Raw genomic sequence first — 70968 nt, forward strand, 5'->3', positions numbered from 1 at the left:
AAAATTTGACTGCTATATATGCTGTAAAAATTTTAAACCAATTTTTCATTTGCCTTTTAACTTTGTTTATGATAGTTTTAAAATTCAAAAGTTATTTTGTTACATAGTCAACTCTACAAAAAGTTTTCCCTTTGATGTAAAGGGCTCAGAAAGCCCTTTCCCAGCACCAAATGAAATAAATAATAACTTACATTTTTTCTTTTACTTTTATATGTGCATGTTTTATGACTCTCTTTAATCCATTTGAAATGTATTATGGTGTATGGTATGAGGTAAGCATCCATTTAATTTTTTCCCAACTAGTTGATCAATTATCCAAGTACCATTTCCCTCCTTACTCAAAAACTATCATTATTTTACCTTTAAACTAAGCATTTTATTTTTTATTTGTTTGAATGAAGTCCCTCCATCCATATGGCATTTGATAGATTTCCTCAGTCAAATATGATTAAAAATGGCACTTACATCAAACATTTATTTCACTTTCTGTACATTTGCCTCATAGTCTCTCTGTAAACCCTCTCTCCTTTTTATAAATTAGAGCCAAGAGAGGGTAAGATATGTGAGTAATGCTGTCTCTGCATGTGGGCCTTTTGAGAGATTGGGAGGGATCATATCTTGAGAAGTAATAAAAAGTATTTGAGCTCAGTATATGCCAGGGACTGAGCAAAAAGTTGAGATGCCAAGAACAAATAAGATGCAGTACCTACTCTCACGGAACTAATGTTCTAGTTGGAGAGACAAAGATGCAGAAAAGACAAATAATGAAATGGTAGATACTTTCCTTTAACACGGTAAACGATACAGGGATGCCTGTTATCCATGCAACAGTTCAATAGAGTGTTGGAAGCAGTAGTCAATGCAACAGGTGAAGAAAATTAGGGTGTAAAAAACAGGAAGAGAAGAAATAAAACTGCATTATTTGCAGATGATATGATAAAATATTTAGACACTGAAAAGATTTAACAAACTATTATAACGAATAAGTCCAGCAAAATTGGTGAATATAAGATTTTAAAAAATCAATGTCATTGTTTTACACCATCAATAACCAATTAAAAAACAGAGTAGACAGTAGAATGTCATTCATAGTAGTTACAAAAGCTACAAAGTAGCTAGGAATGACTCTAACAAAGGATGCACATCACATTCTTAGGGAAAATGTAAAGTTTAATAAAGACATTTAATAAAAGACATTTAATAAAGTCTTTTTAAATACTTGAATAAGTGAAAAGGTTAAATCTCACTCATCAGTAGAATAACTGAATATTGTAAATTTGTCCATTATCCCCTTTGATTAATCTCAATGAAAATTCCAGCAGTATTTTTTAAAACCCAAACTTATGCTAAAGTCTATATTGAAAAATAAAGTTCTACAAATAGCCATGCTAATTTTGTAAAAGAAAATCCAAAAGAGGGATCTAATCCACCAGATATGAAGTCATACTAAAAATTACACTACTATGCTACTGATGTGGAAACAGGAAATGGACCAAATAACAGAATACAGAGACCAGAAACATACAAAATTATATACTAGAACTTTCCCTGGTGGCAAAAGAAGAGACTATTGAATAGCATTAGGAAAACTAGATCACTAAACAGAGAGAAAGAAAGATAGCTTCTACTTCAATCCATTTATGAAGGTGAACAAATGAATTAAAGACCTAAATGTCAAGGTAAAACAGCCAACTGAAGGAAATGTAGTGGGATGTCTTTGTGACTTTTGGCTTGGGAAGAATTTCTTAAACAAAACACCCCCGCAACACACACACACACACTCACTTACACACACACACACACTATAAAGAAAAGAATAATGGATTTTGCTACATCCAAATCAATGTTTCTTGTTTACTAAAAAGCACCACAGTTTAAGTTAACAAACATGATAGGTTAGGAGCCTTCTATTTCTAGCAATATAAGGGGAAAAAAAATCCTGAATACCCAGTGCTGCAAAACACCTAAAAATGCTAGATAAAACATTTTTAAACATAATTTTAAATGCATAGCTGAGATTACAAGAAAGAAAGGAAAATCCTCAGAGGCTAAAAATAAACTGGTAGCACAAATCCTGAGTGTCAAGTGAGTGTTGTGCCATCATCAACACTTTTGAATTTATCAATTTTAATGTAAGGGGTAGAGGGACACAAAATAGGACCTTTGGTGAAATAAGCCTTAAAAGGGATAAACTGATTCCAAGAAGCTTAACTGTGTGCCAGAACAAAGACTAACTCTAGAACTTCTAGAGATTTAAAGGATACAATATCTGAAATGAAAAACATACAAAACGAGATCACCAGTAGTTTAGACACTGCAGAAGAAAAAAATTCAATGAACTTCAATACATAGCTATTGAAGCACGGAGAAAAATAGAATGAAAAACAAATAAACAAAAAGAATAGAGCCCTAATAAGCTGTGTTCAAATGTCAAGCATTCTAACATAAGTGAAATTGGAGCCACAAAATTAGAGGTACAGAAAAATATTTGGATAAATAATAGCCAAACATTTCTAAATTTGATGAAAATTACAACCTACAAATCCTTCCCACAAAGAAAACTCCAGGCCCAGTGGTTTATCAGTAAATTCTACCAAGCATTTAAGGAAGATATAACATCAACTCTATACAAACTTTTCCAGAAAATAGAAGAAGAGTAAGCAATAAAGATTCTAAAAGTAGACCCACACGTATGGTCAATTGACTTAACCCTCAAGTTGAATAATCATAAAGAAAATCCCTCCAAGATATTTTGTAATTAAATTGTTGATAAGGAGAAAATATTAAAAGCAGAGAAAAGCGTTCTTCGTACCTAACAACAAAGATAAGAATGCTGGCAGACTTTTCAACAAAAATTACAAGTCAAAAGATAATTAAGTGAGGAAAGATAATGAGGTAACAGATTAAGAATAAGAAGAAGACACACGTTTCTACTGTGAAGAATGAAAGAGGATATCACTAGAGAGCCTACAGATAGCAAAATGACTATAAGGGAATATTATAAACAACTTTGTACCAACAAATTCAACAATGTAGATGAAACTGACAAATTCTTTAAAAGTCGCAAATTATCAAAGGTCATTCAGGAAGTCATTGATAGCTTGGATAGCCCTATATATTTGCTAAAAAAATTGAGTCTGAGGGCAAATCCTTCCCACAAACAAAACTCCATGTCCAGTGGCTTTATTGGTGAATTCTACCAAACATTTAATGAAGATATAACATCAACTCTATACAAACTTTTCCAGAAAATAGAAGAGGAATAAGTAATAGTCTAAAAGTCGACCCACTAATATATGGTTAATTGACTTTCAACAAGCATTCCAAGGTAATTCAATGGAGAAAAAGAAACTCTAAGAAAAAAACACAGCTTGACTCTTAATACCTCACACCACATACAAAAATTAACTTAAAATGCATAGAATGAAATGCAAGAAGTAAAACCATAACACTTCTAGAAGAAAACAGGAGAAAAATCTTTGTGACCTTGGATTAGGCAACTGTTATTCTTAATTTACAAATGAGGAATGAGACATAAATAGGTTAAAGATCTTGCACAACTAGTTAGCAGTGAAACTAGTCTTTAAACCCTTAAACATATGCTCAGATTCTTTTTTTAATTTTTAATTATACTTTAAGTTCTAGGGTACATGTGCACAACGTGCAGGTTTGTTACATAGGTATACATGTGCCATGTTGGTTTGCTGCACCCATCAACTCGTCATTTACATTAGGTATTTCTCCTAATGTTATCCCTCCCCCAGTCCCCCGCTCCCCAACAGGCCCCAGTGCGTGATGTTCCCCACCATGTGTCCAAGTGTTCTCATTGTTCATTTCCTACTTGTGAGTGAGAACATGCAGTTTGGTTTTCTGTGTCCTTGTGATAGTTTGGTGAGGATGATGGTTTCCAGCTTCATCCATGTCCCCGCAAAGGACATGAACTCATCCTTTTTTATGGCTGTATAGTATTCCATAGTGTGTATGTGCCACATTTTCTTAATCCAGTCTATTATTGATGGACATTAGGGTTGGTTCCAAGTCTTTGCTTTTGTGAACAGTGCTGTATGTGTCTTTATAGTAGCATGACTTATAATCCTTTGGGTATATACCCAGTAATGGGATCACTGGGTCAAATGGTATTTCTAGTTCTAGATACTTGAGGAATCACCACACTGTCTTCCACAATGGTTAAACTAATTTACACTCCCACCAACAGTGTAAAAGCATTCCAATTTATCCACATCCTCTCCAGCATCTGTTGTTTCCTGACTTTTTAATTATTGCCATTCTAACCGGTATGAAATGGTATCTCATTGTGGTTTCAATTTGCATTTCTCTGATGACCAGTGATGATGAGCATTTTTTCACGTGTCTGTTGGCTGCATGAATGTCTTCTTTTGAGAAGTGTCTGTTCATATCCTTTGCCCACTTTTTGATGGGCTTGCTTGTTTTTTTCTCGTAAATTTAAGTTCTTTGTAGATTCTGGATATTAGCCCTTTGTCAGATAGGTAGATTGCAAAAATTTCCTCCCATTCTATAGTTTGCCCCTTCACTCTGATGGTAGTTTCTTTTGCTGTGCAGAAGCTCTTTAGTTTAATTAGATCCCATTTGTCTACTTTGGCTTTTGTTGCCATTGCTTTTGGTGTTTTAGTCATGAAATCTTTGCCCATGCCTATGTCCTGAACGGTATTGCCTAGGTTTTCTTCCAGGGTTTTTTGGTTTTAGGTCTAACATTTAAGTCTTTAATCCATCTTGAATTCATTTTTGTATAAGGTGTAAGGAAGGGATCCAGTTTCAGCTTTCTACATTTGGCTAGCCAGTTTTCCCAGCACCATTTATTAAATAGGGAATCCTTTCCCTATTTCTTGTTTTTGTCAGGTTTGTCAAGGATCAGATGGTTGTAGATGCGTGGTGCTATTTCTGAGGCCTCTGTTCTGTTCCATTGGTCTGTATGTCTGTTTTGGTACCAGTACCATGCTGTTTTGGTTACTGTAGCCTTGTAGTATAGTTTGAAGTCAGGTAACATTATTCTTCCAGCTCTGTTCTTTTTTGCTTAATATTGTCTTGGATATTCGGGCTCTTTTTTGGTTCCATATGAACTTTAAAGTATTTTTTTCCAATTCTATGAAGAAAGTCATTGGTAGCTTGATGGGGATGGTGTTGAATTTATAAATTACCTTGGGCAGTACGGTCATTTTCATGATAATGACTCTTCCTATCCATGAGCAGTGTCGTCTTTTGACGTCCATGAGCAGTTTGTGTCATCTTTTATTTCATTGAGCAGTGGTTTGTAGTTCTCCTTGAAGATGTCCTTCACATCCTTTGTAAGTTAGATTCCTAGGTATTTTATTCTCTTTGAAGCGATTGTGAATGGGAGTTCTGTCATGATTTGGCTCTCTGTCTATTATTGGTGTGTAGGAATGCTTGTGATTTTTGCACATTGATTTTGTATCCTGAGACTTTGCTGAAGTTGCTTATCAGCTTAAGGAGATTTTGGACTGAGACAATGGGGTTTTCTAAATATACAATCATGTCATCTGCAAACAGGGACAATTTGACTTCCTTTTTGCCTAATTGAATACCCTTTATTTCTTTCTCTTGCCTGATTGCCCTGGCCAGAACTTCCAACACTATGTTGAACAGGAGTGGTGAGAGAGGGCATCCTTGTCTTGTGCCGGTTTTCAAAGGGAATGCTTCCAGTTTTTGCCCATTCAGTATGATATTGGCTGTGGGCTTGTCATAAATAGCTCTTAATATTTTGAGATACACTCAGATTCTATACTTGACTGGCAAGGACTTTTTTTGGCTTTGTGTGGGAATGAATGAAAGTGCCATGACTGTTCCTTTTGCCTTCATATCCCACCCCAGTTACAGAAGTATGCTAGCCCCTCCCAGGGACACCTAACCTGGCCTGCCCTAGGATATTGGCATTCTGCTGTCCACTGCCAAAAAAAGACCACTGCTTTCCACTGTCCCAGTCCTGTGAGAGTAGGAACTCTGCCTCCATCATGGTTGGTGCCCAGAGCACACATACACCTGTAAATTTGGTCCAGGAATGTTTCTCTTTGGCATTAGACCAAACGGCTGTGATAGCTACATAGGTCACCCTAAGTTGTCCAAACTGAACCACTTCCCAGTCCTTTAACCCAATTTTTACTTCACATCTCCTTGCCTTTGCTCATGGTGTTCTCCACTCCGATATACCCTTGCCCATTCCTGCCTGTCCAGTTGCTACTTTTCCCTCAAGTATGTTACTACTTTAGGTAGCCCTCCTTGAGGTTCTCAGCCTGCAGCATCTCTCCTCCTCTGAACTCCTCTGGACTTTATTGGTGCCTTTCTTAGAGTATGCATCACCGGCTACCTTGAATAATGGTTCTTGGTATACAAGTCTTGCCTCCTTGCCATGGGTCCCTTGGCAATAGGACTCATATCTGAGTCACCTTCATCTCTGCCTCCACAGTGCCTGATCCAGGCTCATCAAACAAATGAAAGTGTCTCATGAAGCCATCATGGGTTATAGTCTTTTGTCCTTATATTGCATCGAAAGGTCAGTTCCTTGTACCCCACCCTTAGAGGTGCAGAAAGGTCTCTCTTCTCATCCTTAATATGAGTGTCTGCTCAGAGCTAGGCATGCCACAGGCACTGGGTCACCCTCTCTATGCAAACGACTTCTTCTCTGCATTTCTGAAACCACAGACTATTGGCCTGAGGCCCTGCCCTCCTTCAACTCCAGGACTGCGCAGCGTGGAAAGCACTCATGAGAATAGCCCCACACAGGCTGAGGTGTCCAGCCACTGCCTCTCAGTTTCTAATCACCTCCTTCTTTTCCCATGGCCATGTTGTTGGCCTGCTGTGATAGCAAGGTAGAGATAACAAGAGAAATTCCAAGGAAAACAGCTTATGCAGGTTTCTTTGGTGGGGGAAGGAATGAGCTGTAAAAGGTCGTCTGGTCTGTGCCCCTGCCTCTGGGGGATACTCTTGGTCTATTTTGGGTGAACAGTTGTTTCTCCGGTTCAGAGAACCTTCCCTTGGTCACATATTCTCACTCTTCAGAAACGGATTTTTGGCATTAACCCCTCCTCCCATGATTCACCCTCCTTCCTTCATGCATCTGACCTGCAATTGGTGGCAAAGGGAGACTGAGGGAAGCAGAAGCCAGGATCTGAGCAGAAGGAGTGAAGGGCAGACAGTGTTCTAGCTCATCGGGTCACCTGCTGGTGACCTCAGAGCTGACGTCCTGGGAGAGAGTGGGGCTCAGCCTTCCCCGGGAATCCTTCCTTTGTTTTGGCTCCTGGAAACTCTGGAATATTTCCGGGGAGCCTGAGAGTTTGGGGGCCATGACTTGAGGATAATGGAGTGCAACGGTTCTGGGGGCAGTGGTGGGGTGACCCACCTGGGAAAGGGAGTCATCCCATCCTTCCTGTGACATGGGGCAGTGGGGGCTGTGGAGAAGGTGAGGAGGCCCATGCAGCCTTGAGTGAGTCACACCCTCATGCACTTGATGGGCTCTTTCTTCCCCTTCTAACAGGGGCTCAGATCCTGGAGTAGGATTCTCCCCAGCTCAGACTCTTTCTAGTCTGAGGGAGTGACAGACATAGGACAGCCCTAGGTAACCCCAGCCTGCCCTGTGGTCTCCACACATATAACACCTGGGGAGGCCTCCAGCCCTGCTGCTCACAGGATTTCTACCAGTCAGAGGAGTGCAGGAAACACGGGCCAGGAGGAAGAGAAGCATCTCCATTACCCTCTAACCTTTCTTGGCTTTCTCACCCTTGCAATCAACTATGCATGCCTGGGCTGCAGGAGAAGAGTCCAATTCTGAGCCCATTCTCCCCTCCGTCCAGAACCCACCCATCCTCCCAACTGAAGCCTGGAATAAAGGCTCTGCTTTGGAAATCTTTCCTCCAACACACCCACGCCAAGTAAATTTGCAAATGATCTGCCTGTATTAGCCTAATGTTTTAATGAAGAAATGTACAGAAAGCACATGCCGCACCCCTGCCCCCACCACACACACACCCTTGATGCCCTAGTCCTCACCCAGGTCCTCTGACCTCCTCTCCTCTTCCCTCCCTGTGGTCACAGCAGGCCCAGCTGTGCCCACCCTCCCTCCAAGGGGCTCAGCCCAGGAAAATAAGGAGCCGGCCCATCCTGCGGGCAGGTGCCCTTTGGATCTCCTGAAGTGAAGAAGAAAGAAACCCATATGAAGAGGGTCCGGGAGGTTCACTGTCATTCCGTTGAGTGACTTAGCTTGGAACCAGGAGGCAGAATGGCCTCCTCCCTTGTTTTTCTTCCCCAAGGACTTCATGTCCTCCAGGTCAAAACCTCACCAGGAGTCTTCTCACTCCTGTCTTCCTGGGGCTCTGGGCACAGCCTCCATCCTTGGGATTGGCCTCCCAGGCCAGTGCAGGTATCAGAAGTGAAGCTTCGAGGGTCCAGGACCATCCCAGGGTGAGGTGAGTCTAGGCGCTGGGTTCTGCAAGACACAGGATATTCCAGTTGGTCCAGAGGGGCAGCCACCCTGCCCCACACCTGTTCAGTGGTGAAGAAAACTCAGCATGGTGCTTAGGCTACAGGCTCTGCCATCAGGGGTGTGGAGCCACCATGTGCTCTCTGAGCTTGGGCAAAACCCTTTGCTGGCCCCTCGGGGAACCATAGCCACACCCAATGCCAGCTTTGTTCCGGGACGACATGTGTACACGAGCTGGGGTGCTTTGAGCGTGGCTTCCTAATGCCTAAGCATGGGCTCTGCAGAGAGGAGAGATACTCTGCTCCAGTGCAGAGGGGTCGTTTTTCCACAAAGGTCACCTGAGGCTTGCCTTTTATTACTATTCAAAATATAAGGTGTTTTAAGTACTATTGAAGGAAAAACTTTATTAACATATATTATCTGCAGTACTGAAAAGGAGACTACCAATGAGAGAGTCAGCATGGCTTTCTAGGCACTAAATGTCCATATCTCGACATATTTAAGAAAGAACAATACGGATGCCTGTTCATTTCTCAGCCTGCAATGTGTCGTGTGGCCCCACTGGGAAGCTTAGGTGGGCAGTACACAGCCTTTCAATCAAGAGTTGCTCACCAAGTTCAAATACCTCAGTTTAAAAGTGGACAAATCGGCCAGGCACAGTGGCTCATGCCTGTAATCCTAGCTCTTTGGGAGGCTGAGACAGGTGGATCACCTGAAGTCAGGAGTTTGAGACCAGCCTGGCCAACATGGCGAAAACCTGCTTCTACTAAAAATACAAAAAAATTAGCCGGGTGTGGTGGCGGATGCCTGTAATCCCAGCTACTCGGGAGGCTGAGGCAGGAGAATATTTTGAACCCAGAAAGTGGAGGCTGCAGTGAGCCGAGATCACGCCATTGCACTCTAACCTGGGCAACAAGAGCAAAACTCCATCTCAATAATAATAATAATGATAATAATAACAACAACAATAATTTTTTTTTAAAAGTGGGCGAATCGAGACCACATGTGGGCTTGTGTTGGTAGGTTAAATAGCTGAAAGTTCATAGAGTCAGGCAGAGTGTCCTGGTCTCCTGACTCCCCGCTGAATCCCTCTAGGCGCCCCCCGGAGGCTCCCTGAAGGCAGGCAGGTGACTGCTCTCCTGGCTCTCCTTCCTGTCCCACTGCCAGGGCAGCCACCATTACCTATGACAATGAGGGTGGCAGTACTGACTGCCTGGCCCAGTGTGTTCTCGGCCACAGCCTTGTACTCGCCGCTGTCCTTCAGGGATACGCTGGGGATGGTGAGGGAGCACACGCCCATCAGGTCAGTGCTGTACACTGCGGGGTTTCCTTCCAGGCTGCGGTCGTTCTTGAACCAGGTGACGTGGGGCCGGGGCGAGCCCTGCACGGCGCAGCTCATGCAGCACTCGCAGCCTTGGGGCAGGAGATGGGACCGCAGGCCCACCAGGAACCGGGGCTTCTGGCTCAGGTCAGGCTCCCGGTAGCTCTGAGCCTTCACTGTGAACCTGTCTGTGGTGAAAGCCGGGGTGAGAGGGAGGAGGGTGAGAAAGTGAGGAAGGCCTGGCTGAGACTGGAGTCTGGGTAGAGAGCTCAAGACACTACCATGTAGGCCTTACCTGGGATTTCCTGCCACATCTTGCCTGCAAATTTGGACCCCAAGGCTTGCCTCATTCTATCCTTTTCCCAAAATTCTTTATGGATTTTTTTTTTTAACTTTATGGATTTTTTGGTAGCTAACACACATTCACTGTGGACAATGCGAATACACCGAGAATCAAAGGAGAAAGAACAAAAACCAGTCATAATGTCACTACCTGTAGATGACCATAGCTGACATTTTGGTGTAGAGCTTTCCTGACATTTTTGTATTTTAGGAAAAAGAAACCTTCATTTGATTTTATAGCCTGCTCTTCTAGTGACTGATCTTAAGGTCCACATCTACCTTGCTGTAAAATACACTTTGTTTTCAGAGAAATGTTAACCTCTATTTGCCTTATTGTCTGTGACTGCTTTTGAAAATCCTCCCAAAGGCACCTCAGACACCCAAACACCCACACCAATCTCATTCTCCCCACGGAGGTCAGGGGTGCAGAGGATGTCAGTACAGGTAGGTGTGAGGCAGGAGAGGGAGGAGCAGCAGCTCAGGGATGCTGGCTGTTATTTGGCATGCTCCAGGCCATCTCTGCCACAGTCCCTATCCTGTGCACCTGCCATGCTTGGGTGCATCCCGCTGCACTGCAGAGCGCAACCCCCACCCTGTCTGCTCCTCCCTCTCAGGGGCTGCTTACCGCGCTGCCGGGGGATGCACCAGGGCTGGCTGGTGTACGAGGGTTTGCTGTCCCCCAGCTCATTCTTGGCCACCACCCTGAAGTGGTACTCGTGGCCAGGGAGGATGCCCAAGAGGGTGAAGCGGTTGGTGTGGATGCGGTCAGCTGCCTCGCGCCAGGGGCCATGCGCCGAGGAGCGCGTGAACACTGCATAGTGTAGCGGGACACCCCGGGCCTCGTCCGGAGAGGGCTCCCACTCAGCCGTCACCGTCCCAGGCACGTTCTCCTGCAGGTGGATGGGCCCAGGTGCCTGCGGACACGCTTCAAGAGAGACGGCAGAGGGAGGTCACGTGGAGGGGACCCAGCAGGGCTGCTGCCAGCCCCCTCCAGGTCCCAAGTCTTCTGAGGGTCCTGGGGAATGCAGTCTTGCCACACAGGTAGCTGGGGCCAGAGTGAGCTTGGCCAGAGGTCCACAGTTATCTCTAGAGGGTAGAAAATCTCTCCAAAAGAGTAATTATAATTCACTTCAGTTTTTAAGAAAATGACACAGGACAAGACATGCATTTTTGGACAGAGGCAGGGCTCTCATGAGGCAGCATTACAGAGCCCCCACTGTTAGTCTATTTGATCATTTCTGGATATCCAGAAGCTCCTCCAGGGCAGGGGCTGTGTGGAGCCACAGCTGGGGAGGAAAGCCTTTATTCTGTGCAACGGCTGCAAACAATTTTGTCCCATGAGTCTTTGGAGTGATGTAACAGTGGTGACAGCCTCTGCTCACTGACTCAAAGGGAAGGATAACTGAGGTTGGAGAGGAGATATGACATGACTGTCTCTAGGCTCCTGAGGCAGAAGGACAATGGAAGTCCCTGGGGAGCTTCCGGGGTCCTTTCTACTTTGTATCATCAAGCACAGAGGAAAGGTGGAGAATGGTCACCTTGCATACCTAGCCCTGGTAGAGTGGCTGAGACCTATGACCAGACCTGTGCACATCTCCTTGCCTTGGTGAGTGGCCAAGCCAGTGTCCAGAGCCCAGAGCCAGGCCTGCCTCACCTGCCACCCTGATACGGAAGCTGTGGGCAACTTCCTTCCCCTGCAGGGTCCTCAGCACTACAGTGTAGAGACCACTGTCTGAGAGGCCAGCCACAGGGATCAGAAGCTGGGTGAGGCCATCCTTAGTGACGGTCACACTTCTTTTGGGCAAGGGCAAGCCGTCCTTCAGCCAGGTCACCTCAGGCATGGGCACAGCCTGAGAAAGGAGAGGAAGGAAAAGTTGAGAAGGGCAGCCGGCAGTTTCATGGAGGTGATGGCATTTAAGCTAGGCTGAAGGTAGAAGTGGTGAGAAGAGCCTTGTACAAGGAGAAAGTTGGCAAGAAAACACAGAACATCGACAAGAAAACACAGGTGGGAAAGAGGGGTGGTGATAAAGTGTGAGGTTGGCAGATGGGGATGGTAGGGGGGCAGTGGAACAGGAAAGGGAGTTGGACGAGGAGGTTTGGCAAAAATGCAAAGCGCCCTCCACGTCACACCTGTACAGACATCTGGATGTTATCCTGTAAGCCAGGAGCCACTGTTGTCAGATTCTGAGCAGGAAAGCATAATGAGTTCTGGATCCACATGGCAGGGGGTGGGATGGGAATGAGAAGGGATGTGTGGGGAGGGGAGTGTTAACTACCCTGGCACCCACATAGGAGATAATTTGGCAAAAGTCTAGGAGGAAGATTTCGGTGTCCTGGCCTTGAACTGTGGTGACCTTTAGCAGGGTGGGAAGGCCAGCCCAGCTGCTTGGTGACCATGCCGCCAGTTCCCTACAGGGCCCTCAGTACAGGGCACAGTGGGTACCAGAGTCAAATGAAGACACTGATAGTAACTAACTGAACTTACAGGATTGTTCTGAGAATTTAAAGTGTTAATAATAAATACATGGAAAGCAGAGAGAACAAGACCTAGTACATGATAATTACTCAACGTGCATTAAATATTTTTGTCATCATTATCACTATCATTATTGTGGTTACCAACAAGTCTTTTAGAGTAAGATAGACTGGTTTGAATCTGGCTCTGTGTGCTATGAGCTTCCTACACAGATGATGATGATTTTAAACAATAATAATATTAAAACATATTGGGTGCTGCCATATGCCAGGCCCTACATATACACTTTCAATATATTAATTCCTTGAACCCTCGGACCTTTGAGATAGGTTACTATTATTATCCCCTTTTGACAGACGAGGAAGGTGAAACACAGAGATGTTAAGATATTTGTCCTGGCTGGGCACAGTGGCTCACACTTGTAATCCCAGCACTTTGGGAGGCCGAGGCGGGTGGATCACCTGAGGTCAGGAGTTCAAGACCAGCCTGGCCAACATGGCAAAACCCCAGCTCTACTAAAAATACAAAAACTAGCCAGGTGTGACGGCGGGCGCATGTAATCCCAGCTACTCCGGAGGCTGAAGCAGGAGAATCGCTTGAACCCAGGAGATGGAGGTTGCAGTAAGCTGAGATCTCGCCACTGCACTCCAGCCTGGGCGACAGAGTGAGACTCCATCTCTAAATAAATAAATAAATAGTATTTGTCCAAAGTCAAACGGTTGTGAGTGATGACGTCAAAATTTGAACCCAGGCAGTTTGTACTTTTAGCCACCACCCTACTGTTATAAAGTCAGATGGTGTTAGTGTTGGTTAAGGATCACCCTGAGTCAAATGTAGGTCATGTGATTGCACAAAAATACATTGTGAAGCCAAAGGGGACCATTGGCACGGTCGGCTTTCTGAATTCCCAAACTAGGAGAGGTGGAGAGCCGGAAGAGCCTTAATTTGGAGGTGCAGTAGCAGAAGCTACCACTAGAGGGATTTGCAGGCCTGGAGCAGAATGGCCACCCAGTGGCCAAGTGAGGGCGGTACCTTTAAGGAGGACCTGAATCCTTCCTTCCTCGTGTCTCTTGCCTGATTTCCACAAGCCCAGGACACTGACTAGGGGCCAAAAAGGAACAAGGAAAAAAAGAGAGCCACAGGGCTGAGTCTGGCCCCCTTGGCCTCTCTGGGCTTCCCTCCCCATACCCCTGTAGGTACACTCACTTCAAAGGAGACGGGCACACGAACAGTGTCCCCGACCTTGACCGTCAGCAAGTCCTTGGTGCTGGAGTCCACAAGGAACTTAGGACAGACTGAAACACACAAGAGGACTGGTTACCTCCCTTCTGCCTCACAGTTGGACCCCAGCCCCAGGTCCCCAGCAAGGCAGGGCTGGAGGGGAAGAATGGGCCAGTTGGGATGCTGAGATCCCAACACGTTGGGGCCTCTAAAGCACTGGAGTGCAGCTGGGAGCAGAATCTTCAGGGGGGACCCCAGGGGCTGGTGGGGAGATGCTAGCAGGGGAGGGACAGGAGCTGAGAAAGGGACCCTGCAGGGAGAGGGGTGGACTAGGCTGGAACAGAGGAAGATGCTGATATGTGGTAGAGCACTTATGTTTTGCAGATGAGATAGACACCAATCTAAGACAGGAAGTGACTTGCCTGAGGTCACACCTTTTTTGGGAGAAAGCCAGGACAAGATTCTGGGACTCTGGACTCCATGTGCTGTGTTTGTGTCTCCCTACTGTCACAGTGATGACTAGGGTCAGCTGGGGTGGCCCAGTGTCAGCTTGGGTCAAAGGCAGGTCAGGTGCTTGTAGTGGTTAAAGCCCAAAGGGAAAGACAATCCTCTTTTCAATAATAACGGGGAGCTGGGCATGTCCCATTCTGAACGTGAACCACAGGAGCTGAGCTGCACTTAGGCCTTCTAAGGCCATGCGCAGGTAGCAGCCACTCTCTCTCCTAGAAAACATCAACTTTGGAGTCTCCAGGTTTAAATCCTGGCTCTACCACATACCATTGGTGACAACGTGGGCAAAGTACCTTGAACCTCAGTTTCCTTCTCTGTAACTTCAGAATAGAAACATTAAAGTTGTAGTATAGTTACGAGTCGTAATGAGAAAACATTTCTAAGAAGGGACTGCCTAGCCCAGTGCCTAGCACCTAGTAGGTGCTCAATAAATGTTACTTCCTGAAACTGAGGGTGGAGATCCTGGCTTAGCAAGTGCATGGCAGCTACTCAGGGGCCCCTCTCAGGAGGGGCTTGCAGGGCTCAGAGGTCGGGGAAGGAGGCAGCACTCACCAGTAACAGGCATAGCTTGCACTAATGTGTCCAGGGCAGTGGGCTGGCTCTGACCTCCTTCATTAACTGCTGTCACCCGCACAAAGTAGCCCTCTCTAGGCCGAAGGCCCTTGGCCGTGTAGGTGGTGACTGGCACGGTGCCCGCATGGCACGGGAGCCACTGGAGACTGTCTGAGCCACACAGCTCCACCACATACCCCTGGGCTTCGTCCCCGTCCTTGGTGTCTGGCCCAGCCCAGATCAGAGTGATGCTGGTGTTCGATGTGTCTGTGACTTGGAGATTCCTCACCGGCCCAGGGGGTCCTGCCAGGCAGCATGGGAGTGTCAGGAATGGCGTCTCCTGAGGGAGGCCACTCAGTGTGGATATTGATTGCCTTCCTTGTGGGAGACTGGGAAATTTTTCCACTTAGCAATTCTGCCTTTAGATTCTTCCTGAAGCACCTACCTTGTTCCAAATTCTTACTGTAACCAGCACTTTGTCTCCGTTATGCACACAGATCCCAGGCCACCTCTCCCAGGAAGCCTCCCCCAACTCATTTCCCTCATTCACTCACAACCTGCCAAATACCTTCTCCTAACTATCCTTCTGTAATTCCAGAAAACCGATATTTTAGTTGATGACCTCTTAGGTTCCATTATCCCGTAAGACTGGACTTCTACATGTTTTTATTCTGGACTCTAAACTCTTAGATTCAAGACTCTGCCTTTTGGGTACTCAGTGCAGGCTTCTTGTTCTCCACTTGTTACATGAGAACAATAATAATAGCCCCACCTACCCACAGAGGTTTTAGAACAAGCAAAAAGCACAATGAGCGTGGAATCACCTGGTGAGCTTAAAAATACTGGCACCTAGATGCCACCTCAGAGATTCTGATTTAATTAGTCTGGGGTGCAGTCTAGGCATCAACATTTTTAAGAATTTTCCAGGTGTTTCTAAATATGCAATGAAGTTTGAAAACCACTAGGCTAGGGCAGTACTTCTCAAACTTTAATTAGTATAGAAGTTACCTGGGGATTTTGGTAAAAATACAGACCCTTATTCAGTAGGTTTGGGGTGAGGCCTGAGATTCAGCATTTCTCATAAATTTTAATAAGATGATGTTGCTGGGCCATAGGCCTTGCTTAGCAGCAAGAATCCAGAAAATGTAGTGATTGCTGTGGCTGCTGTTAGACACTGCTTATCCTATCCATTGTCTCTACTTCCCACCACTGATAGGAGAGATTAATAGGCTGTGGGTCCATGGCTCATGCCTGTAATCACAGCACTTTAGGAGGCCGAGGCAGGAGGATAGCTTGAGACCAGGAGTTCAAGACCAGCGAGACCCTGTCTCTACAAAAACATAAATTAGCAGGGTGTGGTGGCACATGCTCATAGTTCCAGCTGCTTAGGAGGCTGAGGCAGGAGGATTGCTTGAGGCCAGGAGTTCAAGGCTACAATGAGCCAAGATTGCATCACTGCACTCCAGCCTAAGTAAAAGAGTGAGATCCTGTCAGAGAGAGAGAAAGAAAGAAAGAAAGAAAGAAAGAAAGAAAGAAAGAAAGAAAGAAAGAAAGAAAGAAAGAAAGAAAGAAAGAGAGAGAGAGAAAGAGTGTGAGAGAGAGAAAGAGAGAGAAAGAGAAAGAGAGAGTGTGAGAGAGACAAAGAAAGAAAGAAAGAGAGAGAAAGAAAGAAGAGAGAGAGAGAAAGAAAAGAAAAGAACAGAACAGAGAAGAAAAAGAAAAGAAAGAGAAAAGATAGGACAGCCTTGGTCCATTTGCAAGGAGTAAGTTGCATGGGCCAGCTTTCCTCCCCGATCCCTCCATTCCACACTCTGCCCTTCCTAGGACTAAAACTCAGATACGACTTGAACAATGAAACTTACAGAATGTTCCGGTCTTGTTGGGTTCATTCAAACAGCCTGAACACCTGCAATGGGCTAGGCTCTGTGGGGCACAGAGATGCTCTCCAGGTGTTGACTACCTGGCCCATCCAGCAAGTGCCAGAAATGTGCTGCTCCCCAGAGGACCTGGTGTGGGCAAGCTCATTAGGGGATGAGAAATACAAAGCAGCATTTTCTAAGCTGTATGCCTTGGAGTGACGCTTTTAATAGGTATTTTGTGAAAAAGCTAGATTTGGATCAAGGTTAGATAGGTTTTTTTCCCCTGCAGGAAACATCATAGGCTCACATCATACACATCTTTGATCACAGACATTTTTTGCTGTTCCTGTTGTTCTCAGAATGTCTGTTGGCATCTCTCGATACACTCCATGTTCTCAAGACCACAGGTCTCAGATAGGAAATGCTATCTCAGACTGTAAGTTTCTCAAGGGCAGAGACCAGGATCGATTCACCTACTTCCTGGCACAATGCTGGCCATTTAGTAGGTGATGGGCAAATATTCATTGGATAGAGAATTGACGCTGAGCTTCCCCTGTCACCTGCTCTCTGTCCTGCCTGATGGGCGCACAGGGGTGAGTGGATGCTTATGGGACTAGAGCAGGTGGGCCAGACTGGGGGCTGGCCTGCCTAGAGGCCAGAGTGAGTGAAGTGATCCTGAAAAGAACTCCCCCTTTTTATTTTGTTTTATTATTATTTTTTTGAGACAGGATCTCCCTCTGTCATGCAGGCTGGAGTGCAGCGGTGCAATCATAGTTCACTACAGCCTCCAACTCCAGGGCTCAAGCAATCCTCCTGCCTCTGCCTCCCAAAGTACTAGGATTGCAAGTGTGAACCATTATGCTTGACAGGGAAGGAATCTTCTAATCCCACTGCCTGGCTTCTGGGCCTATTTGATCTCAATATAGGGGCCCTAAGATGTGGCTCACCCGAGAGGCCTTTTGATTTTTATATCTCAGCCCTCCTGACCATGTCCTTCAGGACTGCCCCAACCTGTGACCTGTGACCTTCCGTCAAGTCCCACCCAGTTTCAGGGCTATCCCGTGCTCACCCCCACCCCCATCCTGGGTTGGTTCCCTACTTACTCATGGGGTCCCGAGCAAAGACGGCATCTGAGGGGGGTCCAGGCTCTCCAGGGCCTGAGGGAGTCACAGCTGTGACCCGGAACTCGTACTGACAGCCCTGCCGCAGGTCCGCCACCGTCCACCTCCTCTCTGTGAACAGCCCGCTCATGTGAGTCCCACCCGGATGGGGCTGGACATGGGGAGATAGCTTGGGTGCCTCCAAGTTCTGAAGGAGACCAAGCCTGGGGTCCTAACACATTCCTCCCTACAGCCCTCCACGTGCTGTGACTCCGTTCCCTCCAAAGTGGAAAGAGCACTGCTCAGGGTGTCAGGGGCCTCGGATTCCTGTCTGGTTCCACCACTAACTTGCTGGATGTTCTTGGGCAAGTACCTTAATCTCCCTGGTTGTCTCTGCCTTACAGAGTTGCTGTCATATTTAAATAAAGCAGGATAACTAAATAGTGAAATTGTAAGGCTGCCCTTTGTTCATCTCTCTTTCCAGAGATAAGGAAACTGAAGCCCTGACAGGCCTCAGCTTCTAAGTAGCAGAGCCATGACCTGAACCCAGGTCTCCTGGCAAGCTGTTCTGAACCCGTTCTTCCCTCCTCAAACCTGGACTTCTGCAGCACGCACGCAGAGCAAAGAAATGCTAAGGGCTACCAGAAGACCCCTCGCATCTGCCCAGCCCTTTGGCTTTTCCAAGTTCTTTCTGATCTCAGAATGCAGTTTGTTTCTTAGGAAACTACTTAGTGGGGCAGGGGACCCTCCTCTCCACTTCATGGATGTGGAAATTCAGATCTAGAGAGTAAGTGAACTGTCCAAAGTCAAGGCAAAAAGTAGAGGGGCCAGGGCTAACAGCTCCATCTCTGGCTCCCAGCTGGGATTTCTGAATCTGGGCTTCTTGACCTCAGCATGATTGACATTTTTTTTTTTTTTTGCCAGATACTTCTTTGGGATTTTTGACAGGAGGGGGTGCGTTCTGTCCTGTGTACTGTAGGATGTTTAACAGCATACCTGACCTCTTTGCACTAGATGCCAGTAACATCTACCCTCCACCCAGTTGTGACCATGAAAAATATCTCCGGATACTGCCAAACCACCCTAGATAAGAACCACTGTATTAAACCAATCTGAACTGACAAGTTCCTGGCATCCTGGAGCCAGGAGCGGTCTAAGGAAGCTCTGGAAGCCAGGACAATGCTCACCAGGCACCGGCTGGTCGTTCACTGCTGTCCAGGTGCTGCTCCCCTTCTTACGCCTCTCGATCAGGTAGCCCAGGATGTGGGCGCTGCCAGGGCCCCTAGGTGCCGTCCATGTCAGCGTGATGCCCTGGCTGGAGGCTGACAGGATGGCTGGCGCGGAAGGGGCCTTGGGGAGAGCTGGGGGCAAGGAAGATTCCAGTCAGCCAGAGGCCTTGAAAGGTGCCAGCTCATGGGGAGCCCCTGGGGGTAGGAGGCAGGGGCATCTGGGGCAGGCCACACTCCTCCCTGTCCTGGCGAGTGTGGGGGCTGAGCCAGCCCACCCTAGGTCAGTGTTCCGGCTATTCAAGGGAAGGAATGAAAAGACAGAGAAGGCACCGTAGCACCGTGGCCTCGGAGCCTAGAGCCAGCCCTGAGGCCCCTCCGCCTCCGGTCCCCTGATAGGATGTTGGAGGTGGATGCCCCTCTCTCCCTGGGGCGTGAGACAGTAGGCTTTGCTGGCCCATACCCTCACTCCCGGAGACTCTGTAAAACACTTCCTCATCTGGGTGCCAGATCCCAAATGCAGCTGAAGGAAGGAGTCTCCAGAGTGCTATAGAAGGGCCTCCAAAGCCCTGAGCACAGGCTGGTGTCATTCAGCCTCTGGGACAGCCTGCCCTCCTTGGCACAGCGGGGAGCCCAGGAGTGTCCTCCACCCCCAGCCCCAGCCTTTTCTCTCACCCTCAGGAGCCACCAATGTTTCCTCGGACTCCAGGGCCTCGCCAGCCCCCTCCGAGGTCACAGCCCGCACTCGGAAGGCATACTTCCTGCCTGGCTCCACATGGGCATCCGTGAAGGTGGTGCTGTCAGCGGGGGCCTCGCCCACCTTCAGCCAAGTGCTCCTGCCAGCCTGCCGTCTCTCCACCACGTAGCACTCTACAGGCTGGCCCCCATCATCCCTTGGGGGCCGCCAGCGGAGGCAGGCACCAGCCCTGTGGCAATCCTGAACTTCCATGGGGCCTTGTGGGGGGTCAGGCTTGTCTGGGGACCCACAGAGAAGAGCAGGAAGAGGAGGGGTCAGAGGAGCTAGAAGGGAACGGTGCCGCCCCCCGCCCCCCTTCACCACTCATCAGTGAATAAGTCTGCAATGGGGCAGACTGTCCAGAGAGCCTTGGGCATTACCCAGAGGGCCGCACATTCTTGAGACGTCCCCACCCCCAACACATATGTGCACCCAGGGATGTGCCATGGAATGCACCAGCCCGTCCCAGCTCCACCGTCCGGGGGCTGGTATGGGCACCTGCTCGGCCCACAGCAGTCCTACCTTGCTGGCACCACTCAGGGCTGGGGACCACCATCCTACCCAGCAGCTTCCTGAGGGCCCAGTGCATTGGGGTCAGAGAAGCATAATCAGCTCCCCGCCGCCCAGCAGGAGCCCAGCACTGTGTTGATCTCAACTGCTTCTTCCTAAGCAGTCTGAGCAGAATTAGGGGTAGGTCTGGATCTTAAACAGCATGCAAATGAGGATCAGAGCCACCAGAGATCACACCCCAGGCCTGCCCTTGATGGCAGGGAGGGCGCAGAACCCTGGGGACTCTCAGGCCTTGGTTGGGGGAAGATGGGGTTGGTACCTAGGACTCGCAGGGTGAGCTCAGCCTGCACAGAGCCTCCCTCACTCCTCAGCGTCACACTGTACTGGCCACTGTCCTTCCTGCCTGTGCTGGGGAGGCACAGCCGCGTGTAGCCGTCCCCCAGGTCCACCTGGGCCTCCTTGTCACCACTGCCCACCACCTTGGCCCCGTCCTTTCTCCAGGCAGCCTGAACGGGGAGGTGGCTCTGGAAGGGGATCTTCACTGTCACCGGCTTCCCAGCCTTGACCACCAGTGGCTCTCTCAGTTTCTCTGTCACATCTGGAGCAATGGTAGGGGAATCTAGAAATAAAACAAGAGAGTCAAAGACCAGAGCACTGGGCACTGGGGAATGCAGAAAGGAGGACGCAGAGAAGGAAATCTGGGGGAAGATTAAGGAATCCCCTGCCCTGCCACAAAGGGAAGGGGCTTCATCTGCAGCGGGAGAGACCAGGCTTAGACCTCATCAAGGACTTCCTGACAAGGAAAGAGCTAAGATGCTGGAATAGGCAGAGTATGAGTTGGCTTTTTAAATCATCTTCTCTGGGGATGAGATTAGATACTGGCTGCAGAGTAGCCACAAATTCAGGTGTTTTAAAGCAAGGCATATCACCTGGTACAAAGAGACTGTGGGACAGGGCAGGGCAGAGCTAGGCCTTACCTTGGACAGTCAGAGTGGCCTCGCTCTGCTGGTCACCAGCTACAAAGGTATACCGCCCGGCTTGGGTCCCCTGCACGTGCGCGATGAAGAGGCTGTGCACGAGACCATCTTGCTTAAAGATGACTCCATCCTGGGAGGTGAGCTGGAGACAGGGCCACAGCAGGAGAAGGTCACCCCACTCCCATCCCAGCTCCTCCAGGCCAGCTAACCAGAGCCCTTTACAGATGTCGGGATCCTGATAACAGCTGTGTGAATGGAATGCTTACTGTGTGCCAATGCTCTCTGTGCTTAGCACCTTATTTAATTGTCATAACAACCTTATGAAGTAAGTGCTATTATTAGTCCCACTTCATAGATGAGGAAGCCAGACTGTTCGCCAGCTTGCTTGAGGTCACATAACTGGTGGTGGCAGAGCCGGGATCTGAAGCCAGACCTAGCTGATACTGAGCCCCATGCCCTGAGTCACTTTGATGTTTCTCTTGGGGTGACAGCTTTAATGGAGGACAGGGAGGTTGTGCAGGGGGACGAGGGCCCCCTTCTGGTAGGGATGAGAAGATGGCATTTATACAAGCCCTTGAAGGATGGGTAGGATTCAGCAGGTATGGGTATAGAAGAGGCGTTTTGGATGGTGGAAGAACAAGGGGTGTGCTGCAGGGCGTAGGATACACATCATTTAAAAATCCAATTTTATTTTAAACACACCAAGTTATTGGCTATTTAAACTTCTCCTGACGTGGATACATTAGTAAAATGAAGAATGAAAAATCTTTCTTTCAAAGCCTCTACCCTCTTCTTGTTCTCTGCTTTACCTCTGTCCCTCCTGCTGGTAAAGAGAAGCTGTGAGGGGAGGCAGTACCTTGACGCCATCCTTAAACCAGGTGCCGGGTCCCAGGTCACTGGTGAGGGTACAGGAGAGTGTGGCAGCCTCCCCCTGCTGCACCTTCATGTCAGCCAGGCCCTGGGAGAAGTGGCCTATGGGGCCGGGAGAGACACAGAGGGGGTTGCCAGAGCTGAGCCTCCCAGGCCATGGCCTGTGCTGGGCCCTGCAAGGCCACCATGGTCCTGCCAACTGGGCACTGCTGGTGTCAGCAGGGCTGGTTCCCAGCATCTATGCTGCCTTGGTGCCAATGCCCTGGTCTTCCTAGACAGGAGCCCAAGCATTGCTGCTTTTCTCAGCAGCACCTAGGCTGGTCCAGGAGACCTGGGGTGTAAGGTATACGAAGGCCCCTTTCCTCCCACCGCTGCAAGTCACCCAGGTGAGAAGTCTGGTAACCCACAGAGAGTTGGGTCAACAACTCTGGTGCTGTGGACATAAGGTTTCAAGAGCAAAGAGGTCTCCTAGGAGAACATTGAGCCTCTCACACGCTGGACCCCATCTTCATAAAGAGGAAGAGGTTGCTTCCTAAATTTGCAAAAGGTTCCTGAGAATGGGGAGTACTGGCAGGGACAAAATCCTGGGGCCGGGGGCAGAACTGGGACAGACCCAAGTATCCCAGTGGCCAGGGAGCTCCCCACTGTCTCTAGCCCATGGGAGCCAGCTTAGCAGAGAAGCACCTACCTCGGGCCTCCTTGGAGAAACTGCCAGTGCCAGGCTTATATCTGGATGTGGAACTCTGGGTAGCATCTCTCCTCTCTCCATAGATGTCCAACCTGCCATCTTTGCCACCTCTCCTGCTACCAAGGTGACCGGGGGGCTCCCGGCTCTGATCTTCATTCAGCATCTCCTCCAGGCACCCCCGGTTCTCCCCCATAGACTGCCATCCCATGCTTCCAGCCTCATCCGCTCCCCTTCTCTTTCCTCCTCCCACCTCAGCCCCTGACTGTGCCTGAGACCTGCTCCTAAGTGAGCCAGGCCTCCTGCCTGACCTCCCAGCCTCTTCCACTCCCTGCACCTCATCCTCCTTTAGGGCCCCAGGACCCTGGACCTCACCATCCTCAGCCTCCAGGGACCCCTGCTCCCCGAGGGACCTCTTTCCTCCTCTCTGTCCCTTGCCTAGCTGAGAGCTCAGGTCCTGGGTCCCTCCTGACCTATCTCCAGAGGCTCTTCTGCCAAAGGGACCATCTAAGCCATTCCAGGCTCCCTGAGGTCCTGACTCCCCAGGTTTTGGGATGACAGCATTCCCCCGCTCAGTAGAATTCCCCTTGCCCAGGATACCTGAGTCCTCTGCACCACCAGAACTGCCGCTTCCACGACTTGAACCTTTGCTATCCAGGGACCATGGGCTTCGGCATCCACCAGCCACCTCTTGGCCTGGTGCACCCTCCCTGCCCTTAAAGCCCCCTGGCCCTTCATGGATCCCACCAAAAGCGGCATCTTTTTCCTGCAGAGAACCGGAAACTCTGGAGCCTGCGGGCTGCTTCGCAGCACCTATGCTGCCTCGGCTAAACCCCTGGTTTTCCCAGTCAGGAGCCCAGGCATTACTCATTCCTAGTCCATCAGCAGGCCCTGATGTTGACTTGCCCCTTTCCCCAGGCATAGAGCTGCTGTCCAGATCCTGGCCTGTCCCCGCTGAGCTCCCTGAGCCTATCCTTCTGCCTCCCAAAAGTGAGTCCCCGCCTCCCTGAGATGCCAATCTCCCCTGGCCAGCAACTCTACCCCTGTCTGTCATTCCTGGGCCTGCTTTCCAGATGTCCTGTTCATGTCCAGACCCCAGAGCAGCCATTCCTGCCCAGGTTTCACCTTCTACTGCCCCCTTGCCATCAAGAAACCCAGAAGACCCCATAATCCCTGCTTGGTCTGGAGACCTATCCTTTGCCCTGGGAGCCCCTCTGTCCCTAGAAGACCCTGGAGTCCCAGAACTATCTTGCCATTCTTTGACATCTGGTTTTCCCTTGGCACCAGCAGCCTCCAAGGCCTCAGGGATCCCTGAGGTTCCATAGCCCCCAAGATCTTTGGTGGGGCCTCTCTCATCTGAAAGAGTCTGTGGCCCTCCCTGAGACCCCAGCACCCCTGGGCCCCTGGGGCTGTCTCTCTGTGCCATGCCACCTGCAGTGCCCAGCATTCCAGTCATCCCAGGTTCCACCCTAGGTACTGCCCCATCCACAAGCCCTGTTTCCCTGGCTCGCTCTGGACCATCCTTGCAGCTCGTGCCACCCTCTGATGCTACCCAATATCCTGACCCGTGCCCCATGGCTTTGTGGCCTCTGGGTCCAGCCTCATGTCCTATTCCAGCTGGTGAGCCTGGTACTCCAAGCCTCCCTGAACCATCTCCATAACCCATCTCACCCTCTGGCCCCATTTCCCCAGATCCTCCTGAGCCTCCCCTATAACTGACCTCACTCCCTGACCCCATGCCACCAGTTCCCCCAAAGCCTTGCCCACAACCTGCCTCACTCCTTGACAAAATGTACCCAGAATCCTCCAAACTACCCCTAGAACCTGCCTCACTCCCTAATGGAATCCTCCCAGAACCCCCTAAAACATTCTTATAACCTGCCTCACCTCCTAAACTAATTTTTCCAGAACTGCCTAAACCATTCCTGTAATCTGTATAACTCCCTGAATCCATTCCCTCAGGAGCTCCCAAATCCTTTCTATAACCTGCCTCATCCACTGACCCCATTTCCCCAGAACCCCCTAAACCATCCCTAAAACCTGCCTTACTCCCTGAACCCATTCCCTTAGGAGCCCCCAAATCCTTCCTGTAACCTGCCTCATCCACTGACCCCATTTCCCCAGAACCCCCTAAACCATCCCTAAAACCTGCCTTACTCCCTGAACCCACTCCCTCAGAAACCCCCAAATCCTTCCTGTAACCTGCCTCATCCACTGACCCCATTTCCCCAGAACCCCCTAAACCATCCCTAAAACCTGCCTTACTCCCTGAACCCATTCCCTTAGGAGCCCCCAAATCCTTCCTGTAACCTGCCTCATCCACTGACCCCATTTCCCCAGAACCCCCTAAACCATCCCTAAAACCTGCCTTACTCCCTGAACCCATTCCCTTAGGAGCCCCCAAATCCTTCCTGTAACCTGCCTCATCCACTGACCCCATTTCCCCAGAACCCCTTAAACCACCCCTAAAACCTGCCTTACTCCCTGAACCCATTCCCTTAGGAGCCCCCAAATCCTTCCTGTAACCTGCCTCATCCACTGACCCCATTTCCCCAGAACCCCTTAAACCACCCCTAAAACCTGCCTTACTCCCTGAACCCATTCCCTTAGGAGCCCCCAAATCCTTCCTGTAACCTGCCTCATCCACTGACCCCATTTCCCCAGAACCCTCTAAACCATCCCTAAAACCTGCCTTACTCCCTGAACCCACTCCCTCAGAAACCCCCAAATCCTTCCTGTAACCTGCCTCATCCACTGACCCCATTTCCCCAGAACCCCCTAAACCATCCCTAAAACCTGCCTTACTCCCTGAACCCATTCCCTTAGGAGCCCCCAAATCCTTCCTGTAACCTGCCTCATCCACTGACCCCATTTCCCCAGAACCCCCTAAACCATCCCTAAAACCTGCCTTACTCCCTGAACCCATTCCCTTAGGAGCCCCCAAATCCTTCCTGTAACCTGCCTCATCCACTGACCCCATTTCCCCAGAACCCCTTAAACCACCCCTAAAACCTGCCTTACTCCCTGAACCCATTCCCTTAGGAGCCCCCAAATCCTTCCTGTAACCTGCCTCATCCACTGACCCCATTTCCCCAGAACCCCCTAAACCATCCCTAAAACCTGCCTTACTCCCTGAACCCACTCCCTCAGAAACCCCCAAATCCTTCCTGTAACCTGCCTCATCCACTGACCCCATTTCCCCAGAACCCCTTAAACCACCCCTAAAACCTGCCTTACTCCCTGAACCCATTCCCTCAGAAACCCCCAAATCTTTCCTAGAGCCTGCCTCATCAATTAACCGCATTTTCCCAGAACCCCTTAAACCACCCCTGTAACCTGCCTTGCTCCCTGAATCCATTCCCTCAGGAGCTCCCAAATTTTTCCTATAACCTGCCTCATCCATTGACCTCATTTCTCCAGAACCCCTTAAGCCATCGCTATAACCTGCCTTGCTCCCTGTGCCCATTCCCTCAGGAGCCCCCACATCCTCCCTATAACCCGACCCCATTTCCCCATAACCTCCAATCCCATTCCTATGACCTGGTTCATCCACTGACCCCATCTCCCCAGGACCCCTTAAACCACACCTATAATCTGCACCCATTCCCTCAGGAACCCCCAAATCTTTCCTATAATCTGCTTCATCCATTGGCCCCATTTCCCTGGAACCCTTTAAACCACCCCTATAATCTGCCTTGCTCCCTGAACTTATTCCTTCAGGAGCCCCTAAATCTTTCCTATAATCTGCTTCATCCATTGACCCCATTGCCCCAGAACCCCCTACACCATCCCTATAAGCAGCCTTGCTCCCCGAACCCATATTCTCAGGAGTCCCCAAATCTCCCCTGTAACCTTCCTTATCCACTGACCCCATTTCCCCCGAACTCCCAATACCCTTCCTACAACCCAGCCCATCTGCTGATCCCATTCCTTGGAGGTCCCCTGAACTCTCTCTAAAGGCTGCCTCACCCCCTGGTCCTGTACTCCTAGGCCCAAGGCCCCTTGACCCTCCTCCATAGGCTGTTCTGACCCCAGTTCCCTGAGGCCCTGGAAGTTCTGATCCATCCTCATAACCCAGCACATTGCCAGCCCCATAAGCCCACTGGCTCTCAGAAGCAGCCCCAGTGTGAGGTGCAAGTGCCTCAGGGTGCCTGGTATCATTCCTGTAACCAGCTCCAGCTCCAGAGGCCCTAGCACCAGGGCATCTTGTCCCATTCCCCTCACCCACTTTGCTCCCTGCCCTCAGAGACCCTGGTTCCATGGCTTCTGGACCCCCAGAGCCATCTTCATAGCCTCCTTCTCCAAAGGCCTCCAGGGCCTCTGAGGCTCTGAAGCCAGTCTGACTCCAAGGCCTTATTCTTCCAGAGCTCTCTGGTTCTGCTTCCACACATCCCATACCAACAGTCTCCACTACTCCAGGGGCCTTGAGACCACCTCTATCCACAGACCCCGTCATCTCACTCCCTAGGCCGCCATCTGAATGGTGCCCTCTCCTAGGGCCCATGCCGCCCTGGCGTGCAGAGGCCCAATTCCTGATGTCATCCACGGGTGCTCCATCAGGACCACCTGAGCCGTTCTTAAGACTGGCAACTCTCCCAGACCCTCCTCCTGCAGGGCCAGAATCTTCGTTTCCTGACCACACTCCCCCAGGTACCCCAGAGCCATTCCTGTACGCACCCCCTTCCTCAGACTCCATTCCCGCAGGTGCCCTAGGGGAAACTCTACAACCAGCACCATGGCCAGACCCCATTTCTCCTGGAACCCCTGAGCCATAGCTGTAACCAGCCCCGCTTTCAGGGCCTATTCCCCTAGAATATCCTAAGCCGCCCTCGTACCTAGATTCCATTCTCCCAGGACCTTCCAAGTCATCCTTATAGCCTCTGGGTCCTTTTACTCTGGAGCTCCCTGACCCATCCCAGAAATCTGGTTCAGACCCTATTGACCCAGGACCTCTTAATCCTTCCGTATCTCCTAGTATCCCCCCAGATCCCTGAGCACCCAGGCCTGGAGACCTACTTAGCCCACGGCTTCTGGCATCCACCCCCTGACCAGACTCTGTCAGTCCAGCCACCTGGGTACCACCCCTACCCTCTTGCCCTCCACTGGGTCCCAGCACTCCAGGCCCATAGTGGGCTCCAGTTTTTCTGAGGCCAGATGGTGTGTCATCCCAAGGACTTGTGCCCTTAGATTCTATTCTGCCAACACCCCCTGCTGCTCTGTGACCTGCTGTCCACTCCTGGGAAGACTGGAAGCTTCTGGGGTCATCCCCTATCTCACCTGAGGCCCAAGCTGTTTCCCGGCCATCCCTTCCCCTGAGTTCCTGTAGGCCACCTTCGCAGCCACTGGGGTCTCCTGGGCCTCCAGGGCCAGTTTTGTAGACACTTCCTCCAACTACAGATTCCCCCCTGCACAGACCATCTGCCTCCTGCAGTGAGTCTTCAGCTTTGATCTCAGGACTCCCATCTCCCAGAAGGAATTTTCTACCACCTGATATTGATGGTTCCTGGAAATCCTTGCCTCCAAGTGTCTGTCCTAGAAACTCTCCTGACCCCCGGTAGCCCCAGGCTTCCCCATAGTCAGTATCTCTACCTCCCTGAGAATCCCAGGATTCAGGGCCCATACCTGCCTTGGAGCCAGAACCTCTTCCTCCAGTAAACTCCAGGGTGCCAGGACCTCCCGCCCCATTGCTGTCTCCAGCTTCTCCCAGGCCAGTCCCACTACCCCACACTACTACTCCTCTCCTTCTTTCCCTACTTGGAGCATCCCCTCTGTCCATCTCAGCCAAGCTATCACCCTGTGAAATCTTTATCTGCTTTCCTCTTGGCCAGGACCCTACAGGATCAGACTGGTAGCCTTGCATGTCACTCTTTCCTCTCCCAGGTCTCAGTTGAGCATCCCACAGTTGCTCCGGGGCGTGCCTATCCAGTTGTCTTCCACTATCCCCTCTGTGCTCCTTTCCTTCCCTGCTGCTCCCCAGTCCTCCAGCCTGAAGCGGACTGGACCCAGCCTCCCAGCCTCCTGCTGTCCTCCAGCATTCATCACCGTTGCTGTCTCTGCCACGATCTTGCTGTCGTTTTTCTGGGAGGCCCAACCCTGATTCTGAGCTCTCTCCCTGTAGATAGGGCCTCTCTGCAAGGCTTTCAGCCCAGCCTCCCTCTCTGCCAGATTGACTTTCCCTGGGAAGAGTGACTCTGCTTCCCTCTGCTTCTAGAAAGCCTTCGCCTTCCTGTCCAGGGCCCCAGGCTGAGTCAGCTGCCCCCTTGTCCTCCATCAAGGAGTAGCCATGTCTGCCAAGGCCATCCCTGTCTGGGCTGGCTATGTGCTGCAACCCAGAAGCCATCCCTGCCCCCTCAAGGGATCCCCCACTGGGGTCCTGCTCTCTGAATTTCTCTCCCTGGCTGTTGATGCTCCCAGACTCTTCTGCTCCTGAGGCCTGGGCTCCTTGCCTCTGTAGTTGGTGGTCAGCACTAGTGGACTGAAGGTCTTTATCCTTCCCAGCTTCGGTGAGTGTTTATTCATATGGAAGATCAGTGCCCACATGGAGAGACAAGAGAAAGTACCAAAACTCCTGTTAAATCCGGCCAAAGCACCTGCCTGAGCCCAACTACTTGCCTGACCTAGGCTTCCCCAGGACAGAAGCAAGCTGACCACCTGGCAAGGCAGCCAGAGCGTTCCAGGGATGGATGGGTGAATCCCATCACCACCTCCCCCAGTCCCATACCCACAGGCCACCCTGCTACAGGCTTCATGAGGATTTTGGAGAAAATGCATAAGCCAAAAGTCATTTGTTTATCAAACTGCCGCAGCAGGTGCATGGTTTTTAAAATATTAACTTACTCTATCACCTGCCTTACTTGTGTCTAATTTACACTTTCCTGGGAACATCTTGAACCCAAATTTCAATTCCCAGGGAGGTTTGAGAGTGCGCTCTGGTCTGGTGCAGGGGCTTCTCATCCAGACTGAACCTGGGCCACTGTCCCAAGGCTGCCTAGGACCCTAGAGCCATCTGTGCCCCAGAGTAATTCCAAGAGACCCAGTGGAGCAGACACAGCTGAGAAGGGTTGGGTTGGCCATGAAGGTCTGCACAGCAATGGGTGGAGAATAAGCTAAGGAGCCTTCCTTATTCTCTCTGAGCAAGGGAATCGTTCCAGAGCAAATGGCTGACCAAAGGAAATCCCACTGCCTTGCCTTCCTCATGCCTCCGCAGCCCCGAGGTCTTCCCTGGAGGCAGAGAAAGACAGAGATGTGAAGCACTCACCTTCAACCACCAGCCAGGCGCTGGAAGTGTAGAGCCCAGTGCCCAGCGAGTAGGGGCCCATGTCTGAGAAACGGGCGCCCCTCACCACCAGCCGGTGGGTCAGCCCGTCGGGGGACACAAACACTTCATATTTGTCACTGGGGTGGAGTAGCCGGTGCCGGAAATGCCAGGCTGCACTAGGGCAGGGGCTGGAGAAGGTACATTCGAAGACTGCGTCACCGTGCTCCTCACAGTGGGTCTCCACCAGTGGGACCACCACTCTTGGGGGTATGGCTGCCAGGGAAGCAAGAATGGGGATATCAGCTTGATGGTATGACACAGTGTGACCTGAGGCGGCAAGGCTGGCCGTTCAGAAATCCTGGCTTAGACCAGCTCAGCCACAAACTCCCTGTGTTACCTGGGATAGGTCTCCTCTGGACCTTAAGTATCAATTCTCCCTACATAAAATGAGGGGTTAGAATTATGAGCAATGAGGCTTATTTTCAGCTCTAGGATTCCATACTTCTAAACCCAAAAGTTACATTTGGGGACAAGGTGGATGCATGAAGGAAACCACTATGCTAAGAGCCAGTACTTTATCTTATTCATCCTTTATCTTATTCATCCAAGTAATAATTGCTTACCCCCAGGTAAGTATTATTAATTTCTTCTTACAGGTGAGAAAACTGAGGCTTAAAAAGTTAAATAACTTGCTCCAGTCTTATGCAGTTAAGAGAAACCAAGATTCACACCAGGGTCTGGCTGACTTCCAAACCCGCACTCCTTTTCCCAAGCCTGCACTGTTTTCAGGCTTCTCAAAGCCCCATCTGGGCACCTCCCCGCTGCTGGGACACATAACCCCCTTTTCTCTCCCCCAACCTTGATTTAGCCATGTTCTTAGGACATGCTCCCTTCCCCAGGCCTCTCCTTGTCCTTTCAAGAAACCCCTTGAGCTGGCAGGTTGCTCTGAGAGTGATGTGGACACAGGTACTCATGGGGATGGCACAGAGTTTGATGAAGGAGGAGTGGCAGTTCCTATATAGGGAAGGAATACAGGAAGCAGAAAAGGAAAGGTCTGTATGGAGCGCGAGGATGCCTAACCCAGAGATTCTTGCTAGGGCTTTGTGGGAGATGAGGACATGCAACAGAAAGGAGTTCTAGAGGCTGTGCAATTAGTCTGGATCTGATCTGAAAATAATCGGTGTCTGCAGAAGGTCTGAGCAGAGGCATGACACATATGTTCTATGTCTGTGACGGTAATTCAGTAGAACCCAGCTCAGCACCAAGAGAGATAACTTGCACCAAGGCTTTGGAAAACAGAAAGCATCAAAATTTGGCCATCTAGGTATGTCCCAATTGTCTTTGCAGCTGGGGCCACGTCACATTTACCCCCCGACACACACATTGCACCAACATGGACTCCACTTCTCACAGATCTCCCCGACTCCAACTTCGGCAGTGTAGACCACTCACCACTGGCCTCCAGTTCTGTGGAGAAGACCACAGCATCCTCCACCTTGACCTGGTAAATGCCAGAGTCCTCAGGCCTCAGGTCTTGGATCTGGAACTCATAGCGCTTTCCCAGCCGGCGCAGACAGTGCTTGGTCTGGTTGTTGAAGCCATAGGGGATCATCTCACCATCCTAAGGCCAGAAAAGGAAGAGGAGGTGGGCCTCAGCGGGTCCTCAGTGCTTCCTGCCCCAGTCCCATTCTGGCTATAACCAGCAGTTTTCTCCCACAGGCCCAGTCACCAGACAACAGATTCCTGGAACCACAGAGGAGCTGGGATGGGGTGGACAGCAGGGCCTGGAGGACATGGGAACAGGGATTGTGAGCTGGATGGGAATCCATGCTCTAGGAATGTCCACGGAGTGAAAAGTCTGCAAGTGTTATACAAAGGGGCACCTGAAGTTGCTGACATTCCAGCTCAGGCTGTGAGTAGAGTTACTCCCCAGCAGCCCTGCGAGGATAGCAGGGGAGGCTGGACATGACACCAATGGCCCACGGGCCCCAGCTCAACTTATTCACCAATAGGAACTTGCAGAGAATACCATCAGATATCCATAAGGCTCTACAAACCCAGTAATCTATATGCTTACCTACTTTAAGCCCTAGATAGGTTTGCTACTTGCTGAATATTAACAACAGCTAATACTTATTAGGGGCCCACTGTGTGCCAGGCACTGTTTTAGGTACTTAAGACACATCAATGCCTAAAAAAAGATTCCTGCTCTCACTAGCTAAAATCCTATGGGGGAAAAATATAAATAATAAATGTCATAAATAAGTAAACAATTTATGTTAGAAAGAAATAGAACTGGCCGGGCATGATGGCTCATGCATGGAATCCCAGCACTTTGGGAGGCTGAGGCGGGTGAATCACTTGAGGTCAGGAGTTCAAGACCAGCCTGGAAAACATGGTGAAACCCCATCTGTACTGAAAATATGAAAAATTAGCTGGGTGTGGTGGCAAACACCTGTAATCCCAGCTACTCGGTAGTCCGAGGCAGGAGAATTGATTGAACCTGGGAGGGAGAGGTTTCAGTGAGCTGAGATTGCACCACTGCACTCCAGCCTGGGCAACAGAGTAAGACCCTGTAGAAGGAAAGAAAGAGAGAGAAAGAGAGGGAAGAAAGAAAGAAAGAAAGAAAGGAAGAAAGAAAGAAAGAAAGAAAGAAAGAAAGAAAGAAAGAAAGAAAGAAGAGAGAGAGAGAGAGAGAGAGAGAGGGAGGGAGGGAGGGAGGGAAAGAAAGAAAGGAAGGGAAAGAAACAAAAAGAAAGAAAGAAAAAGAAAAGGAAGCAAGGAAGGAAAGAAGGAAGAGAAAGAGAGAAAAGGAAAAAAGGAAAGAAGGAAGAGAGAAAGAGAAATAAAGAGAAGAGAGAACCAGGGAACAAAAAGGTAGATATGGGTCCAGGGCTCCTGAGTGCTAGGACGGGGCTGGAGGGACATAGTGGAATCACACAGAGTGGCCAAGGGGAGTCTCTCTGCCATGAAGGAATGAGCCCTGTTGATATCAGGGATGAGCATGCCAAGCAGAGGGAACAGCTGGGGCAAAGGAACAGGGATGAGGCCAGTGGGGCAGGAACAGAGGGACAAGGGGAAGAGAAGCAGGAATGAGCAGAGAGGTGAGGGGAGGGGCAAGTCACACATGATGTCATTTAGCACTGCAGTACACCGTGAGGCAGGTCCTGTATTATCCCCAGTTCACAAGTGAGGAAACTGAGGCACGGGGAAGATAAGTATCTTGTCTGAGGTCACACAGCTTATAAGTGATAAAGCTGGATGAGTCTGGCTACAGAACTAGCCAAATTTTACCAGCTCCTCCCCACCTGCTGCTGCCCCTATCTGGTTGGCAGGTAACTACTCCTAGAGCCCAGGTAGGGATGTATGAAGTCTCTGGAAAGAAAGCTCAGATGGAAAGGGGTGCACTTTCTCAGAACCCTCTTTTCACCCCCATGCTCTGGTGTTAGACACAATTTACAGAGAGTCACAGGCCCAGCTGGAGAGACTGGTTGCTCAGTGTGAGATAAGAAGTCCTTGTGGATGGATGGTCTACACCAGGGTTTGGCCCAACTCCAACCAGGAACTCCACACAGGGGCTCACCACTTGTGTGCTCTGGTTGTTCCCATGGAGGAACCCAGGGTACCTACAGTTCCCTCCCCACTAGACCTGCAGCATCCCTGCCAGATCCCCCCACCCATAGCCCCTCCAGCCTCACCTTATACAGGTAAATCTTGCTCTGAGAATCCTTGAGATCCAGCTCCAGGTCAAACTTTGCAATCCCATCCTTGGTGACCCTGATGTGTCTTAAGCTGGAGATGGCATTGATGTACTACAAAACAGACAAACCCACCAGGAGAGTTCATGAAGCTCTCTCTTTGGGGCACTCCAAACCCTCATAGGCCCTGGTACCATCCCAGGCCCACAGCATCCCAGATGAGCATGCATTGGCCCCTTTTACAAGTGGGGAAAAGTAAGCCCCTCAAGGAAGGAAATTCTCCAAGATGAGAGATCAGATCAAGAAGACAACCAAGAAAAGACCCCAGGTGCCCAGGTGCTAGAACACAGTAGGGCTTTTCCATTCATCTGTACTTCTAACAAACATTAGTTGAACACCTACTGTGTGCAAAGCTCTGTGCTGGGTCCTGTGTCAAAGCCAATGAGAAAGCTTTGAGGAGAGAAGGCTGAGACCCTAGGTGTTAGGTTTAAGAAAACTTATCCTTCAAGGGGATAAGATACTATTTTCAGGATAATGAAAACGAGTTGTTTTCTATTTTCAGAAGAAAAATTAGACTTATGTTATAGTTAAGTTAGACACAGGGAAGAAATTCCTGTACAGCTGATAAGATTCTGGGATCAGAGTGCTAATGGGAACTGTAAAATTCCCTTCCATGAAAGCCTTTAGAAATAAACCAGGTAGCTGGGCGTGGTGGCTCACGCCTGTAATCCCAGCACTTTGTGAGGCCGAGGCAGGCAGATCACGAGTTCAGGAGATTGAGACCATCCTGGCTAACACGGTGAAAACCCATCTCTACTAAAAATACAAAAAGTTAGCCGGGCGTGGTGGCAGGCGCCTGTAGTCCCAGCTACTCAGAAGGCTGAGGCAGGAGAATGGCGTGAACCCAGGAGGCGGAGCTTGCAGTGAGCCAAGATTGTGCTACTGCACTCCAGCCTGGGCAACAGAGTGAGACTCCATCTCAAAAAAAAAAAAAAAAAAAAAAAAAAGGAGAAATAAACCAATGAGGTACCGCCCCCCCCAATCTGGTGACAATGATAATGATAGCAAAAATCAAGCCCTTACCATGTATCAGGCACTAAGCTAAGTACTTTAAGTACATTCTCTCATTATCCTCCCAATAACCCTGCGAGGTAGGCATGACTATAATTCCCATTTTACAGATGAAGAATCCAAGACACAGAGGCCCTAACTCTTCCAAAGCTCCAGAGTTTAGTAAGTATCAGAACCAGGTTGCAAAGGCAGGACACCAACCTGGGATCCCAAGGCCTTAGCCAGATACCCCACTGGGGACTAGATGGAGACAGGCCCCTCAATCATACTTGGTTTCCTAAGTTCTGCCTCCAAGCCCACCTCTGGGTGTGAGGCACCTATGGTCCAGATGTGTGGGGTGGGCATGGAGTGAGGGGTGGGCATGGGGTGAGGCACCTGTGGTTCAGGTGTGTGGGGTGGGCATGGAGTGAGGGGTGGCCATGGAGTGAGGCACCTGTGCCATCTTGTCCTCCTGCTCCTTCTTCATCTCCTGTAGCTTGCGCAGCATGCCACGGTAGTCAACAATGCCGTACTTCATGCAGATCTGTTCGTAGTCCTTCCTGTCTGCTGTCATCAGCAGCTGCCATACCTGCTCAAGGTCTATCTTTTTCTCAGGGGCTGGTGGGACCCTGGGGAGCAAGGCCAGCCGGTCAGAGGCCAGAGGAACCCCTGCTCCTTTGTTGGCCACCTGGCTCTGGTGCCCCAAGTAGTTCTAGGAAGCTGCTCTATCTGCACTCAAGGAAATACAGATCCTGGAATCTCTGGGACTGACCACTTTTGGGGCCAGAAGGATTTAGAGATGGGTGGGGCGAGCCTCAGCCTCACCCCACAACTTTCAGGAGAAATGCTCCTAACAACCTGTATTGTAGATTTCTGAGTAAGATGTCTGGGGAAAGTGGGTGTTGCATTGTTCTGTTGCTTTAAAAAAAAAGTTACATCATTGTTCCAGTGGACCACCACATTTTGCAAATGAGGAAATCAGAGGAGAGATGATTAACTCAAGGATATAGAGCTTTGAAATGGCAGAGCTAGATCCAGAATTCCCAGTTCAGTCCCCTTCCCATCCTCCCATCTGCTACAGTCAGTCTAGCTCCCTGCTGTGTTGGGTGGAGGTGTGGCCCAAGCTTACTTATGGAAATAGTAGGGAGTGAATACTATGGGAGCCTCCAAAATCCCTCATGGACAGGCCCAAACCCACCTCTTTTTCAGCAACTTCCGGAAGTCCATCAGCTCCTTCCTGAGGTCTGGAAAAGAAGTAGGAATGAGGCCTCAGTCCCAGGTGGGATGCCTGAGGGTTGATGCAGGGCTTTTCTGTGTGCCCATGCTGACAACCAAGCCTTTGGAAGGGGCTCTCCTGAAGACTGGTGGTGACCCACAAGGTATGCATGGTGGCTCAACCAGGCAGGGAACACCAGGAAAGGAGTAGTCTATCCCCCACAGGCCCCAAAGAGATTTCTGACAAATCTACCTACCTTCCTGTGGTTCCTTGTGCCTCTTCCGATTCTTCCGAAAGCCAACTGGATCATCCAGGGAGGAGAGGAAGGAGTCGATGTGGACAAGCAGGGAGGGAAGTAAGACACATTGACGGTCTTCCTGAGAAACTGATGGAGTCCCAGAGCCCTGCTCTCCCCACTGTCCTCTAAGGCGTGGATGATCCCAGCAAGAGGGATGGAGCAGAATGGAGGGTCTGCCCATCATAAGCTTTTTTACCCCAGAGCCTTACCCATGACCAAGGGGACCAACCTAAGCATCATCTCATGCAGGGGAGACCCAGTCATGTGTCCACAGGAGCCAGGGAGGTGGCAGAAATGCGTGAAGCAGACATTGGCAACCACAACAAACTCAAGAGTATCTAAAGGGGCAGCTGCTCTTTCACTCCACGTGGGAGCTGCCATATCAGGGTATAGGCCCAATATTGCCAAATAGGTCAGACACTGCTGTTTGGCTAATCCTGCAGCCATTTGTAATCCTCATCATCTGCTTCCACTAAAGAGGCTGAAAAAGCTAAACACTCACCTTCCCAGCTTCCCTTGCAACTAGCAGTGCTCATGTGACACCATCCTGACCAATGAGCTCCCGGAATTTCTGAGAAAGCCTTTGCTTCCTTTATAAAAAAGGTGGATGGGCTGGTCATGGTGTTTCACGCCTATAATCCCAGCACTTTGGGAGGCCAAAGTGGGAGGATAGCTTGAGCCCAAGAGTTCCAGACTAGCCTGGGCAACATAGGGAGACCCCACCTCTACAAAAAAAAAAAAAAATCAAAAAATTAGCTGGGTGTGATGGCGCATGCATGTAGTCCCAGTTACTTGGGAGGCTGAGGTGGGAGGATCACTTGGGTCTGGGAGGTCAAGGCTACAGTGAGCCATAATCACACCACTGCACTCCAGCCTGGGCAACAGGTCTCGAAAAATAAAAAATAAAAGGCCAGGCGCAGTGGCTCATGCCTATAATCCCAGCACTTTGGCAGGCTGAGGCGGGTGGGTCACCTGAGGTCAGGAGCTTGAGAACAGCCTGGCCAATATGGTGAAACCCTGTTTCAACTAAAAATACAAAAATTAGCCAGGCGTGGTGGCACTCACCTGTAATCCTAGCTACTCAGGGGGCTGAGACTGGAGAGTGGCTTGAACCTGGGAGGCAGAGGTTGCAGTAAGCCAAGATTGTGCCACTGTACTCCAGCCTGTGTGATGGAGCAAGACTCCGTCTCAAAAATATAAAAATAAAAATAAGAGAGGCAGGTGGACCTGGGCCACCTCTTCCACCTTCCTACCTTGAACGTGGATTAGGTTTGGATCTGCCATAGCCCTCTTATGGCCATGAGGTGATAAGCCAATCTGCTAAGGATGGCAGAGCAGTGGGACCAAAGGAATCAGCTATCTGATGGCAGCCCTGAGCCCTGGACACCACTCGCAAAACTTCTTATGTGAAGGAATGAAATATCTTTATTTCTTAGGCTACTCTTAGTAGGATTTTCTGTTACTTGTAGACAGACCAATTGTAAGCATAATCAGTGGCGAGACTAGACCTGCTTCCTCAAGAGATATCTACCTTTCAATTACTACAGGTTGACAATTTTTAAAATTTCAAACACCATGCATGCCCAAATACACGTCTGAGGGAGAATTTGGCCTTTGTGTGACCTGTTTGTTAACTCTGGCATAGGCCTGTCCAAAATATCCAAATATCCTTTGCACGGTGGAGAAACTGAGACCCAGAGAAGAAAATAAAGCCCATTCAATGAGTTAGCAGAAGCTCTAGGACTAGAAGCCAGCTTTCAGGTCCTGCTCATTTACTGGGCCAAGAGAATATCCTTCAGAGCATCTGCCAAGGTGTGCCTTTTTAAACACATGCAGACTTCAGTGTGCATGTGGTTGAAGCCAGGGACCCAGCACAAGGTGGGGCTGCAGCAGCGGTGGCAGTCTCAGTGGGGCTCCCTCCCCTCTGCTCCCCTCCCTCACTAGCCACGGGGCCTCTGATTCCTCTGTGGGCTCTCTGCCCTGTGCACTGATGAGACAAGCTCAGGGAAAAGCCCACCTTCAATGACGGTGAGTCTCGCTGAGCACGTGGCCTCTCCGTACATATTTACTGCTGTGCAGCGGTACAGATCCGTGTCCTCACCTGTCAGCTTGTTGATCTGCAGAAAGGCCAAGGGCAGAGGAGCAGGGCTACCATGTCCGCTTCCTCCATTTACTAGACACGGCTATGTGTTGGGGGTATAAAGTGATTAAGACATGGTCCTAGTCCTTATGGAGCTCACAGTCTTTATCAGGAAAGACAGATCCCAAAACAAAAACCTGGTTCGGGACAGAGGGTGGATGTACCAATGCTTTGCCATCAGAGGCAATGTAGCATAGTAGAAAGAGTGTGATTTTGGGGTCAGATGGATCTGGGCCTGAAAACAGTCTCTGTCCTGTATTACTGGCTGTGGGACCTTGAGCAAGTTATCTAACTTCTCTCAACTCCAGTTTCTTCATTTGTAAGATGGGAATATAATTCCTCAAAAAAGTGTTGAATGATTAGAATTAAATATATAATCTATGTCAAATGTTTAGCCCCTGGGACATAGTAGGGCCTGGCACATAGTAGGTATCCCATGGTTGGTATTTATAGTATTGCTCAGATTAGCCAAGATTGATTGAGTACTCACTATAGGCCAGGCACTAGCTAGATACTTTACATAAAACTTTCACCCTCATAGCAGCCCCTGGCCAGGCACAGTGGCTCATTCTGTAATCCCAGCACTTTGGGAGGCCGAGGCAGACGGATCACCATTGGTCAGGAGTTCAAGGCTAGCCTGGCCAATATGGTGAAACCCCATCTTTACTAAAAATATGAAAATCAGCTGGGCGTGAAGGTGCATGCCTGTAATCCCAGCTACTTGGGAGGCTGAAGCAGGAGAATCGCTTGAACCTGGGAGGCGGAGGTTGCAGTGAGCCGAGATCATGCCATTGCACTCCAGCCTGGGCAACAGAGCGAGATCTGTCTCAACAACAACAGCAACTCATAACAACTCCTTAAAGCAGGTCCTGTTATTAACCCATTTTTACAAATGAGGAAACAGAGATAGAAAGAGTAAAGTGACTTTCCAAAGCCAAGGTGGTGGGCCTGGGATTGTAACCCCAGCAGTTTGACTTCAGAGCTTGAGCTCTTAAGCTCCAATCTACACCACCTTCCTGGTTATCAGCAGAGGTATCTGCAAGCCTGCCAGATCCGTTCTTGGCTCAGTCAACTTTAAGTCACGAGATGGAGTTGAATGGATTCAACTTCAACAAGGAGTATGTCTTACTCCTCTAGGGACTGGAGGCTGCCAAAGAGATCTTCAAGGGGATGGGAAAAGATGAATAGACCTTGGTCGGGGGAAGAGCTATGGTTATTACCTGCAGCATGTGCTCCTTGCCGCCAGGGCTGGAGGAGATCTTGTACTTGCTGGAGTCACTGAGGTCACCTTTGGAGTTCTGCCATTGCACCTCGGGCCTGGGCTCCCCACAGACCACAGCCCGAAAGATAGCATTTTTCCCTGCAGCAGGAAGAGATAAGCAGGAAGACTGACAAGTTGGGAGAAGGTGACTGTATACTTTATTTAAATTCTAATTTACATCATCTTCCTCATCTAGGTATTTCAACAGCCCCTTCCAAAAAGGGTGCCAGGCCTGGGTCCCCTTGACTCAGGACTCAGAACACGCAGGTGGAAAGCAGCAGATTCCAGGCACCCAGAGGGCAGTCCTTCCTCTTTCTGTATTGCGGAAGCTTGGGCTGCTTGAGGGAAAGAGATAGGTGGGCTGGCCCTGGTGAAAGGGGAGGCCAGCAGGGCTTTAGGGGAGAGGGGCTTTTCTTGAGAGTGGGTAAGCAAGGAGTCTGAAGGCTCTGCCAAGACTGGGAAGGGAGTGAGATTTTGTGAGTTCCAGCCGGGCGCAGGGGCTTACGCCTGTAATCCCAGCACTTTGGGAGGCCAAGGTGGGCGGATCGCCTGAAGTCAGGAGTTCGAGAGCAGTCTGGCCAACATGGTGAAACCCCATCTCTACTAAAAATACAAAAAGTAGCCAGGCGTGGTGGTGCGTGCCTGTAATCCCAGCTACTTGGGAGGCTGAGGCAGGAAAATTGCTTGAACCCTGGAAGCAGAGGTTGTAGTGAGTGGAGATCACGCCACTGCACTCCAACCTAGGTGACAGAGTGAGACACCATCTCAAAAAAAAGAGAGATTTTTTGTGGGTTCCCTTCCCCTTCCTACTCTCTAGAGGGAGGAGGAATCACAACCACGGGAAGGAATGGCTATTTGGTGCCCAAAGGAGCTGGTGCTGAGACATAGGTTCCAACCTCAGAAAAGACCCCAAGCTCCATGCCTGGCATGGAGGCCTGGGAACTACCTGCCCTCAAAGAATCCCTCAGCCTCCCACCAGGAACATCTTAGTAGAGAGCAACATAGACCAAAGGCCCAAGGGCCCGTCCCAATTTCGCATTACCTTGTTCCAGATTTAGAAAAATAAGATACCATTCTTTGGCCAGGTGCGGTGGCTCATGCCTGTAATCCCAGCACTTTGGGAGGCCAAGGCAGGCGGATCACCTGAGGTTGGGAGTTCGCAATCAGCCTGACCAACATGGAGAAACCCTGTCTCTACTAAAAGTACCAAAAAATTAGTCAGGCATGGTGGCCCATTCCTATAATCCCAGCTACTTGGGAGGCCAAGGCAGGAGAATCACTTAAACCCAGGAGGCGGAGGTTGCAGTGAGCTGAGATCGAGCTATTGCACTCCAGCCTGGGCAACAAGAACAAAACTCCATCTCAAATAATAATAATAATAATAATAATAATAATAATAATAATAATAGAAAAAAGAAAAATAAAATACCATTCTTTTTCTTATTACGAGGATGCTATGAACTAAAATTTATTGCAGGGATGTGTGTTGGGGAAAGAACACCAATTTCCACTTTTTCCCCAATAAGCCTTTGTTCCCACCACTTTTCTGGGCACTTTCTTATGTGGCCTTCTAGAAGGGCCTTCCTGAGCCCAGCCTGTGAGCCACTGCGGGTGCTGCTGCCTGGAAGCGAGGATTGGGAGGAATCACCTTAACTGTATTAACAGTGCCTATCTGCAGCAGTGGCTTTGAGGAGAGGAGAGAGGGACCAGAAAACACCACAACCTCTGCCTCCTCCCCAGTTTAGCATTTTTCCATCCTTGCCCCCCAGATATTTCTCACACTGGAATAGCATGTTGTCTCTTCATTCTCTTTATCCACTCTTTTCCCCAGGTCCCTTGTCACTTCTAGGGTTCCAGGTAAGCACGTACCCCCTTAAGGATAGGAGGGAGCCAGGCTATGGTCTGGTGATGGATGTAGGGCCTGGGTGTCCAGGAAGGTGTGTGCCCTAGCCCTCTCCCCTGGGAGGTAGGACAGCAAGAATCTTGCTTCCCCTCCATAGCTCCCCTCTGGGCTCTCACCCTCTGGCAGAGCCAAGGTGACGGGCTTCTGCTCAAAGTCCGGCGTGCTGCAGCCTTCAGGGATCTCTTCCACCAGCTGCCAGATGCTCACCCCAGGGATATGGGACTTCCGGAACTTTCCTGGAGAATGCAGGAGAGAGGGAGGTGGGCCTTCCGCCTTCTCGCTATTGGGTGACCCTTCAACAGAATGGGCATCCATCCACTCGCCCAAGGAGCAAGAAGCCCCTTCTCGCTCCTACTGTTGGGGCAGGATTTTTGTCCTACCTCCCGCCTGTGCACAGTGCTTTTTAATTCTCTAATGGGAATCTGGTGGCACCTCTCAGGCAATGTGAATGGAGCCTCTAGGAAGTGGGTGGGGCACCCTGGGAAGACCCTGAGTGTGTCACTGGAGAAAAGCTTGGAAGAGAGAGTGGGAAAGGGCTCCTTTTCAGGAAGCGGGAGCTCATGTGGGGGCTCTGCACCCCTTATTCAGGAAAACAAATTGAAATCCAAAGCCAAGACTCTTAAAAAAAAAAAAAAAAAAGGCCCAGCACAATGGCTCATGCCTGTAATCCCAGCACTTTGGGAGGCCAAGGCGGGCAGATTGCCTGAGATCAGGTGTTTGAGACCAGCCTGGCCAACATGGTGAAACCCCATCTCTACTAAAAATACAAAAATTAGCCAGGCATGGTGGCACATGCTTATAATCCCAGCTACTCGGGAGACTGAGGCAGGAGAATCACTTGAACCCAGGAGGCAGAGGTTCCAGTGAGCCAAGATTGTGCCACTGCACTCCAGCTTGGGCAACAGAGTGAGGCTCTGTCTCAAAATCAACAGCAACAACAACAACAACAAACAAGATGGGCACATTCCCAGAAATCTCTGATCCCTACCACTTCTCTCCTCTCTGTCCTGGTAAGGATTGCCAGGGAGGGTTGGGGAGGGGAGGTTTGTTCTCTTACCTGCCATAGTTCTGCCTCCTCTTTGACTCCTCTCAGGGTAGAAGTTCTATTTTCCTGAGAACAGAAATGGAATTGCTTTTAAGAGATCCAGCCTGGTCTCACCCCACCCCTCCCACACCATCAGTGCATAAGCCAATGTCTGGGGTGGGAGCTGGAAAAAGCTGCTGCCCCCAAGAGCTTTTCTAACCCACTAATGGCACTGATTGGTTTCCTGCAATTCCCTGTCCCCTGCAAAACCAATTTCCCAGAGACCAGGGAGTGGGTAGGATGCCACCCAGTTGGTAACATTCCCAGGTAAAGGGGACCATAGGCTGAGCCTGCACACTGTGCTGGTGGCCTGGCCTCCTGGTGGGACCCCAGGCCTGATGACCCTGCCCAGAGGGTGAGACACAACCTTCCCAAACCTGAGGAAATCAGACCCATTCAGGATCCTTCCAGCTGTGTAACAGCTTGCCCCATTGACTTTGGAATGAGAATTCTCCAAGGACATTCTTTGGGACTCCTGGCTCCTTCCCCAACTCTGAAATTTTCTGGCAGGACCCCAAAGTCCTCTACCTCCCACGTTCATAGAATCCTTCCGGTCACAAGGTCTGCAGGGGAGAGTCCTCAACTTTGCTGCTCTTAAGTTCTTCTTGGCCCAGGCCCATAGGATCCCCATAAATCCATCTGCTCCCCTCTGAAGCCAGTGAATTATAGTGTCAGGTGAACAGGAGTATTTTCCATTCTGTCACCACCACCATCTCTCCCGATTTCCTCTTAATTGCATCCATCTGTTACGGTCAATGGGGAGTCCCACACAGGAGAGGAAGGGGGTTGGCTTTGGGATGGGATGAGAGCCATAAATTGGGATGGGGAGATGTGTTGAAAGAGTTCTCCAGCAGTCCCACCCTCTGTGCGATTGGCCCACGGCCAAGCGGTTCCATTTTGGGGACTCCATTTTCTGCCCAAAAAGCCCTGTCATTAATATAGAATCACACATGACAGAGCGAATTCCTCTCTCCCATGGAGATCGTTCCATTTCGCAATGGCCCACCCACTGGCACTTCTGGTCCCTGGCGGCCCCTCATCTGCCCAGCCGCTGCACCCTAGCGTGCCGGAATGCCATGGTACGCCAACTGCGTTCTGGAGCGGTCACAGGTGCCACAGGCGCTATGCCGAAGGGAGTCACGAGGAAGGGTGGGAGGGAAGGCAGTCACCAACGGATGAGGACCCAGGTGGCCATGGCCAGGGGGAGGGCTGTATGGGCCCCCGTCCCACCCACCCCTCAGTGCAGCCTCCTGGCAAGTGCACTGGCAGCAGTCGGTGACCCCACACTGGAGTAGTCTGAGTTCAACACAGCTATCTGAGTCATCATCCCCATCGTCACACACATCATCACCATGAGCAGCTATCATCCTGTTACTCAGCTATTGGTAACACATGAAGAAGGATAACAATGATACCACTCTTCTCCCTACAGCTCCCAGCTGAGGAGGGCAAAAGAAGCAAAGCCCTTGGGGGATCTTAGGGGTGTGACATTAAGCCATCCACTTCTGGTGCTCCACCATCTTCTAAAATAAGCCAGATTTGGTACAAAGTCAATGACATGGGGGAAGAGATCTGTTGAGTTGGAGACTAGAGGGATGTGGTCTCAGTTGGAAGAAATGAGAAAGGAAGTGAATTCTCTCCTCCGTAATTCATTCCCACATTTAAGAAGTCCAATTATTCCCAAAAGCAAATGTCAGCTTGTGTCCTTACTTCAGCTGTCCCAGCAACACTCTCAGCACTGGATCCGGGGGCAGTGTCTCCCTGGCCCCTCTCCAGGATCTATGGCTCCCCACCCTTTTTCCCTGCCCTCCCTGGATCCATCCTGCAGATCCAGGTCCCTGCTACCTCCAGCTGGTCCCTGCTACCTCTCAACTGGTAGAAATGGAGGCAGGAAGAGCCAAATGGGGTTCTCTCAACTGCTTTGACCATGTTACTAACCAAAATATAACAAGTCCCAGCCTGAGGTCCTTATTCTGGACTGCTAGTGATATTTTTAATCTGGTCATCGTATCACACTCAAAGTCAAGCCGTGTCCAGAAAATTAGAGCCAGGACAGAACCACCTAGACAGGACACACTAAAATTCTCTCTTCCAGATATCCTGGAGTCGCCTAGAGGGGATACAGGTGCACTCCAGCGTGTGAACGGCCAGCCAGGGAATGTTCACCAGGCAGATGTCCTACCCACTGCCTGCCCCTTCTTGCATAGAAAAACTGGACAGCAGGTTAGTGTCTCCATCCGGCCTTATCCTGGCCTGGGTGGGCAGCCAGGTGTGAGTGCCCACTTACCTGGGTGTACAACTGGCCTCCCGCTTCCTGTCTGCTCCCTCTTCCCCGTTTCCAGCTGCTGCTTGCTGGAGGCTCTGGATCGACTGGTAGTAGACAGGCAGGGCTGGAGCAGGTGTCAGTTGCTGCAGGCGCCTCTGCTCTCTCCGCCCCTCCCACTCACCCCGCCTCCTCCTCCTCCTCCAGTCCAGGCTTGGCAGGGTAAGGCCCCCCAGGGCTAACACTCTAGCTCAGAGGAGGTCAGAGATGGAAGGGTCCTGTGACATCAGTCCATCCAACTCCTCGCTTTGCAGAGCTTTAAGCTCTTAACCAGACTGGCTTAGTATAAATTTGCCCCATGATGCCTTTTTAGCAAGGACATTTTCATCATCCAAACCCTTAACTTTTCAGCTAAGCTGGTCCCTTGGGACCTTTGACACCATAAGTCACACAGATACATAAAGCCGCTGCCCTCTTGGGAATCACATCTCAAAGTGGTACCAAAGAGGCAGCAAACTTTGAGAGTGGGAGGAAAGGCAGTCACTAATGGAGTCATAGACACAGAGTCCACCGAGTGACCAGGAAGGAGGAGACCCTGCGAATTGTGTAGTCAGGAGGCCTGCTGGAGAAGGTGAGCTTGCTCAGGAGCTTTTCAAGGAATAGAAGGGGTGACCTGACCAGCAGGGTTGGGGGCTGAAGCTGGCAGGGCAGATGGTTGGCAGATGGATGGCAAGTGGAAATTGGAAATACAAGACTGGTAACAGATTTTCTTAGGGAGAGTGGAGGGTAGGTGAGGCCCAGGAGATAAGGCCACTTGGTGTGCTTTTAAAGATCCACATTCTGTCTCCTTAAGGACAGAGAACTGCTTTGTTGCCACCCATAAGCAAGGCTGATCCAGGATTCAGGTGAAGTAGAAGGGAAATGGGGTGAATGTCCTCCAGGGGAGGACACTGAATATTTACACGTATTCATTAGCATCTTGCCGATTTCTACAGGCGCTACCTCTGGATGTTCTCCTAGAGGGGACGTGTTTGACCTCTTCTGCGCAAGTGTGTGTATATGTGTCCGTGCATACACACACACATGCATTTGTGTGTCCTCCCTGTGTGTTTCTGAGTGTCAGGGATGGTCTTTCATTTGTTCAACAAATGTGTGTTGAACACCTACCCTGGGTTGAGCCCTGGCTCTGGCACTGTGTTAAGCCCTGGGAATACAAACGTAAGCGAATGAAAGGGCCCTCCCATCATGAAGTTTGCAGTCTAATGGGGCAAGCAGATGTGGGGGCTCTGAAGGAGACAATGGAGAGTGTGAGGGGAAGGCTGGACCTTGGACAGCAAGGGAAAGAGTGGCAGTGAGAGTTGAGTTTGGACAGGTAGGCATTGGGGGCCATTGAAGAGTTTTGATCTCTATTGTAAGGGTTACTAAGGTTTGTTTAAGGTGGAGAGGTGACAGAATCCAATCTGCCTTTTAAAAGAACTCATTCTGGCTGCAGAGATGCAAGGGATTGGAGGAAGGAGGAAGTGAGAAGCAGGAGTCTACGTCCCAGGAGTGCAGTCCCAGGAGAACACCCCAGGGTGTTCTTTCTCATGGTAGAGCCCTGAGCTCCAGGGGCCTCCTGAGCTGCAATGCTGCATCATCCCAGGAGCGGGAAGGAGGAGGCTGTGAAAATGGCTCAGTGCAGAGCCCTTCAGCATTTCAGGTGCCTCTATTGCTCCCGTAGATAGCCCATGTGCTCTTCCCTGAAGTCTGGGGACGGCCTGCAGATCCACGAGTCAAGGTGTGCCCTGCTACCTGGCCTCCGTTTTCCATGTTGTTGTTGTTGTTCTTATTGTTGTTTTCTAAATAGAGATAAGATCTTGTCATGTGGCCCAGGCTGGTCTCAAACTCCTGGGCTCAAATGATCCTCCCGTATCAGCCTCCCAAAGTGCTGGAATGGCAAGTGTGAGCCACTACATCCACCCCATTTTCTGTGTTTTAACAGCAGCCCACATTAGGGGACCCACTCATCTCTGTGCTGTGTCATACTTGGATCCGTATCACTGCAATAAAATGGAAATTTCATGACTCCAAGGAACTGAGATGAGTTACACAGTTTTTACCACTCTCCCCACTTTATCCTCCATCAAATGTAATGTCCAATAATATTTAGCTATGTCTGGATCTCTAGCCACCCATCACCACCACCACCACTTCCCAGGGTATAATCTTATTACACCTCCTGATAGACATTTCCTTTCCTTAGGGAGATAAAGAGATAAGACCTGGCCAGGCGCAATGACTCAGGCCTGTAATCCCACCACTTTGGGAGGATGAGGCGGGTGGATCACAAGGTCAGGAGATTGAGACCATCCTGGCCAACATGGTGAAACCCCGTCTCTACTAAAGATACAAAAATCAACTGGTTGTGGTGGCACACGCCTGTAGTCTTAGCTACTTGGTAGGCTGAGGCAGAAGAATCACTTGAACCCAGGAGGCGGAGGTTGCAGTGAGCCAAGATTGTGTCACTGTATGCCAGCCTGGCGACAGAGCGGGACTCTGTCTCAAAAAAAAAAAAAAAAAAAGACAAGACCTTACCTTCATCGATTAGGTGAATATCCACATCAAAAGAACTCTGGGCAGTGAATTTGTGTGCATTATTCATTGTTCCTCAATGCCTTATGGAAAGGGCTCAGGGACTTTGGGTAGGGATAGGGTCACAATTCATTAATGCTCTCCTGCCCCTACAAGAATGAAATGCATTATATGGCAGGTACCAAGAGGCTCGAGTCCCATAAAGGCCTCTCTTGGGACCCTTTTACTCCTGATGGCATGGGTCGGATAAGATAGTCTCTGAGATCCTGGCCAACTTGAACCTTCCACAGTCCTCTGACTGAATGGGCAAGGCCCTGTAGACTTGAAGAGCAGTCCATGTGACCCAGGAGAGAGTTTAATTCATTCACAGGCGTCCATTGCCTCTGGGCTTGGTGTAAAACCGGTTCTGTCCCAGCTGGGTGAGTCACTAAGGGTGCTCTCCAGAGGAGGGTGTCCTCTCTCACACCCGATGGGGTCCATGTAGATGAGTTAGCAGAGGTGGGTTCTAACCAAAGACATGCAAACATGCTCACACACAAACATACACATACACCACACAACACCCACAGAGCGGGTCTTTGTGAAAGGTAGACGACTACGAGCTGCCCTGTGGAGATGACTTCAGAGCCTACGGGCCTTCTCTAGGCCTGGAGCTAGGGCATAAGATTCTATTTCACCACAGTCCCTACCCAGGAAGATGGAGCTGGGAGGACCAGTGGACAAACGACACCCCTCCTGTGCTTCCCACCATCCTCTTTGTCCACTGTCACAGCTGCCCTCCAGTCCACCTGCTCCCTTGAACCATCTACTCTGTCCCCCAGCTGCCTGCCTGGCCAGTATTCCTCCCTATCTCCAGTCCAGCCCATGTGTCAGCCTTAGTTCATGTCTTTCTCACCCCACCTGCAGTGTAATGAATCTCATGTAGCCTCATGGGAAAGAAGACCTTGGAGACCCCAAGGGCAATTTCATGCTTTCAAAGCTGGCTTTCAGTGACAGAGAAACGAGTCAGGAGCCAATCCCTAATCTGGAAGGGGTTAGTCCAGTAGGCTTAGCTAGCCCAAGGGCTACAGGAGGGGGTCCTTTGGACCCTCAACAAGGAGAGGCTGGGGAGAAGTTCCCATTCCACTTTCCAGGAATGGTTGAGCCACAACAGGCTTCAGTCTATTGAGGCAGCATAGACTCTCAGAGAATATCAGAGCTGGACAGGACCATTGAGGACATCTAATAACCACAATAAAATTAAAGCAATAGCAACAATAGTATTTAAACCTGATAGAGTTCTTGCTACATGCCAGATATTCCTTTGAATCTTTAACTATATTAACTCATTTAATCCCTCACAACAAATCCAAAAGGCAGAATTGATCACTAAGCCCATTTTACAGAAGGGGAAACTGAGATACAGAGAGATTATGTAACTTGCTCAAGGTCACACAGCTGGTGAGTGGCAGAGCCAGGATGTGGACCAAGGCCGTCCAGTGCCAAGTCTACTCTCTTAACGACTAATGTCCTGTGGATCCAATCCAACTCCCTTCTTTTCAGATGCGGACACTGGGGCCTGGAAAGAAGTGATTTCCTCCTGGAAGGCACACAGTGAAGTGCTTTGCAGCCAGATTCGCCTCCTGGTGGGAATGAAGCACCAAACCCTAAGTCATTCCAGAAAGCTGCTCCCTTCAAATCTCCATCAGGTGGTGAGGAGGTAAATAAACTACTCCAGCTAAACAGATGCAAACCCACTTAGCTTTCTAACGTTGCATTTTCATTTTGCAGGGACACTTGCCTATTTTCCTATAATCAAGCAAATCACAGCACTCACTGGCCCCCAACCTACTGTGTGATGTTTTCTACATGGGTTATTTCATTTAGCCTACACAACACCCTATGACGTAGAAACATATCCCCATTTTAAAGAGAAGGAAGTTGAAGCTAAGAGCAACTAAATAATGTTTCCACTGTTACACAGCTAGTAAGTGATTGAGTAAAGATGTAAAACAGACCATCTGATTCTACTGCACTTCTGTCTCCTGCCCCAGATATCGGATTCTTTAAAAATAGACATAGTCTCACATTTTGCAGGCTTCATGGCTATATTCTTTTAATTATCAATGTTATCCTCAAAAGATCTAACAGGGCCTATAAGAAGTTGAGAAGGACCTGGCCACTTGCAATTTTTGAGTCTTCTAGTATTTTTTTAAAAGAAGAAAATAGGACTAGAAATAATGGGTAGTATATTTAAAATATTTACATTGAATCACTTAAAACTTTTACAAATCCTGTAATAATGTATGAAAAGCATGATTACATTGCAAGGCATTTTGTGTCTATGAGTTAAAATAGTTCATTCCCGATGCCCTACCAGTAGGGTAATAGTGTTTACCAGGAAAAAACACAATTTGTGGTTAAAGGTATAAAATGAGTATTCTCTTCTTTCATTCCATCTATGACCGTGTGGATAACTCATTTGTATATAGTGTTGGGGCTCTTCAAGGAGCACCCCCTCCCCATTCCCATGACAGGCCCTGTCTAGGGCGGGAGCCCAGCAAGGGAGGCAGGTCTGCAGGAGGTTAGAGGAGGCTCTGCCTCACCCCTTCCAGGCCCTGGCTCTCTCCACACAGCGGCTCCAGCTCACAATGGCTTGGAAGACTGGCCTAGTGACTGGCAGAGAGGAAGGAGGTAGCTGGGAAAAAGGTGCCCTTCTACCCATCTCTCCCAAGAGCAGTGAGGAGGCTGGGGCTGCTGCCCCACAACTCAGAGCAGCTGTGCCGTGTGCCTCTGACAACCACCAGCTGCCGCTTCTCCTAGTGGCCCCAGGCCTCGCAGCGAGAGGCTCTATGCTGGTAGGAGATGGGGAGGGGTGGGACTGCAGAACCCACCTGGACAGTCACCTGGAATCCTTACTCAGCTCTCAGTTAATTCACCACCCTGAGCAAATCCGAGAACCCAGGACTAAAAACTGTTTCTGGTGCAGAAACAGAGTCCAGAAGGAGCTAGAATGCTGGGTAAGTAGCAGTGAGGCAGTTTGGAGGAGCCAACCACCTTGAGTTGGGGGACCCTGAGGCAGACTGGGGCAGGGGAGCCAGGAGACCCGAGTCCTGAAACTGTCTCCTGGAAGCGCCAAGCTGGACAGCCTAACGTAGACTCATTTTAGAAACAGACTCCGTTGGGCTGGATTTGGAGTGGCGTCGCTCTTCCCTGCTGCAGAGGGCACTCTCCTGCCCATGCATGGAGGCTGGCTTATGACAAATCTGAACTCTTCCCGGCATCCAGAGCATTTCACCAACCAACACCCTTGCCACTGACCTCCCAGCGTGTTCCCTCCAACTCAGGCAGGCTGCCCTTTCGTCCCCACTGCGTTCTCCCTCCTGCCTGGAGTGCTGACCTCCCTGCCCTCCTGTGATCACCATATTAAGTGGCATTTCCATGTGACTGCATTAATTCACCTCCGTTTTCAGGTCTCAGTCTGTCTTGCAGACACACTCTGTCTTCTTCTGAGTTCTGGGAATTTCCCAAGAGCCAGAATTGCCTCTCCTTGTATTTCACCTTTCCACAGCCCACCACACCCCAAGACACGGCTCTGACCACAGAAGCTTTATGACAGGGCAGTTTCTCCTGAGCCTCGAGTCAGGAGATGCTCAGAAGCTGTATCAGCCCTTTCCCATCCCCACCCTGCAAAGAAGAGTTCCCTTTAAGTAAAAGAGACTCCTGGCTAACCATGTGTTTAGCAGATTCCCAAAAACAAGCTTCAAGTGGGTCAAATTTCTTGACATGCCAGGAAAGAGCCCATTACCAACAGGACCGCCCACATCCAGGCAAGCCGTAAAGTGTCATTTGTACTTTGCTATGGAGTTTGGCATTTATTTTGGAGTGGATGAGGAGTCATGGGAGGCTCTCAGGCAGAGAAATAACATATTTGTATTCTAGAAAGAGCCCATGGGTGGTATGCGTTGGTTGGATTGGAGAAGAAAAAATTCTGAAGTCAAGACCTGTCTCTCCCAAGTGTGGGGCCCCATATCTCCTACATCAGACTGGGGGCTCCCAAGGGCAGGGACAGGGACTCCCAACCCCTGTGCTCAAGCCTGGGCACGCGCTCAGGGAAAGCTTAATGCCTGTGGACTGATTTACCTGAGGTGGAAATTGAGACTGATTTACCTGAGGTGGAAATTGAGGCTGATGGGGACATAACTTATCTCCAGGAACCTTCACTCTCCCTGGCCAGCCCAGAAAGGGACCCTGGGGATGCAACAATGTGACACAATCCCCCTGACTCCAGTGTGGCTCCTTCCCTGGATCATCTATCCTCTTTCTGGCACCAATTTCCCAAATTCCCAGCAGCCCAGCCACACACAGCTGGTGGTAAAGATCAGGCTGAAACCCCATCCCTGCCCAGTGGCTTGGCCGTGGAAGCAGAACACCACGGGCAGAACAGGCTGAGGGCTGGGCAGGGAGTGGCTGGGACTTTCTTGGCACCTCAAGTCCTTGGGAAGCCCAGCCATGGGGAGGAAAGGTGGCTGACACTCCCCTGCCTAAGAAACATGGGGACAGGACCCACCCCTGAGGGCTAGTGAGAAGACAGTTCCTGCCCACAGGAGGCTTAGCCTCAGGCTTCCACCTAGGATGGCAGAGGCAAAACCTCAGTCCTCTGATTGAGGAGACACGATCTCCACTATCAGGTCACCATTAAGTTGTATCTGTCGTTGCTATGATCGGCTCCGACAGCCAGTCCTATCTATGACAAGCAGAAATGGAAGCTCACAGGTATCATGCATCTACAGCGGGTGACTGTGCAAGGCACTTGGCACTGTGCAATTCTCTCTTTAATTATCTCACTCCATTTTACTATTTCCACTGTGGATTGTAGAGAGGTGTTTGTGCATGCTATAGCTTCTGCCTAGCTGACTCATCTTCAGATTGGTTTAATGTGACCTTTGTCCAATGCAAAGTAACTAGCACTTACTGTCATTGCAATTATCTCATCCATCTTTAGGGCATGTATTGGTTTATGGGCTCTCTCCCCACGTAAAATGCAATTTAGATTGCAAGCCCCGTGAGAGGAGTTCTGTCTTGTTCACTGACTTTGAGAATAGTGCTTGGCATTCATTTATTAAATGAACAAGGCCTGAGAGAATCTGCAAATAGTTTACCTGACTCTAATTTAAGAGGGAGTAGGGGAGGGCGAGGAAGAATAGATTCTTTACCACCACAACTTGATTTTAAGTCTGGAGATATTTGGAGACTCTTCTGTAACTGTAACTATCAGAGGGGAGAAGATGTCTATTAAGGCTTTGTGTAATAAAACTGGAAGACACGGAAGAGAGAGGTTCCACATAAAAGAAAACAATGAGATTCTGAGTGAGAATGGAATTACACACTTTAGGAGCCAGGTTAGAAATGTGGCTGAGCTGGGCTCAGTGGCTCACGCCTGTAATCCCAGCACTTTGGGAGGCCGAGGCGGGTGGATCACCTGAGGCCAGGAGTTCGAGACCAACCTAGCCAACACGGTGAAACCTCGTCTCCACTAAAACAAAATTACCAAGTCATGGTGGTGGGTGCCTGTAATCCCAGCTACTTGGGAGACTGAAGCAGGAGAATCACTTGAACCCAGGAGGTGGAGGTTGCAGTGAGCCTAGATCGCGCCACTGTGTGACAGAGCAAGACTCCATCTAAAACAAACAAACAAACAAACAAACAAACAGAAAAACCATGGCTGGTCCTTAAAGCTAGGGGCTGAGAGTTGGGTCATGATGTAGGATTAATAAAGAAACTCTCTCTTTCCTCAGCCCTGACTTTTGCATTACCACAGTGTTTTACAGTCACCAAATGGCTTACGAAAGTTGTCCACCCTCCCAATTCCTGAACAGCAATGGAGAATTGGTTAACAACTGAAGACTCAAAGGGTTCCACGGTAGAAAGCCAAACTCACTTCTCTACTGACTTTCGTTTGAAAAGAACAACTGGTGCTTCAAGGATTTAATCAGAATTTGTGATGCAAAGTGTTAAAACTTCCTCAAATATTTAAATATTTCCAAACACAAGTACAAAAGAGCAGCAAAAGGAAATAACCATTGAGTGCTGGAGTAACATCAGTCACTCTAAAGTTAGAACCAGGATTTGGGGTGTGTTTGGTGATACACAAGGCATTTGGCTCTATGCAATGTGGAAAACCTTGCTCCGTGAGGTCTTTCTGTTTTAAATTTGCATCTTTTTTTGACTTCCCAAATGTTTTTACCACAATTAATCCCTATTCATTTAATTTCTCAAACATCGCCCCAAATAAATTTGGAGTTTTTTTCTAAAATTAAATCCCATGTTCTGGAAGGTTTGTGCCACTGTCAGAATCCAGTGAATGACAGAGTTCAGGTGAACATGAAGCCCTTTACCAGGGCTTTATGCCCTGGCTAAGTGCCAGGTGCCATGCTGGGCTTTTAATTGTATGGAGACCTTCAATCCCACAACCCCCCTGTAAGGTGGGATTCTTATCCCTGCTTTACACATAGGAAACCTGGGACATGAGAGGTAAAGTAAGTTTAGGTGACAGAGTAAGCCCTGATGAATGCAGTGGCGGATCTGGAAATGGAACTGGCACACAAGTCTCCTGACCTCTCAAAATTTGGGCTCCTCCATTTATAAAACAAGAAACCAAGATGTGCATGACACCAAGCCTGTCCTGTTCCTCCCTCCTTCTGGAGAACCAGAAAAGATGGAAGAAAAAAGAAGGGAGTAAGGGATGGATGGAAGGAAGGAGAGACAGTATGTGGAAGAAAGAGAGAGAAAGACAAACCTAAAAAAGAATAAGAAGAAGGAGGAGGAGGAGGAGGAGAAGGAGAAGGAGAACAGAATTCCACCGGAGGAATGCCATTAGTACCAGTCAGAGAAAAGACGACAAACCCTTTGGTTTGTTTAGCTCAGTGACATGCTTTGGTGCTGTTCTGTCCAAATGCCCAGACAGCATCAACCAGTGATTTCAGGCAGCCAGAGCATGCTTCTCCCTCTTATGTCCCAGCTTCCCTTTTCCTGAAACTCCCATTCCTCCCACTCACCCTGCAGTTAATTCTGGAAAGTGCCCCAGGCAGTCCCTGGGCTAACTTAGACAATATCCCAGGGGGCCACCTGTCAGCCTAGGTTGTTAGATGCTTGCTCCTGGAAGATTGACTGAGCTGGCTGGATCTCACTAATGCCCAGGGCGGAAAAGGGCTTTGCTGCCTGGTGACTGATTTGTGTTCCTGGAGGAACTCGATCAGGAACCGCTTGACAGCGCGCCAGTATGGTGGCTTCACAGAACTGAGAACCTGAAGACCTGAGATCCATTCTTGGTTCAGTCTTGTGTCCATCCTGAAGATAGTTAACACTGGTGTTTATCTCCATGCTGAAGAAAATTCTCTAAGACTCTCTTTCCCATTTCTTCTCATTGCATGGGTGTGATCTGACCCACATGAGTGGAAAATGGTGTCCTGAGCCTGCTGGTTCTCTCCTGGGGCTTTCTTGTCTAAAGAGCTTTTCACTGTCCCCTCATGATGGCTCCACTGATGATACAATGAAAGCTTTCATTGGCATCTCCTGAATCTCCTAGAGTGCCCTGAGTGTCCTCTCTACAAGAGGCTGGGAGCAGACTTCCCAGGTGCTACCCTCTACTTTATTTTAAAAACTCGTGGGAATGAAAAACACTGCCCTTGCATTCTGGTAGCACGAGAATTTAAAGGAAGAGAAAATTTCATTTCCTGGTTGACTTTCTGAGATCACTTTAAACTATAAGCTAAAAGGACCAAGACCATAAGCTATGGTAGAAACGAGAATTATGAGGAATTTGGTACAGTGGAAGGGACCTGAACTGTCAACAGTATCATATCCTGGTCCATACTGGGGGACATTTATGATCCTCTGGAAGAATTGTCATGGAGACTATCTCAAGATTTACAATTATGCTGACATTTCCTAGTCATGTGACTACAGCCTAGTCTTAAACTCACTGAATGTCTGTTTCCTCATTTGTAAGAAGGGATGACAATATTATTAGTGGAAGGAGCATGGACTTTTGAACAGATCGACCCAGGTTTAAATTCCACTTTTACTACCTGGAGGCCATGAGCCTGGAGTGGATGGAGCAGAGGGGAAGTGGGAGGAGAATTATCAGAGAGCGAAGGGGCCAGTGATCACGTTGGGCTATAAGGCCATCCTAATGACCTTAGATTTTATTCTGAATAAGATGGGAAGCAGTTGCAATGTTCTGAGCAGAGGGATCACAATTTGTAACTCATGTTTTTAAGAGACTGGCCTGGCTGCTGGGTTGAAAATAGACTGAAGGGAAAAAGGGGTGGAAAGTAGGAGACCCAGATATGCAGCCCCTGCAATAATCTAAATGAAAGAGGATGACACTTCGGACAACGGTGTCACAGTGGAGATGGTGAGCAGGTCAGATTCTAGATGTACTTGTAGGTAGATTCTAAGGATTCACTGACTTGTCACAGTTTATCATTATGTAACTGAGTAGTTATTTTTTTAAGAATTTGTCTAATCTACTAAACTGAACACTCTATGGGGCAAGAATCGTATGTGTATTTTATGCACCGATGAGTTTCCTGTGTTGAGCTCAGTTCAGAAATAGTTGATAAAGGAATGAAACCTGAACATCTTGAGAAGCTGTGTCTGCTGTGCCCCCTCTGTCTCGCCCACCCTCTCCACTTCTCTCCAGCAATTCTCTGACTCCACAGCAAAGTGACAGGTTGGTTGGAGCTGAGGCCAGAGAGGAATTGCAGCCACAGACAAAGTGGGAGAGTGGTGGAAAAGTGGTGATGGAGGTGGAGGGGAAGGAAATATGGAGATGAGAAGGACATACTCAGGCAGCAGCCTGAATAATCACAGGGCCAAAGAGAGGGAGGAGATGGGAGAGTCACAAGGAAGATGGAGGCTGGGGCCAAAAGAAGAGATAAATGGAACCTGGGCTTTTCTATGGCTAATGTTAGTGTAGGTGCTCCTCTGAGATCAGTCCACCAATGACATTGATTCACTGGCATGGTAGGGATGGACTTCACATCAGAAATACTGGGACCCATGGAGTTGTTAGCTTGTGCTCTTCCCTGGGCACCAATAGTCGAAGGTCTATATCTGACTTCCTCCTCTTTTGTAGCCTGGTAATTCTGGGACAGGGTAGAAATGGATGAGGGAGGGTGGAGATATTGGGGTTGAAGAGGGTCTAAGTCTGTTTTATGCTGCTGTAACAGAACACCACAGGCTGTGTAATTTATGAATGATAAAAATTTATTCAGCTCGTCATTCTGGAGGCTGGGAAGTCCAAGAGCATGGCGCCAACATCTGGTGAATGTCATCTCATGATGGAAGGCAGAAAGCAGAAGAGTGCATGAGACAGAAAGAGAAAGGGGGATAAACTTATCCTTTCTATCAGGATCCCACGTCCATGATAACTAACCCACTCCCAAGATAATGGCATTAATTCTCCCATGAGGGCAGAGTCCTCATGACTTGACCACCTCTTAAAGGCCCCACCTCCTAATACCACCACAATGACAATTACATTTCAACATTAGTTTTGGAGGGGGCATTCAAACCATACCAAGGGGCATGTGTACGTGAGAGCAAAGCTGAAGGAGGAGAATGGTGCACATGGAGGTGCATGGCAGGGCATGAATGCACCTCAGGGACAACCAGAGAGCAGACCATGGCTGGGGTCTGAAGGGGAAAAAGAGAGGGGATCACAAGAAAGGGGGGCACAGAGATACAGGGATGCCCCTCTTCTGACCCATGTCATCTTCTTTTTTTTTTTTTTTTTTTTTTTGAGACAGAGTCTCACTCTGTCACCCAGGCTGGACTACAATGGCACAATCTCAGCTCACTGCAACCTCTGCCTCCAGGGTTCAAGCAATTCTCCTGCCTCAGCCTCCTGAGTAGCTGGGATTGTAGATATGTGCCACCACAACTGGCTAATTTTTGTGTTGTTAGTAGAGACGGATTTCACCATGTTGGTCAAGCTGGTCTTGAACTCCTGATGTGATCTGCCTACCGCAGTCACCCAAAGGGCTGGAATTATAGGTGTGCGCCACCGTGCCCGGCTTTGTCATCTTCTTTTTAAATTAGTGATCCTCCCTCACCAGGCCATCACGCACCATCCCTGTCTTCAGCAGGGATTCACACATGTTCACAGGCTGTCTCATAGCTCTGGCCACAGCCTACGCTCACCCCCATACACAGCTCACCTTGCTACCTATGACATATATGTGCACACACTCCTTGCTTTCTCCACTGCCTCGCCCATAGAAGAACTTCACGCATTTGGTTGTCTAACGTGTGTGTAAACACATGCATGCATATGACACACACACACACACACACACATATCTAGGCACCAGACAATTTAGTCTTAAGATTGTAAGTCCTGCCCTGAAATGTGACACCTTTCTTGCCTCATCATTCTTCTCCTAGGTCTAATCTGGAGAGAGAAAATTCTGGTGATACTAGAATTTTATTCTAGCCCAGCATACTTGCAAGAGCCTTATTGTAGTCCTTCCAATAGAAGGTCCCCTTTGCTGCCTCTGAGCCTATTTTAAAGTCACTTAATCTGCTCTGAATCTGGGTCTCTTTCTTTTTGTCAAGTGCCATTCTTCAAAGCTTATTAAAGAACTGTCTCTGCCAGAAACCTTCCCTGGTTAACTATTCTTGACTCAGTTTCCTCCTGCCCTCTCCTCTCTATCTCCCCCTCCATCTGCTGCCATTCTAGCATCACACGAATGCCTTCCAGAGACCAGGCCTGCATGTCTTATCCGTTCCCCTCCCCCCCACACACACACCCTCAATACACAATCCCTGTGAGCTCCCTAAGGAGAGGACGGTGTCTCCTTCTCCCTCTGGTTATCCCCACAGCACCTCAGCCTGGGTTCTGCCCAGGAATTACTCAGCCCTGGGTGTTTTGCCAGGAGATGGGATCTTTGAGGGCAGAGACCTGAGCAGACTAAGCATATCACATGTTTACCGGATGACTGCCTGAGGAATGGAGAGGGGTGTGGACAGGACAGTCAGAGAGTGGCCAGCTCAGGACTACAGGTGCTAGGGTGAGGCTTCTCACCCAGCAAGGCCAGTCTCAGAACTTGACACGGACCTCCCCTACTAAATGACCTACAGGAGGTTGCCCTTGACTGGCTGGAGAAGATTTAGTACCTCTCCAGCTCTAGCAATGAATGAGCTGCCCAGGCTGTTAATTGCCTTCAGTTAATTGTTAGCTTTTCTGCCAGGGACACTATGGTGAGGAGAGGAGGTGAGAAGAACCTGGAACTACGGGTAAGGAGGGCAAGTCTTAAGGGCAGGGGGTTGCAGAAGCTCTACAGTCTAAAGGGGACCTGGGCAAATCAAACCCCTGTACTGAGGGCCACCCCAGGAGGTGAGAGGCCAGAGGCCAGAGACAAAGGGCCAGGAATAGAAAGAGATGTATATATTTGCTTGCAATCTATTTTTAATATCCCATAAACATGCTTTGCTCATAACCAAGGCCTAGCTGAGCTTCCAAGCAGGCTCATTTCAGCTGCCTCCCAAGAATTCCTCAAAGGTTATCCCACCAAAGTCCCAAAATCCTGAAATCAAGAGAATCAACAACTCCTGAGTCACAGGTCTGACACTACTCAAGGGCTGTGATTGGGGCCATTTATGGCTGGCCCCAAAGAAAAGGGTGAAAATAGATCAAGACAGGTTTTCCAAAGAGATAAGGAGAGGAGGGCATGGAGGATGCCTGAACAGGTTGGAAACACATCTCTCTTTCCTCCTCTCCCCACCCCCTGTCCACCCACAAGTTGGGCACTGACCAGCCTGGGGCGGCAGAGCTACCACCTCCAGTGGCCCCAGTGAGGGCGCTGAGGAACACAGCAGTGCGACTAGAGCAAGGTGGTGCACAGAAGGAAGGGTGGGCTGCTATTTGAATTCAAATTCTCACTGGCTCCTTTCACCTGATTTTCTTCAACTTATGTTTCAGTTTCCCTGACTCTGCAACACACATCTGGGTGCCTCTCCTCCTTTCTGGGGAAATTGGGAAGGTTGGTATGATGACATCTGGAAGGTTCTTGCTGCTCCTTGGGAGACAGTTGCTGAATCCAAGGGGTATTATCAGAACCCTTAGGCTGCAAGCCCAGCCCATGTTCCCCAGCTGGTGGGAGAGGAGGGTTGGGGGTGGTCTGCAGTTAATTTGCAGTGGTGTAAAAATCCTAATCCCAGTTACAGTTGGAATTTTCTGAAGAACACAATGAGCTCAGGAACACCCCTTTCAAAAGAAAACCCCTCAAACTACTCCCAACGTAAACATTCACTCTACCAAGGGTTCCTTCACACAACAACACACACAGACACACACACACACGCACACAAAACACTGTACCTTTGTACTTATTTTGTATGTATGTATGTATGTATAGATATATTTATTTATTTTTAGAGACAAGGTCTCATTTTGTCACCCAGGCTGGAGTGCTGTGGCACACTCATCATCGCTTACTGCAACCTCGAACTCCTGGACTCAAGTGATCCTCCTCCCTTGGCCTCCTAGAGCTCTGGGTATACCTTCATACTTATGAAGGGGAACTACGTCACAGAGAAATAATATGGTGCTTAAGAATAAAGGGAGACAGGAAGTTCCCCTTCCAGGAGGAGTCCAGGAAAATATTCCTCCCATCACTTTCCTCTCCAAATGAAGGCCCACTGAAACAAGGTGTCTGCCTCTGTTCAAACAATTCTTGGAACATGTGGCACACATACTAATAGGGACAGAAGCTGAAAGGGAAAGGTTGGTTCTATAACCACAGGAAAGGATCGTAGCTCTCTCAAACTTCTTGTAAGGTTTACAGAGAATGTGATGGACGCATTCATTTTCACAATAGTTAAAGGAAAGTTCTGCCCACTGACGTGAGTGAAATTCATTAATTCATTTAATACATATTTATTGAGCTACTTATGTAGACCAGATATTGTGCAAGATGCTGGGGTCCTTGTCCTCACAGAGTTTTCAGTCTAACTTACATTCTAGCGGAAGATACAGGTGAAACAAGTGATCACAGAGAAGCATAACAAAAGCTTTAGTGGGAGACTATGAATCAGAGCTCAATGGGAGCACATACAGGAAGATCAACCGAACTGAGGGAGGAGAGCAATCTGAGGAGGCTTCCTGGAGGAGCTGACAGTATGAGAAGGACTTAGCTAAGTGGAGAAGATGGAAGAAGCAGCAGAGGAAACAGCATATGCAGAGGCTTAGAGGTGGAAGAAAGAGGGATGCCCCAGAGGAAATGAAATAAGTCCATTACATCTGAGGTAATTCCTCGAGGCCCCTCCTCACCAAAGACCTCCCAGAGCTGTTGGGCACCCTGTCCTGAGTAAAAATCACCTCACCAGCCACACACAATCTAATGAGGTTCTGCTTCCGGATTTCTTCCGAAGTACATCCAAAAGGCCTAGTAAGCTGCTGCTGCTCCAGCCGGAGAAGATAAATGCATTCGTCATTGAGATTTGTGTGGGTCTCCTTCCTTAGGGAGAAGGCTGTCTGGGCAGGTCAAGACTGAATACAGTGGTCAGAAGACCTGTGGGGGCCACGTGCAGTGGCTCAAGCCTGTAATCCCAGCATTTTGGGAGGCCAACGCTGGCAGATCACCTGAAGTCACAGGTTCGAGACCAGCCTGGCCAACATGGCAAAACCCCATTTCTACTAAAAATACAAAAATTAGCCAGGCATGGTGGCAAATGCCCGTAATCCAGCTACTTGGAAGGCTGAGGCAGGAGAATCGCTTGAACCCAGGAGGTGGAGGTTGCAGTGAACCGAGATCACTCCACTGCACTCCAGCCTGGGTGGCAGCGTTAGACTCCGTGTAAAAAAAAAAAAAAATGACCGATGGGTCTCCTCCTCCCTTTTGACACAGCACCCCACAGCTCCATTACAGAAGAGCAATCTTGACCCTTGATTAGTGCTCCCCAGTGGCCTCTGTCCACCGATGACCTCTGGTGGGAGGGGTGAGGGAAGTGTCCCATGCTTGTGCAGGTCCAGCCAACGGCATTACACAGAAATTGCCCACTGCTGCCTCCTGGGGTGCCCACCCAGGCCTCAACCTTAAACCACTTCTATCAGAGACCAGCAAACTATATGGCTCACAAGCCTAACCTGGTCTACAGTCTAGTTTTGTAAATAAAGTTTTATTGGAAAAAGTCGCATTCATTTATTTACCTATCACCTGTGGCCGCTTTTGTGTTCTAACAGCAGAACTGAGTCGTTGCCACAGAACTTGTATAACCTGCCTGAAATATTCACTATCTAGGCCTTTACAGGAAAAGTTTGCAGACCCCTGAGCTAGATTATCTGAATACTTTAAATCCTTATATATGCCCCCAACAAATCCCTGAAAGCCTTCCCCCAGAAATTCCATTTCACCAAATGCCCCAGACTTATAAGTTGTCAACACTGAAAAACATTGACAAGAAACATGAAGAACCCCCTTCTATGGAGATTTGTAAGAAGAGCTCTCAGTTGGGCATGGAGGAGGGGTCATCCAGCTGAGAAGCAGGAAGTGGACTTTTTTACCTCCTAGCCCTCTGTGTGAGCTGAGACCAGATGATGGAGGGATGACGTGGAAGTTTATAACAAAAGATGATGAAATCATGGCAGCTGTGAGAGAAGCATCAGGTGGAAACAAGAAGGGCTGGGTCACGGGGAGGCCAGGGCTTCTGGAGGAGCAGGAAGAGGGCTCCAAGCTCAGCCCTCATGACTCATGAAATAGAGAGGCCCTGTCAAGTGATGTCTTCTGATGGCTGCCTCATCAGCAACCCTAATCCTGCAGGGTTTGCACACTCCTCTTCTGTCCCACAGCGACAGCTGAACTCAGTCAGGAGGCCCAGACCGGCCTGTTGGACAATACAGAAAGAGAAGCAAGTGAAGTCTGAGAGGGAGGAATTCTCCAGGGGGGGATTGGAGGATTGTAAATCTGCAAGGGCCTCCAGAGGTCATCTTGGTCACCCCTTCTCCAGCAAGAGCTGCACACACCCAGCTGGAGGGAGGGAGGATATTTTGGGTGGATGGAGTCCGAGGCTGACAACTAGACTGTTAGTAAGTTCTTCCCAGGCCCATCCCTGCTGGGTGGCTCAGAGGATGTACTCTGGAGCCAGAGGGTCTGAGTTTGAATCCCAGCTCTGCCACTTCCTTGCTCTATAACTTGGATAAAATAATCTAACCTTTCTATTCCTTTGTTTCCATGCTTGTAACGTGGGAATAAAATGATATCTTGATGTTTGGGGCAAGGCCTTTCAAATTCCAGAGTATTCATTAAGCACCTAATGTGTGCCAGACACTGTGTGAGGCATTTTACTCAGTTTGGGTCATTTGGAAGGACTCAGCCGGAGACAGTGAGACACCACTTATATGTGCCAGTGTCTTCATGTTGGGAGCACTTATTCCACTGTCTTCTTCCTAGGACTGATTTTTGGGCCTCAAGGGTAACTGTAGGAGGTCCTTCCCTGGTCACTCCTGCCTGCGCCTGCCCCTCCTAATCATGGCTGGACAGTCCCTGTCCCAGGCTAAGCCAGCTGCAGTTGGCTGTGATTAATGGCCTCTATTAACAGCAAGTTGTAAACTGATAAAGTACACAGTGCCCATGAAAATCTCACCTCTGCTAAATTCCACACCAGTGAGTACTCACTCCTTAACCCCTGATACCTCCTGCCTTGCCTCGTTTGAGAGACATAGTGACAGAGAGTACCTTTAACCAGAGGAATTCAAAATGCTTTGGAAGCAGTAAACAACTCCATGAATTCTTTGGGGGAAAGGCCCAAATCCTAAAACCTGGTTTCACATGGAGTGGAGCCTGGGGGGGATGAGACTAAAGTCCAGGTCAGGGAAAATAGTTTCAATCAGCCTCAAAGTAATCCCAGAGCTGCCTCTGGCCAACAGCTGTGTGCCCTTGGGTAAGTCACTTTCTCCTATCTGGGCCTCGCTTTCCTTATTTGTTAAATGAGAGGTTTGGTTCAAAATGATTTCCGGTCTACTACTCTACTCAGCAGACTTAAGAGTGGTTCTGATCACAGGAATCTTTACAAAAAAATTTTTAAAATTAAAAAAAAAAATCACACTCCAGGCCTTAGTCCCATTCCTTCTTTCCCCGAGAGAATCTCTGCAAAGCAGCAGCCCTCTTCCACCTGGTCATCCCCTGCCTCTCTACACGCATCCAGCCAAGCAATTAGGTTGGTTTCCTTCCAGTCAATTACCACCATTAAAAAAACAAAAACAAAAACAAACAAACAAACAAACAATGAAATTGGCATTCGTTGGTGAGCAAATGTGCAGGCCAGACAGGGATATGAGATCCACAGTTCAAACAAACCCTTGCACACTCCTGACGTGTTTTTTTCCAAACACTCTTCGGAGTCTCAGTTTTATCCTTAAAAGGCAGAGAGATGCACAGGTTTTAGCTTAACCCACTGCGCAGATGAGAAAACTGAGGTCCAGGGAGACCCCATGATCTAGGGCGAGCGGCAGGTGGCAGATTAGAACCCGCGAGGCTGCCGCGGCCTCTGATCCCTCCCTGCTAAGCTCTGTCCCACAATGCACCCGAGAGCAGGAGCTGAAAGCCTCTAACACCCACAGATCCCTCTGTGACTGCAATGTGAGGTACGTAATCTCTCTCGTGTGAAGTGTTTATGTGTAAAAACAGCGGATTAGTGTCTCCGTGCTGCTATGTCTTCTGGGATCAGCAGCACCCAGCCTCCTGCCCCGCCCTGGGATGTGGAGCGGTGACCTCCAGGCGCGGTAAATCGCCGCGGCGCCCGGGACACAGCGACCAGTGCACCCCCGCGGTGGGTGCCGGCGGGCTTTCCATGACCTTCGCCTCAAGCTTCTAGCCCGCCGCCCGGCAGGGGGCCTGGGACGTCCTCCCAGCCGGGATCCATCTCAAACCCTCCCACCTCCACCCGCCGCCCTCACTGCCCCCCGCCCCCCGCAATCCTTCCAGGCTTGGCCCTCGCGTGGGGAAGGACGGAGCAAGCGGGCGGCTGGCTGGAGGCCCGAGTCTCGGGGATTGGTTACATTTTTCCCTGGGTTAATTACCACGCGGAGGGAATCTGAGCTGTGCCTGTCTCGGGCACAACAAGCCTTGTCGCCTGTTGAGAGAATCTCAGTCTTACTCAGGTAACACCTGCTGGCCCGGGACAGAAATGTTCTCATTCTGGGAGGCGCCATCTCCCACAGAGGACTGCAAACGCCCCAGGCGGCCTGGACCCGGACTGGAGCCTCCGGTGGTGGAGACTGGACAGGGTGGCGACGGGATTGGACGGCTGGAGTGTGGGAGTCACTCGGGGGTGGGGCTAGGGCGGGGCACGTTTGGGCTGCGAGGCCCGGGCCTGAAAGGAATCCCTCCTTGGCCAACCCCACCCTGTTTAACCCTGATGCAATGCACTTGCCCTTTGCGTTTACCCGGGGGCAAACATTTAACCTTTCCATTTTTTGCACTGACTTAATGAGTCTCGGTGTCTAGCACAGGCCTTGACACATAGTAGGCATCCGATATCTGTTTGTGAATGCACAAGCCCATCAGCGTGTCTGTCTCCTAGGGGAGTCGTGTTCTCAGACTTGTCAGCATTTCAGCACCCAGTTATGACATGTCACGTGGGCTACTACTGGTAAAAATGTGAGCATCCAGATGAGTGCATTTTTCGCTTTTAAAGGTAAGTTGAAATAGATTGAAGATTATTTCCATCATAATGCTGCTCACTCTCTTGAGTCTGATGTGCTATCATAAATGAGAGAGAAAAGGGTGGAGATTGTAGGGGACATGTTATTTGGTCTTGTTCTAGTAATAGCTTTTGATTTCATCTTGGGGAATGACCTTGGGCTGACAGTCAAGGTGTCCTGATCTTCTTGCCAAGGAGCAGTCTTGAGGCCAAGTTAGGTCCAAGGGACTGACTCTGTCATCTGGACTTTGAATGTTGAATAGTGACCTAAGAATAAGGGAAAAAATCCATCACAGCCAATGCACCCCCATGGCATACCAGGGGAGGACGCTCTAGTTTCGGCCTTCTTCAAGTCTTGTTCTTCAGTCATTTCATAGATTATATGAATTTCCCACTTCTTTCCAACAAACTTTTTTTTTTTCTTTAAACGGTTAGTTTCTGTTGCTTACGACCAAAGCACCCTAACTGCAGGAGTCACAGCTGAAGATTGGGAATATGTAACACTACCTAGCTTCTCTGGGCAGCAACACAGTAGATTGTGTTCAGCGCTAAATCCTTAGTCTACTCTATTATTTTACAGATGAAGAACTAAGGTTCCAAGTTCAGTGACCAAGTCACGGTCACACAGCCAGATTCACAGGATCTCAGAGTTAAAAGGGAACTCAGAGTCATTCATCAAACTTTTCATCTGATATTTACTTTCCCTCTGAAATAGCTTCAGCAAGTGCCCATCCAAAAAAAAAAAAAATGTGTGAACACTATCAGTGACAGCAAGAAATCTCTCTGGGCAACTCATTCCTCTTCCACATGACATCACCTCAGATAGCCAAAGACTGCTATCACCACCAAGATTTTTCTTTCTTAGGACAATGTCCCATTTCCTACAGCTGTTCCTCATGTGGCAGGGTTCAAGGCCTTCACCACACTGACCACTGTCCTCTAAATGCATTCTGGTCTGTGTTCCTTGGAGCACGTGTCCCTAACATGGAACAGAGCACCCAGCTGTAGGCTACTGGTGCAGAGTTGGTGAATCACCACTACCCTTATTCTAGAGAAAATGAGTTCTTAGGTCCTAAGTTCCTCTAATTCAGCCTGAGGTCAAATTAGCTTGTTTGTTTGTTCTTGTCAGTCACATTACACTTGTGCTATTCACTAAGTTATCCTCAGTTACTTTTAGCTGTCCCACTCATATTTGTGTAAGTGGGAAACTTAGATTCAGCCTTCATTTCAACCTTACAGTATCTTTTTGGATCCTGATATTCCCTGCTCCTGTACCCTCTTCCCCAACCCACCTCTATACCTAGACACAGCTTTGCAGTTTCCACAATTTTCTAAGCATGTGCACTCACCTCATCTAAGTTCTTTTCATAAATGTGTGCATTCTAAAACCCTCCCTCTAATTGCTTTAGCCCGGGAGTTCAGAGCAGCCCGGGCAACGTAGTGAGACCCCGTCTCTACAAAAACAAAAAAAAAGGTAATATATAATTAGCTGGGCATGATGGCACAAGCTTGGAGTCCCAGCCACTTGGGAGGCTAAGGTGGGAGGATTGCTTGAGCCCAAGAGGTCAAGGCTGCAGTGAGCCATGATAGCATCACTGTACTCCAGCCTGGGTGACAAGTGAAACCTTGACTTGAAAATAAATAAGTAAATAAAAATAAAAATAATGCCCCCTGCTCCAGGATTTTGTTTACCAGGAAACTAAAAACCACCTTATGTTATATTATGTTTTGTTATGTTATATTTTTTTGAGACAGTCTCGCTTTGTTGCCCAGGCTAAAGTGCAGTGGTATAATATCAACTGACTGCAAACTCTGCCTCCCGGGTTCAAGAGAGTTTCCTGCCTCAGCCTCCCAATTAGCTGGGATTACAGGCACCTGCTACCACGCCCAGCTAATTTCTGTATTTTTAGTAGAAACGGGGTTTCACCACGTTGGCCAGGCTGATCTTGAACTCCTGACCTCAAGTGATCCACCTGTCTCAGCCTCCCAAAATGCTGAGATTACAGGTGTGGGCCACCATTCCTGGCCTAACAACCTTTTTAAATTAGAAAATCTCTGTAAGAATCTGAAAAAGTTTAAGATCATCTTTATCCCCCTCCCCTAAAATACACCTGTATATAGTCATATAAGATTCATACAAGATTGTGTATGGTGATAACCCTGAGTACCCTATTTCTCAGCAATTCTACTCCTAGGTGTACACCCGAGAGATGAGTGCACATGTCCACCAAAAGACATTTACAATAGTAGTAGCTTTGTTCACAATAGCCAAAGACTGGAAACAACGCAAATGTCCAGCTGCAATAGAATGGATAACTAAATTGTGGTATATTCATACAATGGAATACTATTTAGCAATGCAAATGAATGAACTACTGCTACATAGAACAATATGGATAATTTTCACAAACATAATGATGACCCAGAAAAGCCAGGCACAGATGAAGAGTAGTTACTGTACGATTTAATTACAGGAAGTTCAAGAACAGGCAAAACCAATCTATGTTGAAAAAACTCAGAATTCTAGTTACCTTCATAGTGAAGGTAACTAGGGCACAAAGAGCTTTCTGGGGGAACTGGGAATGATTTACATCTATAGTTACACAAGTTTATGCATAGGTAATGAAGCCATCCTTGCAAAAATTAGTAAGAAACTTATGGCAGTAGGGGAGATCTGATCTAGCTAAACTTCATCTTGCCTTTGGCCTTCAAGCTGCCCTTAATTATTCCTAGGCTTAGGCCAAGCTAACTTCGGGAGACATTTAGTTTATAGTTTAAAGGATAATCGCCCATCCCCAAAACTCAACCACCTTTGCAAAGCTAATGAGAGACCACCAGGCTAGGAGGATAGAGAAGCCTGAATTCAGCTAAGGTGTAGACATAAATGATTGCCAGTCATTATTCTGGAAGTCACAAGATATGCAAGTTCTCCAGTGACTCCTGTGGATAACGTCACTGTTGTACAACCCAAGAACAGCTTTTTCAAGTTTTTCCCAAGTCTAACACCATGCTCCACCTGGACTCGCCAACTGCTCCTGTGGCCCCACGCAGAAGCAACTCGGCCCAAGAGGACAGCTTTGGCTCCCTGTAATTTTATCTCTGACCCAACCAATCAGCATTCCCCATGCCCTAGACCCCTGTCCACCAAACTACCTTTGAAAAACCCCTAACCTCTGAGCCTTCAGAGAGATCGATTTGAGTAATAACTCTGTCTCCCGCATGGCGTGGCTGGCCCCGCATCAATTAAACTCTTTGTTTACTGCAGTGCCATGGTCTTTAGGAACTGATTTTGTTTGTGCAGCTGGAAGGAAGAACCCATCAGGCGGTTACAGTAACAATTCACTGAACCCTTCAGTTAAGATTTGTATACTTTATCCTATGCAAATTGTAACTCGATATGAAGGTTTAAAAAATAAAAGAATACATCTCTATCAAAATAAAAACCCTTCCAAATACACTTAGAATTGACTTGCATACACATAGCACACTTTGTAAAATAATGATGTTGTTTAATGCTGTCACTTTACAGTTAGGGAAACTGAAATTCAGAAGGAAAGAGTTGCCCTACTCAGAATCACACAGAGATTTAACAGCAGAGCTGTGGCAGAACCAGGGATCCTGGCTCCTAGCCCTGAGTTTTCCAGTGTAAAAATTCATGCAGCTGTACACAGGGGCTTATACACTTTATGGTAGATCTGTTATACCTCCATTTAAAAAAATTAAAAAACAAAATATATGACAGGACTAGGGTTTATTTTCTCCCTTTTGACCGCTGGTAGAAGAGTCTTTCATAAAACTATAAAATGTCAGGCTGGGCATGGTGGCTCACACCTATAATCCCAGCACTTTGGGAGGCTAACATAGGCGGATCACTTGAGGCCAGGAGTTCGAGATCAGCCTGGGCAACATGGCAAAACCCCATCTCTACTAAAAACACAAAAATTAGCTGGGCATGGTGGCAGGTGCCTGTAATCTCAGCTACTTGGGAGGCTGATGCACCAGAATTGCTTGCACCCAGGAAGCAGAGGGTACAGTGAGCTGAGATCATGCCACTGCGTTTCTAGCCTAGGTGACAGAGTGAGACTCTGTCTAAAAAAAAAAAAAAAGATTCATAGTCTTTTTTTCCAAGTCCAATACTAGATGGACTTGGAAAAAAGTTGTGAAGCTCATACATAGTATTGTAGGCAGTGACTAACTGGGGCCAGTGGTGTGGGTGGTAAAAGGAATATACCAAGACAGTCACAGGAAAGAAAGGCAGATTTATTAAAGCAAGTAGAAAAACACATTGCAAAAAAGCAACAGACAAATTAGCAAGAGAGGAGCTGACTGCAAGGAGACAAAAGTTTGCTGGGATTTTATAGGATGGTGCCTGTGCTGTGTTCTGGTGGGGGCTACACGCAATATTGATAATGCCAAGGTTGCAGTGAGCTAACTTGCATTTTTCTATCAGCTGAGGGTCTGGTGGTAAGTCAGGCACAGAAAGATGGTGAGTTATTTGCACGGGAAGGCTATATGTCCTGGACCACTAAGAAAGGCAGACTTATAGCTTATCTGCTTTTTCTTTTTGCTTTCCCCTGGTCCTGACAGTCTAAATCTTTTTCCCTAATTAGGACTCCATGCATAAGTGATCAGGGGACATGAGTGGAGAGCAATTGCTTACAATCAGGGCCTCCATTTCAGTCTGCTTTTCTGGCTAAGCAAGGTCCCACCCTTTAAAATTAAAAGACAATTGGCCAGGCGCGGTGGCTTACGCCTATAACGCCAGCACTTTGGGAGGCCGAGGTGGGTGAATCACGAGATCAGGAGTTCAAGACCAACCTGGCCAACATGGTGAAACCCCGTCTCTACTAAAAATACAAAAATTAGCTGGGCATGGTGATGCGTGCCTGTAATCCCAGCTACTTGGGAGGCTGAGGCAGGAGGATCCCCTGAACTAGGGAGTCAGAGGTTGTAGTGAGCCGAGATTGCGCCACTGCACTCCAGCCTGGTGACAAAGCAAGACTCTGTCTCAGAAAAAAAAAAAAAAAAGAAAATTAAAAGACAATTCTCTTTGGTGGAAACCATAGACGTAAAACATTGTCTGCATTTCTGTTCTCCTTTTTCTGTATTCACCATAAGCATTATATGCTTGGCTCCAGGTAGCAAACCTATATCTTCTTCTATCTCTAAGTTACTAATATAACTTTATAAAAGAGCTCTTTTTGAGTATTCTTTGAATTTTTGGCAGACTTCAACTCATGCTGGACTTTTATCTTTCCTAAATGATAATGAGTGTGTGTATATATATATGTATATATATACACACACACAATTTTCTCTTAAAAAGTGATAAACTGTAATCCCAGCATTTTGAGAGGCCGAGACGGGCGGATCACGAGGTCAGGAGATTGAGACCATCCTGGCTAACACGGTGAAACCCCGTCTCTACTAAAAAATACAAAAAACTAGCCGGGCAAGGTGGCGGGCGCCTGTAGTCCCAGCTACTCGGGAGGCTGAGGCAGGAGAATGGCATGAACCCGGGAGGCGGAGCTTGCAGTGAGCTGAGATGCAGCCACTGCACTCCAGCCTGGGCGACAGAGAGACTCAGTCTCAAAAAAAAAAAAAAAGAAAAGAAAGAAAAAAAAAAAGTGATAAAATGTGATGCATGCTCTTAAGGAAAAATTTTAATGGAAAAGTAAAATAA

At 48.9% G+C, this 70968-nt stretch overlaps 1 protein-coding gene and 1 long non-coding RNA gene across 2 annotated transcripts; both read right to left on the reverse strand.

The window, feature by feature from the left end:
* Positions 1-9222: 9222 nt before the first annotated feature.
* Positions 9223-41994, reverse strand: IGFN1 (immunoglobulin like and fibronectin type III domain containing 1). Its single transcript, XM_073011403.1, has 22 exons — positions 41796-41994; positions 39736-39875; positions 38393-38492; positions 36334-36378; positions 36060-36105; positions 35316-35490; positions 33812-33925; positions 31566-31734; positions 30114-30386; positions 29302-29353; positions 22826-22974; positions 22157-22272; positions 21301-21442; positions 20643-20942; positions 19753-20052; positions 19039-19212; positions 17855-17983; positions 14893-15195; positions 13816-13904; positions 11788-11983; positions 10759-11058; positions 9223-9979 (listed from the first exon to the last, which is right to left on the reverse strand). Exons 1-22 carry the CDS (start codon positions 41992-41994, stop codon positions 9519-9521), a joined length of 3972 nt encoding a protein of 1323 aa, XP_072867504.1. The 3' UTR covers positions 9223-9518.
* An 18512-nt stretch (positions 41995-60506) lies between these two features.
* LOC140710262 (uncharacterized) lies at positions 60507-64867 on the reverse strand. The gene is made up of 2 exons (XR_012091220.1): positions 64663-64867; positions 60507-62468 (listed from the first exon to the last, which is right to left on the reverse strand). It is a non-coding gene; the product is annotated as an uncharacterized lncRNA (long non-coding RNA).
* Between the last annotated feature and the right edge of the window lie 6101 nt (positions 64868-70968).

The sequence above is a fragment of the Chlorocebus sabaeus genome, chromosome 25 (genome assembly GCF_047675955.1).
Source record: "Chlorocebus sabaeus isolate Y175 chromosome 25, mChlSab1.0.hap1, whole genome shotgun sequence".
In the NCBI taxonomy this organism is placed as follows: domain Eukaryota; kingdom Metazoa; phylum Chordata; class Mammalia; order Primates; family Cercopithecidae; genus Chlorocebus; species Chlorocebus sabaeus.

What these genes read in the sequence shown, in the direction of transcription:
- IGFN1 (XM_073011403.1), bottom strand. Translation starts at nt 41,994, where the DNA reads ATGGATGCCCATTCTGTTGAAGGGTCACCCAATAGCGAGAAGGCGGAA. An exon ending in GCAAGGAGCACATGCTGCAG is followed by an intron (nt 38,493 to 39,735) that starts GTAATAACCATA and finishes GCCTTTCTGCAG; the next exon opens with ATCAACAAGCTGACAGGTGA. An exon ending in GAACGACCAGCCGGTGCCTG is followed by an intron (nt 17,984 to 19,038) that starts GTGAGCATTGTC and finishes GGCTGTTCACAG; the next exon opens with AGAGGAGGTGGACGGTGGCG.